We start from the raw sequence: 72089 nt of genomic DNA, 5'->3' as shown, positions 1-72089 counted from the left end.
GATTCAGCTTGCCAAACTCAATGGAAACCCCTTCTCGGGCCGAGTGAATGGCAGTCGCCTGAAGGTCTACATGGGCGGGCCGGTCAACTGACTAACCGCTTGAGGGACAGTCTCACTGCTCCAGCCAGTTGAAAGAGAGCATGGGATGATAAAGCAGTCTGGGGGAAAGAGGCATGATTGCCAGGATACATGTCAATTTAGCCTATCACCAAGATCATGGTTGCACGGTAAGAAGTGCGTTGATGCGTTGCTAAGAGGAGAGGTGACCGTTCCTGTCACTATTCATGACAAGATGTCTGCATTATGGTAATAGGGAGTGGGCAGCAGGCAATTAAGAGAAGGAGTACAAGCCGGATATGGAATGAGCTACGACAGATTTTACACAAGGATGCTAGAATAGACAGGAACCAGTGAATTTGAAATCCGAATCGATTATAAATCACCGAGGGGCATCCACTGGATGACCTACACTTCTGGAAAACATATGCTGGTTATCAATATGGAGCTTTTCATTATCTCTGCACAAGGAGTAAGTCCAAAGGTGGTGATATGGCTGAGGGAAAAGAAGGACTCTCTAAGGAACATGGTGTTGATAGCTGCGGGTGCCCCGCAAAGTGCAGCGTCAACCGTCGGGGATGTACCAGAAAAGGGGAGCCACAAAGCAGAATTGGTTCAGATGCCGTCACCCCGGCTGGGGGCAGGCCAGCAAGCTACAACAGAACAACGAAAGGATGGAAAGCCGGAGACCACTAGTAGCAATGCAGTTAATACGGCGTCTCTGAGGTACCTTGAGGATTGGGATTTTGCGGATAGTAGCAAAGGTCTTGCAAAATTGCAACACAAGCTGCAACAGACAGTACGAAGAGCTGACATGAAGATCAGAAGTAGCTACGGTGGTACAAGAAGGTCCCATACACGGCTCCCCTACTAGAGCTAAAATCCTATGAGGGGGTGTTCTTTATTAACTGAGCATAATAGAATGAGCATTATCAGTCGCAAGAATTGGTAGAAACAATGAAGCAGGATCCAGATGAAGCATTGTAGGAGACAAGGAGGAAGCAGTAAGAAGACAAGCTTCGCTCAGAGGGAGGTGAACTGTGAAGCCAAGGCAGTGCATCTCGCCACACCAACGAGTGACTCGGGATGAGTCACGATGATTGTGTTGGGGGACTGTTGGGTAGCGGAGGTCCTGCGTAACAGTTTTGGGTCTGATAGCCTAGAAAGTAGGATAAAAATATTGTAAATCTCTGAAATATGTGGAGCGTGAAATGTAAAAGGTCGAGTCAAAGGGTTGTTTGCCCAAGAAATAATATAAAATAATAGGAAGTAAGTTGGTCCATGGACCATAGGAAGGTATAAATAGAGCATGGCTCTATGAGGGAAAGGCAGTTCTTTTTGGGTATGATTTTGGGTCTGAAATGTAATGGGTTTTTTGAGGAAGAGAAGTCTGAAAGCGTCTGTAAGTCCGAGTCAAGGGTTTGGGTAGTGGATAGAGGCTCTGCAACTGTGTGCAAAGAGGCTTGGAAGAGTCTGCAATTGTGTGCATGGACCCCTGCAGCTGAGTGTGTAGGATGGATCTAGATGTATTGGTGATAAGTAGAAATAAAGATAAGTTTCTTCTGCAAATTCTCTGTTACAATCTGAGTTATCGCGAATCTGACTGTATGAATGGTTGATATAACTATTTAATATATGTGCATATGCTTATGTTAAAGATATAGTTGAATCTGAGTTTATTCTAAGTGTGCGAACTAGTTAAATCTGTTAAATGTTTGCTTAAAGACCCTTCTAAGTAGATTTGAGTTACCATACTTCATCAAATAGATTAGATCTATAAACAACGCAATTATATAAAGTTAAAATCATTTTGCCTGAAGATAGAGCAGCGTGAGGCTGTAGAATGGCACATGATACATCCAGACCACATCCAGACATCCCAAGGGTGTGGAAACCTGGTTCCAACGCCCTCCCCTGCTACCTCGGGTGAGACCTCAGTCCGCACTCCGCAAACTGTTGCCAAAACGGACAGTAGCTACAGGATTTGCTTAGCTAAATATTTCTTCCGAACCTGGGTCAGGCCCATATAAGCCAACATGATCCCTAGGAAAGGAAACTATGGGCACCGACTTGTATCAAAATTCAGACAGAACAGTCGTGAGGTGGGATCCAGCAAGTAGGAGAGGGGTATCTCTCTTCCTTGTCTTCACTCTCCCTCGTGCTTAACTCCTAGTCACAGAGCTTTCCCAATCTTTCTAACCATATTGGATTTTGCTCATTATTAAACTTATATGTTTGAAAATTTGAGTGGTCTTGGAGAGTTAAATCTCCACTCACCTATTTCAAGGCCCTGAAGAACTTAAACTTTTTGGTGTTTGTTAATGATAAAATAAAAAAGTTCTAGTTCCTTTTATTAAATCTCTTGATTTTAGACGGTTGTTCTTTAAGTCATGGGCAAAATGAGAGTGAAACTAATGATGTTTCGACACAAAAGAAACCAATAGAAACGTAGCTACATGAAAATTTGGTTATTTTCTTCAATGAAAAGTGATTTTTAAAGAGTCTACGAATAAACTTGTACAAGCAAATTTTTCTTTTTCCAAAATACACACTCCACACACTCAAAAGCTAACAAAAAGACTAAAATGTCTGCAATGCAAACTATATTAATGAAAACTATAATGATGGTGCATGGACACTCATACAAGAAGACAATTTGTTGCCTTACAAGATCAATAAGCCAACTTGAAAGTAAAGAGGGAAAAAATTAAATAGCAAATTTCCCTCAAAACCAAGCAAAACAAATTGAAAAATATCACAATTGCATAAAAAAAACAAAAGAAACGAAAAAACCAAAAGCTTGGAAAGAAAAATAAAGGCAAAAGCTATGTTTTTGTCTTTTTCTTTTAAAGAAACTGAAGAAGTTTTTGAGGTCACAAAAAGACTACTAAATTTCAAAGATCAAGAAACAAGCACAAAGAGTCCTTAAACTTGGAAAGTTATAAAACTCATTAATAAATGAAACTTGAAACAAGAAGGACTACAAACTTGCACAAAATGACCTGAATAGTAGTAAAAGACTTCAGAAAACTGACAAAATGTCAAGAAAGAAAAACTCTCAAGATTGCCAAAGAGACACTCAAAAGCATGAAAATCAATAAGGTCAACCAAGAAGGAAAGAAAAGAAAGGCAATTTGAAATCTGAGTTATAAAGGAAATCAAAACCAATTTCTTTTTCTCGAAAACCAGAACATCCAAGAACTTTAGACATAAGCCCTGAACCCGAGACACAAACCAAAAACTTTCTCAAAAAGCAATCCTAGGCCAACTAGGCTTTTCACTCAGAAGGAGATTTGAAAAAGAAAACTTGCAAGAGAACAGAGTTATTCGGATAGTGGATGACCATAAAACAACAGAAATCACCAGGTAGTAGACCTAACTGGGAAAAAAGATTTGAAAAAACAATTCAAAATTTTTTATACGTGACTGTGTGAAGACACAGAGGCATGCACACGTGTTTCTAACACAAGAAACTCACATATACGCAAGTTTTTTTGAGGAAAATTGCATGTATACGTGACTGTAACCCAACAAAAAAGTGTATACAAGTGTCAAATAAGAAAAAAAAAATCAAGGCCTGATCCAGAAGATCGTACTTGATGCCAGGGAAGCTAATAAGTCAAATAACACTGTAAAAGAAAGCAATCAATAGAACAAACCCTGATCGAGAACAAACAACCCAAACTAGGAAAAACAAGAATGTTTTCCCCAGTGGAGTCACTAATTCTGGTGTGGGTGAGAACACCCTAGTGTCTTGGGTTGAAAAATCCAACAGAGTGGAGGGAAAATAGCAGCAAGAAATGGTCAGACAAATAATCTAAATGCTTATTCTACTGAACTGGGAAGAAGTGTCCTTACCTAGAGGTCCTACGTTTGGGTAGATCCCGCAAGGTGAAAACCCTCTGCTTCTCCTGATGCCTTTGAAACCTGTAAATTATTCTAAAAAATCATATACAGTAGTAGAAACGTAAAGCATATTCATGATATATATGTTAGATCATATAAATGAATGAACAATTATGCATCGATATAAGATTCATAAAAAAGTCACAATATAGATCAATGCATCAATACATTTTAATATCATGAACATAACAACATTTCTTTATTGATGTAAGCTACAAGAAAGGTGGAAAACTACAACCTGAGTCTTCCTCCAGCTCCAAGCGGAACCATCCTCCAGATCCATCCTTTCCCAGCCTCAACAATATTCCTCCGTCATCATACACAAGGATATCTCAAGAATGATGAAGGATATCTCAAAAGAGGAAACAAGGGTTTCCTAAAGCTTTGGGGAGTGCCGAAGGCACAGGGATTTCATCAGACTCGATCAAGGATAAATCAACTATAATAACAATATCTCATTTCTTCTCCCCTAAGGCCTTCCCAAGGAGGTTTATTTATACATCTCCAAATTAGTTTTTGTTTTTTTTGTTTTTTTTATTTTTTTTTTATTTTTTTTCTTTTTCTTTTCAGTTGGGAAACAGTCGGGCCACTGGATATAGGAGGTGAGTAACAAGTAAAACTTGTGAACTCTGCCCAGAATTAAGGAAATTTATTATTTTGCTGATCCGTGTGTACACGATTTTATCACAGGGAAAAGTAGTGTATAGGAAATAAAACATTGTTTTTTAGATTTTGGACCAAGTCTAGAAGGAAGGGTTTCCCTAGGCCATAACTAGAGCATCAGATCTACCAAGAGTGGTAAATGGTGCTATAACAAGTAGGTGGTCATCTTCATATTTTATGTACATATTGCTATCTGTAGTTCCCCTCTTAAATCCTTGTTCATATTGCTATCTGCTTCATCCATCATAGCTCTTTCCATCTCTTGGTTTGTTTTTTTCTTTCTCTCAGCTCTTCCATTTTGTTGTGGAGTTTTGGCCATAATATACTACCTCCTTATGTGATGCTCTTCACAAAATCCCTCGAACTCTATTGAAGTGTATTCTCCTCCTTTTTCTGATCTTAAGCATTTTATCTTTAGATCTTTCTCATTCTCTACCTTAGCCTAAAATGTCTTGAAATCCTTAATTTCTTCTAATTTTTCTTTGAAGAGCATTATCCATGTGGCTCTGGTAAAATCATCAATAAACAACATAAAATATCTCTCTCCAGTAAGCCAGCTACTGTGATGATTCTCTACACAATATTGTAGCAACCATGGGACTCCCGATGAAGAGAATGCTCATCAATGCCAACAAGTGTTGCCTCTATCCTTAATGATAGTCTAGTTGACATCAATTCCAACATAGTGAATGCCACCAACCATCTATAAATTCCCAATTGTCCAAAAAATCTCCCCATTTGGCATTGATGGAAGCACACTAAGCTCCCCCTAAATCGAGGGATCATGTAATATTTTAGGGGCTAATGTTCACCTAGTGGTCTAATTTTCCATGATTTTTCCACAAAAAAGATTCACCAATTTCCTATCTTTATAAGAAATGATTCGCCCAAATTTTAGAATATAAAATTATTTTACCTTAAATATCACCAACATTATATAGAGACTATATATAAAATCATTATAAAATTGAATAATTTTACAAATATATCAATAAACATTTTATAGTTTGCATATTAGGGATTAGTTGGATTCGCCAATGTTTTTAAACTTCAAGAAAATTTTCCTTGCTAGGGATAGCCTTCTTTATTTTTTATCTTCTCCTTGTCACTAGTAATCTTCTCCCCCTTTATCATCAATGGCAAAGGATTCTCCTGAAATCTCCCCCTGAACCACTGCAACCTACTCTTTAATTGATCCTTCAAGCTAGGTAGCTACCAGCACTCATTGTAATTGAGTCATTTAGGAGGAGTCACAACTCCTCTCTATTGTCAGATATACACAAATTTCTCTCTTTCAAGTGGATTAGTAAAGATGCCTATTATTTTTTCTTTAGTGGCCACTCGGACAATATTAGCAGCAACCAGTTCTCTCTCAAGAAATGAAACTTGATAGGAATATGCTTGGTTATTGAGTGCATGAAGGGATTCTTATAGATATTGATCACACTTGTGTTGTCACACATGATTGGAATTGGATCATTAAACTCTACTTTAATTCATTCATGGTTTGATTCGTACAGATAATTTGTGAGGAACAAGTGGAAGTGGCAATATACCCTGCTTTAGTGGTTGTTAAAAAAATGGAGTCTTGTTTTTTGTCGACCTAGGACACTAATCAGTTTCCAAAAAAGAATGTTGCACTAGAGGTGCTCTTCCTATCATCAATATTTCCTACCCAATCAACATTAGTATAGGCCTTCAATTTAAACTCTCTTCTTCTAAAATACCACAAGCCATAGTATGATGTCCCTTGCAGGTATTTGAAAATATGTTTTACAACAATGGCATGACTTTCACAAGGGAAAGCTTGAAATTTGGCCACCGAACATACTCTTGCATCATGTCTGGTCTAGCCACTATGAGATACAACAAGCTCCCTATCATCGACCCATAGTCAATCTGATTTACCAGCAGTGTATCGTCTTGTTTGTATAAGTTATAGCCTGCAACCATGGGGATACAAACTGACTTGCAATCTTACAGTTTGAATTTATTTAAATTTTATCCCAGGTATTGTTATAGACATATTTTAGCACTGCAACCTTAATCTTATATGTCGATAAACCAAGGGCTCTTTAACCCCTGAAAGTGTTGTTTCATACCCTAAAGGATCATGGTCAACTAATTACATCATTCCCCAAGAGTTCCACCTGAAAAACCACTCAGAACTAGCCAAAACTGGACCATACTGACTGCTCCATTGTCAGGGTGCGATGCATACTGACTTCTACACTAGCCAGGTGCGATGCATACTGAAGATACCTTCTGTGGGGTGCAATGAGCAAGGACGGACAAATGTCTGAAACAGTTTGCTAAGTGGATGCTCATGGAATCTTCCAGAAACTTCTCCTATGACACGTGCGTCTCTGAATTCGCCCAAGGATGAGTAAGAGATCCAAAAAATTTCCAAGTGGAACCAAGAACAACAAGTGGAATGACACTAATAAAAAACCTAGAGATGACTCACACCCTTGCAGACATCTATAAATGGATCCCTCATCTGAGAGATCTGGAGGCTGGAATTTTGTAATTTGTAAGGAAGTGCTAATAGTTTGTCTTTGAGAAAGAACATTGTATTGTTGGGTGCTTTTGCTTTTCATGAGGTGAAGAGGGCTTTGATGCTGGGAGGATGATGCTGGATCAGATCACTGGGTTGTAATTCTCCCTTCTATTTTAATAAAGTTCTTTGAGTTTTCCTCCATACAATCATGTATTTGTGAATCTTGTTATTTGTGAATGCTATTGTATGTTCAATGTATTTCTAATTCTGCATTTTTTATGATATAATAGATCGAGATGCTTTGATGGTGTTTTGTTACTTTGTTTCTACAGGTATTCTCTAAGCGGGACAAGTAGGAGAGGAGTTGCAAGCTCTATCAAGGGGGAGAGAAATCAAGCAAGGAGTCAAGCAGAAGATCCAGGTTGGTCCCTTTGCTTCTCTCTTATCTATCATACATAGAGGAAATTGCAAATTACTTTGATTGTTTGTTTCTAGGATAGCTGCCAATCCTAGTGGGACTAGCAGATCAAAAAGACACTAGTTTTCCTGGAAACAAAATGGCGACTCCACTGGGGAGCAAATAGTTTGTTTGTTTGTTGTTGATTGTTTGTTTTATAAACTATAGACGGATCCTGAAGTTAGCCAGATAGCCTTCGAACTGCTCTTGCTCTGCAATTGCATAGTAGATGAATGTTGCTTCAGTCAATCTCCAGTTTGGTTTATGAATTGAACATCTGACTTACAACCATTCTAGATGTCATTTTGGTAGCTCAGTAACCTCTCAAGATCATACCCCTGTACTTTGTTCTTTACTGTCCATAATAGCTCAGCTTAACTCACTGAAATCAGCTGCAAATTTGAGCCAAAACCCATCTCAGTTGCACTCCCTGGCCCATCACACTGTCTGTCACTGGAAACCAGTATGCATTGCACTTCCCGAGTGTAGCAGGTGAGATGCATCCCTATTTCTGTGAAGCACAGGTGCGATGACTGAGTAATCCTATTTCTCTCCTTGAAATTTGGGGTTTTTGTCCTTGTTTTCAGCTCTGTTCAATTATTTTTCTACTTATGAACAGTATCTCATTGCTGAAGCCTCCTTGCATTACATAGACTAGCCTCCATTGATTAGGATTAGTAAATGTTTTTATGTATTTGTCCATCATTTGCAATCCTTTGTCGAAAAGTTGTTTAAATTGATCTGTCGTTTTGGTGCAAAAAGTGTCGTAATTGTCGTTTTGTGTCAAAAAGAGGAGTGTCGTAAAGTCTTCCTTCTCTAGATAAGTCGATTGAATTTTTTGTCATGTATTTGATTTGATTTGTTGATATTTGAAGTGTCGAAAGAATCTTCTATTCGAAATTGAAAAGTGTCGTTTAAGTATCCCTTTCATTTTGAAAAAGAAATTGTCGAAATGTCGCTTTGAAGAAAATATTTTAGATCTATACTTAGTTTTCCTTTTTTGCATTTCTCACATTAAGGGAATGAAAAACAAATACATGCATTTGCATTTTCATTTAGGCTGTGTGCGAAAAATTATTTAGGAAAAGTGCATTTAGTGTGTGCTCTTTGCTCTTTGTTTGAAAGAATCGTAATCTTCTTTCTAGGATTTTCATTGCTAAAAATAAACAATGATTGTTTATCATTTTAGACTGCATATTTAGGAATTTTACATCTACATCACGCGGTGAACCATTGAAAGGAAAACTTCTAAGCAAGATCAAATCTAAAATAAATTTCAATGAACTTAACAACACTTTGGAACCTAACGCAACACATCTAGAGGTCTAGGCTAGAGACATGTTCCGGCGTCGTAAAATCTAGAAACTATCGTTTTCATCGAAGGTTGGGTGATTCCTCCTCTTTGATACGACAAGCGCTAGCACGGACTTGTGCTCCCCATACCATTGAGTATATATTGGGAGACCACAATAGGCTTATATCCTTTATCCACAGGAAGCTGTGTCTGTCGCCCTATCGATCACAATGCACTGAACACAGCATTCCAGAAGATTGACTGCCATACATAATTCCTTGGTAATTTCTCTTTAATTTATCACCAAGGTGTATTTTGCAATTTTGCGATTGGTTTGGTAATCCCTCTGTCTAGATTTCTAGAGTAGTCACTTTCATTCCTTTTCAACTCCTTAAAAGAAAAGGTCCATCTGAGCACTTGTCACTTCAGGCTCATTAAATATTGAAGGGGACTAGAGTCATCTTTAGCTTTTTCTCGACTCTTAAAAATTGAAAAAGAAAAGTTGTGTCAAAGCATCATTAAAATTTATTAAATTCGGAATAACATCCCTATTCCTTCGTTGATCTTAGGTGGAGATAATGGAGTCCACCAATCATGGAATCCCTCTTGAGGGGAATCCTAGTCCATTTTCATCTTGGGGAAATATTGGTGCTCCTCATATGGCCACATTGTCTCTGCCAGGTCTGGCTATTGGCCTGCCAATGTGGCTATTCTCAACCTCTATGGTTCAAAATAATGTGATTCCTCAGCAATCGAATCAGCAACCAATTAATATTGAAGTTGACCCTTCGCCTCCTTCTTCACTTGTTTCTCCCTCCCCTTCTTCCTCTTCACTTGGTGAAAATAGTGATACTAGTAACCAAGTAGCTGAGAAGAAGAAGAAAGGGAAGGAGAAGAAGAAGAAGAAGTCAGTTAAGAAAGGGGGCAACCATGAATCATCTGGTGAAAATCCGCACACTAAATCTCCCAGATATCCTTGTGTAATTTGTAGAGGAAACCATTTTCATCGAGATTGTCCTTGCCTTCCGTGAATCTTGAGAGAATGGTCTCCCCATTCGCACCGTCTGGTGTCATCAACCTCTGGTGATCATGTTGACAACACACCATCAACTAGTGAAAATGAAGTTCCTGGACAGAAAGGAAAGGTCAAAATTCCATGTGGATTATGTGAAGGGGACCATCACCTTCCCCGTTGTCCTTTTTTGGAAGAGGCCAAAAGAGTCTTGCGTAATCATCCTACTTCACCGTAGTGACTTCCATCTGGATACAAGAAACTCACCTCAAGTCCTTTACTAGTTGAAAATTTGACTGACATAACTCAACCATTAGTCGAAACACCTATCGTTGAAAGTGAATCTTCTGAGTCCATACCAGACCAAAGTCAGTAGGTCGAGATGGTAGTCGACCTAGTTTTTCCTTCAGAAGGTCCACCTTTAGATGATACCATTCCCAAAGAGAGTGAGAACGATACTGTTCAAATTCTTTTTGTTACTTCAGAGTCTGATGAACTTGGGGCAATACGCCCATTCCTTCACAACAAGAATAGAATCCCCCAGTTCCTGCTACTCAAGGGGTTAATTCAACCATTTATTCGGTACCCCCTCCAAGTAGTCTAGTTACTTCCTTTGATTGGAATCGACTAGCGAGATCCCACCTTCCTTCTAATGTACCATTCTGTATCATAGTACAAGTTTACAAAATGATCATCTCTGGCACTATCATAGATGAAGGGGCTTTAGTGAGTATCCTTTCCTCAACTGCTTGGAAAGCACTTGGTTTGCCATCGCTTATGCCTGTTACATAGAATTTGTCAGGCTTTAACAAAGGAATCACTCGACCATTAGGGATCCTTCCTAAGTTACCGATAATTTTGAGAAGGAAAACCGTTCACTTGAACGTGATGGTAGTCCAAGGACCGTTAGATTACAATCTAATCCTCGGACATGACTATGTTTACAACATGGAAGCTATTGTTTCAACACTCTTTCGAGTGATGTGTTTCCTGCATGAAGGTAGAATTGTCATTGTTGACCAGCTTTCATTTCCTGGTTCAAACACAGCTTCAAGTCAAACATCATCCCTAAATGGTCCTTTTGCATCGAGAATGTCTCTTCAACCTTCATTCCATCCACCTAATTACCGCGAGTAGTCTAGTGAATGTAACAAAGCTTAGGGGGCATGCACCCTTGTCCATTTGGCAGACGAACCCAGCTGAAAAGATAGGTTTCCCTGTAGGTTATGTGATTGGTATGAAACACCATTCACTTTTGTCTACACTCCGGACGAAGCCTAGGAAGTGTTTTGTCTACTCTGTGGATGAAACCATCCTACCATATGAATTTCCCTGTAAGTTAAGTGATTGGTCTGACACACCACTCACCTTTGTCTAATTGGCGGACAAAGCCAAGGAAGTGTTTTTGTCTAGCCGCAGACAAAAAAAGTCCTGCTTAACCACAGTGATTTGCATATGGTTACTGGAAGCTCTCCTTTTCTTGATGCCTTTTTATGCAAGCGAAAAATGACCAATTTAATTTTTTAGCCTTTTAGTTTTTTAGCTTTTTTTTTCAACTTCTTAGGGTAGGTGATTGGTCCAGCAATGTCTGTGCCACAGACGGAACAAAGGAAGGGTTTTGTCTAAATTGCTGATGAAACCATCCTACCTAACCTCAGTAGTTCCTTAGATTTTTAGTGTTTTTTAGCTTTGTAGTTTGGTCGTTTCTAGCTTACATAAAAAGGAAATGAGCAATGTTTCCGCAAGGTTCAAGCTCGTTAAAAAATAAACCTACCAACTGAGCATATGTTCCCGCAGATTTAAAGCTTGTTAAAAAATGAACCCACCTCTGGTAAATAATCTTTGTGCTTGCCATTATATCAGCCTTTTGAACCTTGGTTGTGTTCCTTCCATCACCTCCATCCTTTTGGCTGATCATACGCTTCCACTTGATTGTTTACCATTTTGAGGAACAGCTGCAATGAGTGGTCCTGTTAGCCACCCTCTTCACATCACCATGTTTTGAGAAGTTCCAAGATTACCCAGAACCAGTTGCTACCCTAAACGCCACTCGTTCCTCAAAAACGAGTCTCCTTTAAACCCTTTTCAGACTCACTAAATATGAAAATATTGTCGAGCTATTGGCCTCTCCAGCTCGCTAAAGTGATTGGAAGTGCCATCCCTCCTGTACATTTTAAATATTTTTTGACCTGAGGGATTATCCCACAAAAAAGATCAGGTGCTTGTCTTTTCAGCTCGCTAAAGTGATCGGAAAAGTCATCCCGTTTGTATTATTTTAATCTTTTTTCGACTTAAGGGATTATGCTATGAAAAAGAACTGCTGGAGTTTCCTTTTTGTCCCTTTTCAAACTCTCTAAACATGAAAAGTACCGAGTCATCTTTGTCGTTAAACTCGTTAAAACAATAGCAACGAACTTGTCCACCCAAACAAGAACGAGTTTCACTGTCGCTAGGCTTGCTAAAACATAGCGACAGGTTTTCTCGAAGGGAAAATTATAGAACAAGCATATGCTATCCTCCTCAAGCTTGACAAAAATAAAGAGGTACTAGTCAACAATGACTGGGGAAAAAGGGAAGAAAACTTGAAGAATTTTATTGGTAGCAGGTCGTTCTTGAACATGACACTTTCACTCCATCACCTTGATTGAGTTGGGTTGGGTTATTCTGTTCACCGGTCATATCACCATTGGTCCTCCATACCATCCATCTTTTGGGGTTAACACTACGAATCCTTCTTAGTGTCGCCAATATGTTCAAGAGAAGTCATTCAGAGAATTCACCATCCAGTTAATGCCTCATCCACTGCAATACCTTCACCCTCCATTTTTCATGACCGCCATTCCTGAACCTTGTATCATCAGATCATTTTCACCTCCAGAAAATCATTTGCTTCGTTTCATGTTGTAGATGTGGGATGCATTAAGGCCCTCCTACGATGGGTCACTTCTTGTCAACATCAGCTCATTATCCAATAAGTTGACTTAGAAACAACCCTTTCAGTACTTTGAAGCTTGCATGCCTCAATGGCAAGTTTCTCACTTTCGACGACAGGTTTACATCAATGGCCTTTGACCAAAAGATTTTGCATGGTGTTCGACATCAGATCATATATTCATTCCACATGAATTGTATTGTAGTACCTTGAGGGTCATTATCATTATCGTTGATTCCTCTCGCGCCTGTTAACAACTTACATTATTGGCTAGTAATTAGGCAATGTCTTTCCATGTTCGACTTCAGGACATCTTTTCACATGGATCGACTTGTACATCGGGCGAAGATTGAACGAGTTTTGAAGACCTCGAATCTAGTTTCATCCATCTGGGCTACGATATATTCAAGAATATAAAGACATCAAATGTACACAGAAGCTGCACAGATAGTCATCTAAGCCAGGGAAGATGACTCTTCATATGAAGAATCACTAGTCTGTAACTGCAGACAATTATCTGTCCTATGTACATGAAAATGAATTTATAAAGATGAGCATGGGAATGCCCACCTCAGCTAGATCATGAAAATAATATGATGATAATGTATTGTATTGTGTCTTATATAGGTCACCTTCCAGTTCAAATACCTCAGATCCTCATGATAAAGCATTTCACGTAACATCAAAAGATTTACGACTTAATGCTTTAGGGGGCAACTGTTATAGACATATTTGGGAACTCCAACCCAAATCTTATATGTCGATAAACCAAGGGCTCTTTAACCCCTAAAAGTGTTGTTTCATACCCTAAAGGATCATGGTCAACTGATTACATCATTCCCCAAAAGTTCCACCTGAAAAACCACTCAGAACTGGCCAAAACTGGACCATACTGACTACTCCACTGTCAGGGTGCGATGCATACTGACTTCTACACTAGCCAGGTGTGATGCATACTGAAGATACCTTCTATGGGGTGTGATGAGCGAGGATGGACAAATGTCCAAGATAGTTTTCTAAGTGGATGCTCATGGAATCTTCCAGAAACTTCTCCTATGACACTTGCCTCTCTGAATTCGCCTAGGGATGAGTAAGAGATCCAAAAAATCTCCAAGTGGAACCAATAACAACAAGTGGAATGACACTAATAAAAAACCTAGAGATGACTCACACCCTTGCAGACATCTATAAATGGATCCCTCATCTGAGAGATATGGAGGCTAGAATTTTGTAATTTGTAAGGAAGTGCTGATAGTTTGTCTTTGAGAAAGAACATTGTATTGTTGGGTGATTTTGCTTTTCATGAGGTGAAGAGGGCTTTGATGCTGGGAGGATGATGCTAGATCAAACAGCTGGGTTGTAATTCTCCCTTCTATTTTAATAAAGTTCTTTGAGTTTTCCTCCATACAATCGTGTATTTGTGAATCTTGTTATTTGTGAATGCTATTGTATGTTCAATGTATTTCTGATTCTGCATTGTTTATGATATAATAGATCGAGATGCTTTGATGGTGTTTTGTTACTTTGTTTCTATAGGTATTCTCTAAGTGGGATAGGTAGGAGAGGAGTTGCAAGCTCTATCAAGAGGGAGAGAAATCAAGCAAGGAGTCAAGCGAAAGATCCAGGTTGGTCCCTTTGCTTCTCTCTTATCTATCATACATAGAGGAAATTGCAAATTACTTTGATTGTTTTTTTCTAGGATAGCTGCCAATCCTAGTGGGACTAGCAGATCGAGAAGACACTAGTTTTCCTGGAAACAGGTATTTGGATTGGGAGATCAATACCCCATATTTTGATTGAGAAATTTTTAATCCTAATAAAAATGATAGTTCTTCTATCATGGACATATCAAACTCTATTGGCATATTGTAACATCCCTAGTGAAAATTCCATGTAATAAAAGTAAAGGGAAAAATAATAACCATGAATGATGGGACACTTAATCCAAGTTGAATGTTGGGCCTAATCCTAGTGATGGGGATCACTTGTGATTGGTTATGGCTAAGGAAAATTTCAAAGTCAATGGCTAAGGATTTAGAAAGGCAAAATGGCGTTTTTGGAACATTTATTAATGAAAATAATGTAAATTAGGACAAAAAGGATGTTAAAGGTCATAGGTTGAATGTGAGGATGAAAATGAAGGAAAATAATGGAAAATGAAGAAAATAGAGGCCTCATTCATAAAAAGGCTTCTGAGGATCAGTTGGTAACCTTTTGTCAGTTCAGTTTTGGAGCTATCTCATTAATCTCTCTCTCTCTCTCTCTCTCTCTCTCTCTCTCTCTCTCTCTCTCTCTCTCATACTCTTTTTTGGCTTATTAGGGCCTGACCCAGGTTCAGAAGTGATTTAGCCAAACAAATCCCGCACTACCGACCCTTTCGGCAAGAGTCTGTAGAGCGCAGACTAAGGTCTCACCCGAGGTAGTATGGGAGGGTGGTGGAACCATGAAACCATGTTTCCACACGCTAGGGATGTTGTGATGAGGTCTAGAAGGGCCGCGATCCGATCTTGCGTGCTTGCACTGCTCCGCGCAGCTATTTGGCCTTTGCGTAGCTCTATACAGAGTGGGATAAAACACTCTCCAAATCCTTTATCCTTAATGAGTTATTATTATAGATCTGACATAATTTTGTGGGCCCAGTATTCTTATTTACTCAATTAACACTTATAATTAGTGTGCACAATCATAAACTATAAAGAGATGCAAAGATATAACTAAAACATAAGCACACAGATCAGATGCACAATATTCCAGAATCAACTTATCTCTTATTAACCTTCTATTCCAATACAATCCAATTCCACCCTGTGCACTCAGCTGCAAGGGTCCATGCACATAGCTGCAGACTCTACCAGGCCTCTGTGCACACAGCTGCAGAGCCTCTCTCTACTACTATGACCCAAGACTCGGACTTACAGACCCAGAGCGAATATCACATTCAAAAACCCCTCTCACTTTAGATCCAAACAAAATACTACCTTCTACACTTAGAGCCTCGCTCTATTTATACATTCCCATGGTTCGCAGACCATGGCTAGGCTGACACATTCTATATTAAATTACAATATTTTAGGTGGACAACCCTTTGACTTGACTCATTACAATTCACGCTCCGTGCACTTTGTAGAGCCTTTACAATAGCATTACCCAAAATTGTGGGCTTTAAGCCCCAAAACCATTATGCGGGGGATCCGCTGCCCAACACTCTTGGAGACAGATTTTTTTGGAGCACTCTTGGAGGGTGTGGCATACTTGGATTTTTGGAGAAAGAAGGAAAATGAAGAGCATGAAAACACAAGAACGAATCGAGATCAATAGCTACATCAAATTTTCTTGCTAGTACCGAGTTGCATGCATGATTTCTTCAAATGTTTTGGCATGCATTTCATATGCATGTGGATTTTTGGTTGTGATCTATCATTGGCATGGAGGATGGTCATGATTGATAGTGGATTGCCTAGCGTTGCCATTTCTTGGATATCCATGGTGATTGTGTGTTACTTTCATTGTTTTTTTTGTTGGCTCTCATGTTTCCTTAGCTTGGATTGAGTTACTAGCCCTAGAAGCCCTCGTTGGACAAACGCTCTAGAAGACTTATAATAGCTTGGGTTGAGTTACTAGTCCTAGAAGCCTTGGTTGGAAAAATGCTCTCGAAGCCCTAGTTGGGTTGAGTTACTAGTCTTAGAAGCCTTGGTTGGAAAAACTCTTTGGAAGCCCTATATAAGATGTGAGTTGTGTTAATAGTCCTGGAAGCCCTGGTTGGACAAATGCTCTAGAAGCCTTGGAAGGCTTGGATGGAGACCAATCTGAAGATGGTTTTGTGATGTCCTACCATGAGGTGGAATCATTGTTTGATGGGTTGAGGTGGATGGCCTCTGGAAACCCTGGATGATTTTTTATTTATGTGCCTATGAGCTCTCACATTCATGCTTGGAATATGGCACAGGGGTGAACAACTGAAGAGATATTTGGCTCAGCCATTCTACAGTCAGGTGGAACATGGAATCCCATCTTGGGTTTGGATTTTGCATCATTAATGGAAGGTTATTTCTCCTTGTATTTCTATGAGAATTATGATAGATTATATGTGGTTTATATGGTTGTGATATCATGGATGATTTTGTCCCTATTATTCTTGTTATGTATGTGTTTTATGACAGCAACTATGTGTGGCTCTCATCATTTTTTTACTTGTAATTGAATGATCAATGTATCTATGGCCTAATGGATGGAATGGAAGTTGATGTGATGATGCATCAATGAGTCTTAGTGATTCTCAGCTAAGTATGAGACCCTTATGCTTAGAACTATTATTTACACCTGTATATTACATATTCACGATATGTTTGACGAAATTCCTATCATGGCTAGTAGGGGTCCAGTCAGGGTCTTGAAAAAGTATCCATTTTAGTACTATCATTTCCATGTTATTTTACTAATTTGAAGAGATGGTTCAATTATGGGCAGTTACCTAGGATCTGGGCCTAAAAACATGGCTCAAATCCTGGAGTCACTGGCATAGAACTGACAGCTTTGGTCTCTGGTCATTGGCAGGCAAGCCTGTGAGAGTGACTTTGGGTTTCTAGTCGCCCTCATGCTTATAGCATGGGAGCGACTAAGGCTTAAGTTGTCCAAAAGATCAGTGGGACCCCAAGGCAAGTTGTGTAAAGTATTGGATTAGTTCCTAAGGGTCCTGTAGCTAATGATTATTGTCTATGTGGTGTGTTTTTGTTGGTTCCACTTCCTTAACATGACTTAGGAGGTTGAATCATATCATAGTGGCCTCTTGTCGCATATTTACCTCGGCAGGCTGGTTTCTTGGGTAGATGTGGGAGGAGAGTGTTATAGAGTGGTATCGGAGTATTGTTCACCCCTCGTACTGGATGGGCTATGTGTTGGTCATGCATTCATGTCAATTGCATGTGTGTCTCTCACACTTTCATTTCATGTGCTTGTTGCATTTGCATGATTTTGTTCGTGTTTGAAGTGACGTTGTCATGTGAAACTTGATGTTTTGTTGAGGAATGCATCGTCATGAGCGTACGACTCGTTACATATCAATTTATGTCACTTACAAGTATCGTTGTAATATGCTTGGTTACATTCTTGCATGATTCGTTACATTCTTGTATGCTCAGTTGCATGTATCAGTCTTGCAGGTTTGATTTCAAGTATCGCTCATCCATGCTTGATCATACATGTTTATGCATATGTGTGGATGGTTATGCATCACTTATGCATGTTCATGTTTGCATGTGGTCAAGTGTATAGTGACACAATAATGGCAGTTATCATGCATGAGGTTGTGGTGTGTGCTATTGTTGAGGTCATGTATTGATGACTGGACCCTAGATAGAATGACAGTTGCATGGTCATATTCTTATGTTTCAAATTTCTATATGTTTTCATGATTATGTTATACATGTATCACGTTTATTTATTGATCTTGTAGAGGAAAAGGCAAAAGCTAAGATTCATAGATTCGTTAGTGGATTACCAAATGAATTTAAAGATAGGTTCGAGTTCAATGAGCCTAGATCAATGGAGGAGGCCATCTGGAAGCTGAAGCATTGCTATGAAAAATTGAAGCACAAGTCTAAGATGAAGCTAGTTTGCAAAGGCAATGATAGGAACAAAGTGAATTAGGACAAGAAGCGGGTAAGACCATAGGATTCAAGTAACAAAGAGAATGTTTCACCATCTAAGAGGTTCAATGCATCATATAGGGGACAATAATTCAAATCAGGAGAAAAAAACAAGGAGTCATGATGGAAGCCTATAGAACGTTGGACTTGTGGCAAAGACCATTGCAGGAGAGATTTTCCGCAGAATGAGGGTGGTAGACCTTAGATATATAGTGCGCAGGAGGCACATACTGTTGGGGATTTTGGTTAGAGTATTCCACGTATCTATGAAGCATTGGGTAATAAACAGGTAGAGCATCAGGCATCTATCATTTAGATGGATGGTAATCTTTGTGATCAAGTTATTTCTATTTTTATATACCCTAAATCTAATTATAGCTATGTTAGTCCTCACTTGGTGGATAAGTGTGGTTTGAGTAAGGAATTTCATGCAGGGTCTTGGTTAGTGCAGTTGGCTACAGATACAAAGAAACAAGTTCATCATTGGGTAAGAGCTTGTGCATTTGATTTGAATGTTATGCCTACCACAACACATTTGAATGTATTACCATTGGGTTCATATAGTATATTGTTGGGCATGGACTAGTTATATCTTCATAGAACCAAGGTAGACTGTTATGATAAATCTATTGAGTGTGTTGATGAAAATGGAGAACCAAGAGTCTTACAACGTAAGATGAAATATACATTAGTTAGGATTGTGATACCTATGCAAGAAAAGCGTAGTCACATGAAAGGATGTAAGTTATTTGCAATGAAAATTTCTAGTGATAAGGGTAAGGAAGTTGAGGATATGGATGTGTTGAGCAAGTACCCAGTTTTACATATGTTCAAGGATGTATTTCTTCAGGACATTTCATAGTTTCCACCTCATAGGGAGGTAGACGTTTCTATTGAGTTAGTGTCAGGGGAAGCTCCAACATCGAAAGCACCTTACTGGATGAGCACACCTGAGTTGGTCGAGTTAAAGTTGCAATTGAATGAAATGTTGGACAAGGGGTACATTAGGCAATGTCTATCACCATGAGGCGCACTGGTATTGTTTGTGAAGAAGAAAGATGGTACTCTCAGATTATGTACTGACTACAGGCAGTTGAACAAGGTGACTACCAGGAATAGGTACCCTTTGTTGAGGATTGATGACTTGTTTGATCATCTGAAGGGAGCAACATTTCTCTCGAAGATTGATCTGCCCATTAGGTACACATCAAAGAGGAGGAAATTTACAATACTGTGTTCAGGAACAAGTATGGGCATTACAATTTTGTTGTTGTTCTGTTTGGCTTAATTAATGCTCCAACTACATTTATGTGTTTGATGAATAGTGTGTTGCGTCCATATTTGGGTAAGTTTGTTATTGTGTTCATTGATGATATACTATTATATTCTAAAAATGAGGAAGAGCATGTCGAGCATTTAGTAGTAGTGTTGAGGTTGTTAAGAGAGCTTCATCTGTATGCTAAGCTCAGAAATTGTAGTTTCTTCTAGATTGAGGTACATTACCTAGGGCATGTTGTCTCCAAGGAGGGAATTGCAGTAGATCCAGATAAGATAAGCGCCATCATGGAGTGGGTATCTCCTAAGAGTGGGGATGAGGTGAGATGTTTCATGAGTTTGGCAGGCTACTATAGGAGGTTCATCAGGAACTTCTCACAAATTGTTTATCTTATTACATCATTGAAGAGGAAACGAAAGAAGTTTGGATGGATAGAGGAATGTGAGGCTATTTTGGAGCAACTCAAGCAGTTGTTGACACATGCACCAACGCTACAGATTGCAGATCTAGACAATGATTTTTTGGTATGCACAAACGCTTGCAAGAGAGGGCTTGGTGGAGTCCTTATGAAGGATGGACAAGTGGTATTTTATGAGTCCCAAAAGCTAAATGACCACGAGCAGAACTACCTGACACATCATTTGGAATTAGCAGTGATCATACAAGCATTGGAGATGTGGAGACACTATCTTCTTGGCAAGAAGTTTGTACTTATGAGTGATCACATTAGGTTGAGGCATTTGTTTGACCAACTGAATCTGAACACCAAGCAGGCTAAATGGTTGGCAACAATCAGCTAGTTTGATTTTGAGATCAGATATATCAAAGGTAAATGGAATAGGGTGGCATATTCTCTCAGAAGACAGGTACAAGTAAATCACTTGGTAGCTATGAGCTCCTATCGGACAGACTTACAAGATAGGATCTTACGGGTAGGTCAGCAAGATGTTAGATATATAGATATTGTACATAGGTTGCAGCAGAGCATAGGTACAGGTACAGGTATAGGTTATAGTACATGTATAGGTATAGGTGATGGTATAGGTACATGTACAGGTGATGGTACAGGTATATGTGCAAGTGCATAGGATATGGATTATAGTCTTACAACAGACGGATCGGTCAAGTCCCGAGACAGGATATATGTACCGGATAACAGTTATCTCAAGAAGGTGATCTTGATGGAGTTTCATGTGAAACTGTATTCGGGTCACCCAGGGTATCAAAATAAACTGACAATGGAGACGTTATTTTATCATTGGATGAATCTAAAGAGGGATGTAGCAGAGTTCATAGCTAGATGTTTTGATTGTCAGCAAGTGAAAGCATAATGTAAGCATCCAGGTTAACTGCTACAGCCGATCATGATCCCAGAGTGGAAATGGGAGGTTATTGCTATGACCAAAAAATTGATCATCTAGCCTAATTTACTAGATGGATCGAAGTACACCATGTAAAGCCAATTTTACCATAGTAAAATTGCTTTCACTGTGAGAAATTACCTAATAAACCACCTTTATTAAGTAATTTAGAGTTAAAACCATGAAGAATAATTAAATAAATCATTATTTATTTGATTTTTTTTCTAGGAATAATTAATTAAACCATTGTTTAATTATTATTCCTTGTTAAATTTGACTCAGTCATGAAAAATAAACAGATAATCATTATTTATCTTGTTTTTCTGTAAGAATAACTAATTAATCATCAATTAGTTACTATTATTTGTTAAGTTTGACTAAATCCCTTAGGAATAATTAAATAAATCATTATTTGTTTATTATTCCTTGACTAATTCATTGAGATAATTTATTTATTTATTATTTCTAAATAAAAGTTTAAATACTTTTTCCCTCCCAAACAAATATAATAAAATATTCCAAGTGGTAATTCCAAGGATGGGATCAATAATATTTTATTATTGCTCATTATTTGAGGATAACTCAATATTTTGTTATAAATATGAGGGTTTTCCATTCATTATTCACTTTTGATTATTTTCATTGTTGCACTCACTATTGTAACTCTCATTATTTTCATTGTCGCACACCATATTTTTGCTAGGTTTATGCATTATAGAGAGGAGAGACTCTACAGAAGTTGAAAATGTTTGAGGATTGCCAAGAACCCATCCCATAGAGGGGCGCTGGTAACATATATTTGTTCCCTTCATAGGTGTTATAATAAAATCATTCTTTACAAATCTGGTTTCCATTGAATGTATTGGGGTTATTACTCTTTATTTCACTGTTTAACTATGATTGCAACATAGAACAGGATTTTGGCAGGTATTGTTTCTATCAATAGTTGCATATCTACAAAGTTTAGCAACCATTTCTATTGCTGAGATTATTTTTCATCCACGATGTTAAGTGGGTTCTTTTCGTACATAATTGAGAAGAAAACACTCTAACAAATTGATGACTCCACTGGGTTTTATACTTTAGATCTAGAAACATGGGTGACCTTTGGTTTTTAGCTTATGGTTTCCTCTTTTTTCTCTTCTATTAATTTTTACTAGTGTTTTAACCCTAGATCTAATAAATTTCTTACTTCCATAAGATTTCTGGTCATGTTCGTAGGTCGCAAGAACCAGCCGTGGCAAAGGCGGCATTTTTTTCTGAAATTTGCCAGCTGGGAGTCTCGAAACAAAAATTGTAGTTTTAAGCCTAAAAGGTGTGATTTGGCCTCCATAATGCATCTTTCTCCCCAAAAAATGTGATTTTTTCAAAAAACAGGCCAGAACCTGGGATTTCTGGGTTTTAGGGTTTTTCTCAAATCTATTTCTGAGTTTTGCTAAGAGTTGTCTGTTGGGTGTCTGACCTTTTTCTCATCCTTCATAGGCCTTGATCCATTATGTTTTACTCATTGAAGTCGAATTTAACCTCCCCTAGGGCTTCAAGTACACTTCCACCTTTCTAGGAGGAGTTTAGCTGAGTGAGAAGTCTGAGTTTCTGCATCAATTTCAGCCACATTTTCTAGATATGTAACCTTTTGTTTCAGATCTGATAAGATAGGTTGCTACCATCCATAGTTTCAAATTTAAACTTATTTGGTCATTCCCTCAAGGTCCCATCGGTTGCCCTAGGTGTTTCACCCATCTCCCTATCTTTTTGCAACGATCTTCCCCTCTGGTTTTTTGTTGTTGCTGCACCACTTTCTAGCAGCTTAGAGTCACTTGATCCTAGTCACACCGACATTCAGATCTCTTGATCATTTTAGTGTATTTTCCATATGTTTAGCCACCTAGCAGTACAGTGTTTTCAAACCAAATTTGGGTGGGGTTTAGTTAATTGTTTTTCTGTTTATTTTCTGTTATTTATTTCAGTTTATTTATAGTAAGATTTTTTATTTTTTACAAACATGATCTAGGCTTAATCAATTAATACACTTACACACACAAGCACACCTTAAGTGAACGACCCTTGGTTTACACCACCAAGCCAAGACTTAACATAATAAATTTACCTCACCGCATCAGAAACAAAAGATATATTGTTGATCTCCCTTCACCATTTCCATGTTCTGGGTGTCCTTCCATCATTTCACCACCAAGGTGTGAGTCGTGGAGACTATTAGGCCTTCAGCCTCAGTTTCCGTTTGGGCATATTACTCCTCCCTGTCGGATTATAGTTCATAGCCCTCCGAGTCCCCATCTTGACTCTTCTCTTGATTCCTCATCTGATTCCAAACCTCCTTCACCACATATCATCACCATGTCTGGACCCACAACTGGTGTAGGACCCCAATCTGGTGGTAGCTCCAGTAATATACCGGTGGTCACATTAGGCGGAACAGTCTCAGGAACCGTTATGGCAGCCCCCATGCTCCCTTTTATGGTTGGGTTAAGTCTACTGGATCTTAACCAATTGATAAATGATGCCATACAACATGATGTTGGTTGGCCCTCTATGCCGACCAAGCTTCCCTCAGACATCCCAAAGTTTGAGGGTATTGCTAGAGAGGATCCTACCAACCATGTCCGATCCTTCCACATGTGGTGTTCGTCCAACTCCATAACCAATGACTCCATTCATCTTTGCCTCTTCCAATGCACGTTCACTGGAGACGTTTCAAAATGGTATGTAGACCATCCCTTCACCTGTCATTCCATTTTCCCGATGCTTGCTAAAGCGTTCTTGTCCTATTTTCAGTTACCTTTCCGGTACGACACTGGTACTAAGCTTTTGAACACATTTCATCAATCCTCTGCTACTCGCCTTTCTGACCACGTTCAATAGTGGCATCAAAGAAGGAACACATGTCATGCCCCACCTTTCGAAGACCGTCTTTATCTGTATTGTTTTCTAAAGATCATTTTATCCCCCATCGGGAATGATATCGTGTCCCACTTTCCTTAGACCGAGGAAGAAGCTCTCCAGACCGCTTTGAGATATGATCTAATTTATGCTCAATCAGGTTATGTCTATACCGTTATTCTAGACCTCCCTCGTCCTAGCAGTGCTAATGTACCAAGGGTATTGGTGGGCTCTAGTATTGCAGCAATGATGCTGCAACTCCTGGGACTCCCTTCTTTACTTTTATCAACCCGGTAGTTCGTAACAAACTTGGAAGCGACAGTGCTATATGCACAAGTACTAGCTCTTACTGCAGGCTGTCACTTGATCAGCTGGAACAAGTTCGCTAGGAGCTTAAGCCAACTTCTATGAGTTCTTAGAAGAAGCTTTTAACTGTGATGGATGAAAGCTAACTCAAAAGAGGCTAATCTACTTGCATAAAGAAGCTGAAAGCTGAAAGGAAATGCAAACCCTAACAAACCCTAGTTTTACCGACTAACCCTACTGGTGCAAGAAAAGAGATGAAAGTTGTTGAAATGGATGCCATTAACTCTTGGAAAGGTAAAATGCATGTGACTAAGCTACTTCTAAAGGAAAATATGGAAAAAAGCATCTTTTGTACTTTTGAGTAAGTTGGCAGAATTATTATGCAGGTGCTTTAACTATTTTTGGTTGTGCAGAGGTTTATTGGTGAAAGGAAATGGAGTGGGCACTTGCAGGAGGTTGGGAAGGTGAGAAGAGGGCCTAAGGGGTCCCTATCACCCTTCCAGAGAGATTCACAGTGATCATATCTCGAAAAACTGCTCACATGATCTTCTACAGGAAGTCTGCAGGGGTTCTACAGGATGTTCTACAGGAAGAGCCAAGAGAGGATTTTTGAGGGTTGATGGAGGAAAACTGGTGGGAAAGTGGAAATGGAGGTTGGATGAGGTTGTGAAGAGGTCTAGGACCTGGTAAATGAGGCTAGGGAGCGATTAAGGTGATTGGATTTGTTCAAGGATGGAGGGAGCAATGATGCACAAGAATGTAGAAATTAGGGCAAAGTGGGAAAATGTGCAAATGAAGGGAAGGAATCTTGGATTAGGGGTTGGATCAGGTGGTATGATGAAGGAAGGATAGGCAGGGATGTATTACAGGTGATCTGTACACTATTTCTTAAAACTAATCAAACAAAGACTATGCAAACCAAAGATCTAGCTATCTTGACCTAATTTGACCTAGAAACCCAACAATCATGATGAACAGAACTTTATTGGTAGAAAATCATGTAAGATAACTATGAAAACAAAGTGAGAATAGATCTAGGCATGTAATCACAACTGGTATCAACTTCTGCACTAAGAATCTAACACTAGCAATTGCATGAAGAAGCAAGAACAACGTTTTTGTGGCAGCAAGGACACCTTGGTCTCAGCTCATGGTCCCGAGGAGGGAGAGGTGAGATCAAGGGTTGCTTGATGGCCTTTTTCGAAGATATTTTCTGTTACCAACCTATCAAATCAACCTGAACATGAAAAGCTAATTTAATCATCAAAAACAACCTAAGTAACAAAGCAAGATCTTAACCTAAATAACAGAAATTATTCTATGAATGCAGCAAAGACACATAAAAGTACACAAAGGAGGTACTGGGCACTTGGGTTGGGCCCAACCCCAAGAGCTATAGCCTCCTAAGAAAGATTAGAGCTGGTGCAAAGCTGGATTCATCTTTATTGATCAAGAAATAATAGTTACATCCCAAAAACTGTCTACAAGAAAAACTCGAAAATGTGCTGAAATGTAGAGCTAACCTACTGACTAAAATCTAACTAACATCTGACTAACTCCTGACTAAAATCTGACTAAAAACTGACTAACTGAGCTGAGGCCCTAAGCCTTCTTATTTATACAAATTGAGGACCCCAACAACCCTCCTAAACTTTAGGAACTTGGCTGCCAAAACTTGCAGTTAACAGCAGTCCTACTTGACTTGCTTGGCTGCCCCTTGTGCTCCGAGTTTTTGATGGAGAATTTGAGGTGAGGGCTCATAAATGAAGGGGGCACCTTCCTACAATTCCTCTCCCTTGTTCTTTCATGAATTTGGCTGCCAAGTGCTCATTAAACCTTTGATTTTGTCTCAAAATTGACCAAAAATATGCATAAAGCACAAACTAGACTTTTTGGCATAATGACTAACCCAATTCACTCTATTAGCATAAATATAATCAAAAACATGTAATAAACTAATGAGAATGGTGGGTGAAGTCGAATTAGGAGGCTAAATGAGCCCATATAGTTACCCATTTCTGGGGCTCATCATCACCCCCTACTAAAGGTGTTGCTCATCCTCTGAGAAACTAATCTATCTCTTCATTCTTGTTGGCTCTGGTGGCCTCCTTATCATCCCAAGCTTCTGATGTGGTCTACTCATGTGAGCCATAAAATTCTGCCTTCTTGTCCATGTCCTTCCACTGCTCCTCCTATTCTGCTTGTTTGAATTCTTGTGCTTTTCCTGGCCTTAAAATACATGGAGGTTTGCCTTTTTCCTTTTTCTTTTTGTTTTGTAGGTGTGCTTAATGCAGCAAGCACAGTTTCTGCCTCCCTTGCCAATATCTCAGGTGATTTCTCCGCTTGTTGTTCCTTTTCCTTGCTTCCTGTAGAAATCCCTGTGTCAACTGTTTCTGTGTGTGTTGCTGAGATCTCAGGGTGTGTCTTTTCCTTTCGTTTTTGTGTTCCTGCTTTGGTTGTGGCAGCCTTCATTTGGGCTTTTTCAGCCTTCTCTGTCCTACTTTGCATCCTTTTTTCCCTTTGCGTTTTTGTTGTTGTTTCTTCCTCTATTTTAGGCTCAGCAATCTGGCCCATTTCCCCTTTTTCTTTCTGTTCTTTCTGTGCTTGAATGTCCTGTGTTCCTTCACCATTGGTTTTCTCACCTTCTTCAGTGTGTTCTCCCCTTATGAATCCTCCTGGCATGGTGAGAGTGCTCTTTTTATGTTTTAATCAGAAAAGGAAATGCTCAGGCAACCAAACAGTCAATCTGAAACAGAGGATAGCTGAATTTGGTTTCCCCTGAACCCAAGAAGGAATTTCTCGTGTGTCCAATATCAACTAGCAACAATTCCCTTGTTTTAAGACTGTTGTCACCCAGAACTCGACTGTTTGCTTATGAAAGGAAGAATTTTGTTTTTACAGGCAGAGCACAAGGATCAGGTTCTCTTCTCAGCACACAGACAGATATGCAAATCCAAAATTTTTTTACACATGCACAGGCTGGCCTCCATGGCTGCATATATCTTCCCTACAGGAGAATTTAAAAAGAAAACATGGAGGAGATTTTTGATGCAGGAAAATTGGGGAAACTCAGTGCAATATGCAGGCAAATGTTTTACTTCCACTACACAGGCAGACTTTTCCTCTAATTTTCCAATCTGATGCCATTCAATTCACCACCTTGCACAAACATACCATGCATAGAGGAGTTTTTTAGAGCCTACCTTGTTTTGAGCTTGAAATTCACTGAAAATCCTGGGTTTTCTTTTTGCAGGGCTGTTTTTTGCCTTTCCTGTAGAAGCCTTCCTATAGAAGCCTCCTGTTTCCTGTAGAACGAAACTGTGCTTCCTATAGAGCCCGATAGGTGGGAGATTTTAAAAAAATGGCTGAGAAAGACTGGTTCGCTACTATGGAGGTGGTATGGAGTTTGTTGCAGCTGCAGGGACGATGATAAAATGGAAACAACGGTGGTGAGAGTATTTCAAAGATGAGTTCGATTGGCTGCTTATGGAGACTTCCGTTGATGGAGGGTGAGTTGGCCAAGTGCACGTTGGCCCCATGTAGACTGTTGGTCTCCACTGCAGTGTTATTATGGACTGTATGTTCTCTGCCTGTAATCACTTCCATCAATTACGTTGGAGTTTAAACAACCACCACTACCTATTTTCAGTTTTCTTCCTGAGATGGTTGAGCACACGTGTCGATTGCACCCACCGAGTGCTGTTTGAACTGGATGAGGGTGGCCAGTTAGCTGGCCACCGATCTTGTTTAATCACAACCATCTCATTGTTCACGCAGTTCTTAAATTACATTCATGCAATGGAGGAATGGGTTTAGTCACATACCTAGAAGTCGAATGCGTTTGCTATGAGGTGCTATGGCCTTTCCTCCTGCTACATGCCTTTGTTTATGTGGATGCATGATGGTTTGGTTGCTGATACGTGACTATTTTTCTTGTGCATGTATCCTCTGGCTTACGCTGCAAGAGTCTGCTTCCACCTTTAGATTTGCACCCTCATGCTGCTGATGCTAGATTTTTGCAGGATAGCAACTTGTTTTTCCCATAGCTCCCAAACGATAGACTGGATTGACCTAAAACTTTCTGAGCATGTTTCTATCATCATTATGCACCTCCCATAGAAAAATTGTGATCAATGGATGCAGAGATTTCAAGAAAAAATGAAAATGGCTGAAGGTGACAGAGGTCAATTTCTCGGAAACCATGCACTGGAATTGGATGAAACTGCTTGGGCAAGTTACTATCACCTACATGCATCTCCCCATGAAATAGGTTTTGAAATGGATGCATGGATATGAAGAAAATGAAAAAATGGCTGAAGGTGATGGAGGCTAATTTCTTGGAAACCGTGTGCTAGAATTGGCTGAAAATGCTTGGGTATGTTGCCATCATCCCTATACAACTCCCCATAAAACAGTTTTTTAAATGGATGCACAGTTGTTAAGTTAGGGAAAAAACAAATTTCTGCTCTATGTATTTTTGTATCAGAGCATTCTGCAGTTGTTTGCACAGTAAGAAAAATGAGCTTGGGCTATAATACAGACTTGGAATTGATGGGAGAGAGGTTTGAAGGTTGCAGAAGGAGTTATGAACCCTTTATGAAGCTTCCATGTTTTCTAAACTGCTTTTTAAAATCCATTTCTAGCTTTCTGTAATTTCTACAGGAACTTCTTGTAGAAAACACAATTTTTAGGAAAGAAGCACAATGAGGTGGAAAAAATAATGGAGAAGGGTGAGTGATGGAAACAGGGATGTTTGCGGGCCTCATGGACAGATTCACAACCTTCGGGTCCTCTTCAGAGATCAATTTTGGCTTGTTTGCAGGCTCTACAGGATCTTCCTGTAGAAGACACAGAACTTCCTGTAGAAGGTGAAATCTCAGTCTGAATGAGACCAAATCTTGGGAAAGGGTAGTGGTCATGGAGGAATGGATTGTGAGGGATGCTTGCAACTTGGTGCTGATCTCTGTCTTTGTTTTGTGCGATCCTCCTAACCTACAATGTCCTTCCTACAACTTGCAATTATTCAACAGAAATTAGGTTTATTTTTCTTTTTCTCTTTTCTTCTTTCTTTTTCTCTTTTTTTTTGAAAACAACTAGGGCGCCTCATGGAGGTTTTCACCCTAATTTCCTGCCCTGGGCACCTCCAAGGGAGGTTTTCACCCAGGGATCTTATTCTCTTTTTCTTTTCTCTTCTTTCCAACCCATTGACTGCCTCATGGAGGTTTTCAATCAATGAGCCAATCTGAAGCACCTTCGAGGAGGTTTTCACCTTAGATTTTTATTTTCCTCTTATTTTCATTTTTTCTTTTTTCTTTTTTGCGTTTTTCCTACCCTACCCTACTTGAAAAAAAAAATCTTTTTCAAGCATAAGAATACTTCCAATGGAGCCATGTGCACATCAAGATTAGAGACAAAATGATGTGGAGGCTTGAAATGCATGCTTTGACAGGTATCCGGATTTCAAAGACCAAACGATTTGACTTTGAAGGGATGAAACATAGCTGAGGAAGAGAGTACTGCTACAACTTAGTGACTTTCTGGAACCATATCTCAATATAGCTCTGATATCCTTAGTCTTTTTGCTGATCTGGATCATTCTTCATGTCCCCTACTACCAGACCTTCTCATCTTCCTGTTTTTGCTGATTTTTCTCTTGAATACATGGAGGATTTGATGGTAACCATGTAGGAGATCTCTCAATCTCTGATTCTGTTGTCTTCTCTTTATCAAGTGTAGCCCATGGTTCTTTGATCTCCTCTTTTGAATCTTCTTTTGCTAGATGTGGTCTTTCAATGCTATCAATATAATCTCTTTTTTGCAATACTCTTCCTGAGCTATGGTGAATATCATTGAGCTCAAGAGGAGTTATTTGGAAGTGTTGTGCCTCAGCTTTGCAATTGGGTTGAGCTATTCCAATGTGCGGGTTTGGAAATGGTGGTTCGGGTAGTTGAGTGGGGGTGTATATTTGAGATGGATGTGGATGGGGTTGTGGTTGGGCAGGTGGTTTCCCACTATATACTTGCTGAGCCTGCCTGTTATTTGGGTTCGAGTTTGGTTGAGCAGGCATTTGGGGCTGCCTTGGTGGAGCAGGAGGTGATGGTTGCGGTTGAGCAGGTGGTGGAGGCAAAGGAACGGGAGGAGAGTTGTACTGGGGCCTCCACCCTTGATGAGGTGCATTCCATTGAGGTGGTGGCTGAGCGTAGGGGTGAAATGGATGAGTAGCTGGTTGGGCATAATATGGAGATGTGAAAGACCAAGGAGGAGGTGTGGACTAGGAAGGATGAGCAGGGGGACCCTAAGAAGGCATGGAAGTGGCTTGATAGGGGTTGTAATAGGTCTAGGATGTCCCTTGTATTCCCTGCTGGTAAGGTATGGGTCCATGTGGCCTCTTTCGGTTCATATAATAGAGTGGTTCAGTGGCCTCTTTGGCCCTCTGATATGCAGCTTTGATTCCGGGCAAGGAAGGGCACTGGTTCATAGGATGGTCTTTTTCACAGACAAAACACACTTCTATAGAGTGCAATGGACATTCGTTCCTAGGTAGATTTCTAGTGCACCTAGGACAAAAGATGGCCAAAGCCCTCTCTGCTTCCTCTCGATATCTTTTGATATGCATGGCAAGCATCTGCCTCACCTCGCTTTTGCAATCTTCCCACATGTCTCCAATTTCAGCCTCAATGGATGAGTTGGAAGAAAAGGTACTACTCCCAACATTTTTGTTTTCAGCCATTTGCTCCAGAGGAATGTTTTCTTCTTCTTTTCCCCGAAAGGTTCTTCAAATATGTCTTTCTATCCACCTAGGGGTTCTTCTTAATCACAGCCATCAAAGAAGAGAGAAGGTTGGCTGTGTGAAGTAGTGGGGGTGTTGTGCAAATATTTTTCTGACTTATCTCTACTCCTACAAGGCATGAAAGGAAATCCTTTTGGTTGATTTTTTCTTCTTCTTTTTTTTTCTGCTTGTACCTGTAAAACTGAAATAGATTGAACTGCAACTAACTGAAATCTATCTTGCTGAAATGAAAGTGCGGAATTGAAATGAAAGTAGGAAAGGACTAATCTATTTTGCTGAAATGAAATTGCAGGAATGAAATGCTAGTCTACGCTTGCAGAATTGAAATTGCAGAATTGAAATGCTAATCTACGCTTGCTGAAATAAACTACTTAGCAGAAGGTTGTAGTAGAAAATAGAATAAAAGCAGTAATCACTAATACTCTAACGCTTCCGCAGCAACGACGCCAAAAATATGGTGGGCTCCAGTATTGCAGCAATGATGCTGCAACTCCTGGGACTCCCTTCTTTACTTTTATCAACCCAGTAGTTCGTAACAAACTTGGAAGCGACGGTGCTATATGCACAAGTACTAGCTCTTACTGCAGGCTGTCACTTGATCAGCTGGCACAAGTTTGCTAGGAGCTTAAGCCAACTTCTATGAGTTCTTAGAAGAATCTTTTAACTGTGATGGATGAAAGCTAACTCAAAAGAGGCTAATCTACTTGCAAAAAGAAGCTGAAAGCTGAAAGGAAATGCAAACCCTAACAAACCCTAGTTTTACCGACTAACCCTACTGGTGCAAGAAAAGAGATGAAAGCTGCTGAAATGGATGCCATTGACTCTTGGAAAGGTAAAATGCATGTGACTAAGCTACTTCTGAAGGAAAATATGGAAAAAAACATCTTTTTGTATTTTTGAGTAAGTTGGCAGAATTATTATGCATGTGCTTTAACTATTTTTGGCTGTGCAGAGGTTGATTGGTGAAAGGAAATGGAGTGGGAACTTGCAGGAGGTTGGGAAGGTGAGAAGAGGGCCTAAGGGGTCCCTAGCACCCTTCCAGAGAGTTTCACAGTGATTAGATCTTGAAAACTTCTCACGTGATCTTCTACAGGAAGTCTGCAAGGGTTCTACAAGATGTTCTACGGGAAGAGCCGAGAGAGGATTTTTGAGGGTTGTGTTGGAAATAATACTGAGAGGGGGGGTGAATCAGTATTATCTAGCAATTTAATAAATATTCCTTATTTGATCTTTGAATTATTTTTGCATGTCAGTACCATAAAATAATGAGCATGAACAAAGAAAAACAGATAGTCACACCAAAGAACACAAGATGTAAGGTGGAAACCCAATGTGGGTGAAAACCACCTGCTGCAATATGTCTCTATCTTCTTTCAAATTAGAAACTTCTTTTACAATGATTTTGTACTGGTGCAGTCCTTTACCAGTACGCAGGCTGCAACCTGCAGAGAGCTACAACTCTCTCTCTCTCTCGTTTTCCAGTCTACTCCTGGAAGGGAGCTACAACCCCCTACTTCTTTTCATAAAGCATCAGATGATCAACAAGTACATAACAGTTACAGTCCACTACAGATATCAGATCAGCAATAATAGAAATAACCCAGAACACCTTATCAATAGAGAAATTCAATCAACAGAATATCTTAAGACAGAGACGCAGTTTTTCCTTCTGTGGCCTGCGACCAGACGCAGTTAACCTTCTGCTCCCCTGCGTCCACACGCAGATATCCTTCTGCTGCGCTGCGTGCCCACGCACTATTTCTTTAACTGCTCTGCGTTCTGTTGCTTCAGGGATGCATCCAGAAACATTATCGCGCCGCGTCTTTCTGCTACAGGGACGCACCCAAAAACACTATCGCGCCGCGTCCTTCTGCTACAGGGACGCACTCAAAAACACTATCGCGCTGCGTCCTTTTGTTTCAGAGACGCACCTGAACCTTGATCGCTCTGCATCCCCACGCAGATCTCCAGTCACTGAACTGCGTCCCAGACGCACCTGAACTTCGTCTGCCCTGCGTCCCCACGCAGATCTCCAGATTTTGCACTGCGTCCCGGCGCGCTTTCCTTTCACTGTACCTGCGTCCCTTCGGGTATGAATGATTTCAAGACTTTAAGTGTAACCCAAACAGTCAGATCTACAGATCTGATCTTGCGCCAAAGGGATCTCAGTCCTTCAGTAGATTCACCTTTTAGATCTAGACCAAATCTCACCCAATAAGATATTCAACCAGAGACATACTAAATCCAAATGATCTCCTTTGCTTTATATAGGCAAGCTCCTCCTCAAAACATGGAACAATACCACGAGCCGACACCATAATAACACAATACCGTCGGCTAGATACCAAGAGTAAAACACAAGAAACCCCCACGTGGGCTTTTCTCTGCCTAGAAATGTGTGCACTGGGTGGACGCACCTCCTGAATGGCTGGCCTGCGACTCTGGACGCAGTCCCTGTATGGTGTACCTGCGGGGACGCACCTTCTGAACTTATATCCTGCATCTTTCTTAATTTTCCATAAATTGAGAGCCTTGTCATGGGAGTTGCCATCAAGTACAACATCTGTAACATATAGCCATACCAGAAAACATAATGCCAACAATCTCCCCCTTTGGACTTGATGGCAACCTTACAAACTTTAGCTTCATTCTCCCCCTTTGACATCAAGGGCAAAGGTGTATGCTCCCCCTAAGCTCATGCTCCCCCTGAAAAAAGGAATCAGATCTGCAACAAAGAACCAAAATCCACCATGAAAGAGATAGAGACATATTGCAGCTATTTCCAAGATCTCCTTCTGACCATCCTCCATAATGCCAACAATGCATTATATGCTCCCCCTGAACCTGTACCATCAATCAGAAAAGGTTCAATAATAAGATGATGCATCAACAACCCCCAGCTTTTGCTTGAGGTACTCAAAAGTGTCCCTGGGCAATGGTTTGGTGAAAATATCAGCAACTTGTTCCTTAGAAGGAACATACTCCAACTTGACCTTCTGTTCAAGCACTTGTTCCCCGAGAAAATGAGACTTGATTGGTATGTGCTTGGTTTTTGAATGCATAACCGGATTCTTTGAGATGCTGATTGCACTTGTGTTATCACATAAGATGGGGATAGGTGGTGTACAAGTGATTTGAAAATCCTGCAAAGTCTACATCATCCAAAGAAGTTGGGTGCAACAAGATGCAGCAGCAACATATTCCGCTTCAACTGTAGACAAGGCAATCGAACTCTGTTTCTTGATGAACCAAGATACCAGTCTGGAACCCATAAAGAACACACCACCACTTGTGCTTTTCCTGTCATCCACACTTCCGGCCCAATCTGCATCTGTATAAGCATGAAGAGTAAGATCTGTATCTCTAGGATACCATAAGCCATAATTTTGAGTCCCTTGAAGATATTTGAAAATTCTCTTCACTGCCTGAAGATGAGTCTCCTTCGGATTTGCCTGAAATCTTCCAACTATTCCAACTGCATGCATGATGTCCGGTCGGGTACCTGTCAAATATAGTAAACTTCCAATCATAGATCTGTAGGTTGGTTGATGTACTGCTGCAGATTCATCATTTGCACTGAGACTACATCCTGTGACCATGGGTGTACATACTGGTTTTGCATCTTCCATGCCATATTTCTTCAAAATCTGTTTGAGATACTTGGTTTGAGATAAAAAGATTCCTCCTTCTTTTTGTTGGATTTGCAAACCAAGGAAATATGTCAGTTCTCCTAGCAAGGACATTTCAAATTCTTTCTGCATAACCGAGGCAAAGCTTTGACTCATAGCTTCTTCATTGCTGCCAAAAATAATGTCATCTACATACACAACAAGTATTAGCAATTTGTCATTTTCAACTTTTATATACAGATTGCTATCTGCTGAACCTTTTGAAAAACCTTGTTGATGAAGATATTTGTCCAACCGGTAGTACCAAGCCCTTGGAGCTTGTTTGAGACCATAGAGAGCCTTTTTCAATCTACATACAAGATTTGGATCATTTCCAAGAATGAACCCATCTGGCTGTTCAATGTACACTTCTTCTTCCAAGTCTCCATTCAGAAAGGCTGATTTCACGTCCATTTGAAATACTTTGAAGTTTTGAAAACTTGAGAGAGCAAGGAACATTCGGATGGCCTCAAGTCTTGCAACAGGAGCAAAAGTTTCTTCAAAGTCTATTCCTTCTTGCTGCGCATACCCTTTACAAACAAGTCTGGCTTTGTTTCTAATTACTTCTCCATTTTCATTCAATTTATTTTTGAAGACCCATTTTGTTCCGATAACATTCTTATTCTTTGGTCTAGGAACCAGCTCCCAAGTGTTGTTCTTTTCGATTTGCTCAAGTTCTTCATCCATTGCTTTCACCCAACATTCATCTTTGCATGCTTCTTTCACATTTTGTGGTTCAGTAGAGGAGAGTAATGCCAAGTAGCATGAGGCTTCTGCAACTGTTCTTCTTGTTTGTACACCTGCTTCTTTCTGCCCCACAATCTGAGATTCTGGATGATTCTTCTGAACATATCTGGATGGAGTCTTGTCTTCTATTCTTGTTTGCTCCTCTGGCTCTTCTTGAGGTTCTTCTTGAGGTTCTTCTTCTTCATCATTCTGTCTTTGAGGGTAGCCTTCATCTTCTTCGATGTCTTCATGATGGACTTGCCTAGGAATGTATCCCTTTTCATCAACCACTACATCAATGCTGTCAACAATTCTGCCAAGTCTTTTATTGTAGCACTTGTATGCTTTGCTATATGGAGAGTAACCAAGAAGAATGCCTTCATCTGCCCTAGGTTCAAGTTTACCAAGCTGCTCATCAGTATTCTTGATATAGCATTTGCTCCCAAAGATTTTGAAGTGCTTTACCGAAGGAGTCATGCCACTCCAAAGCTCATGAGGAGTTTGAGTGCTGTTCACCCGGACATTTGTTTTGTTGAGAATAACGACCGCAGCATGTGCAGCTTCACCCTAGAAAGTTGCGGGAGTTCCTGATTCATCAAGCATAGCACGAGCCATTTGTTGGATTTTTCTGTTCATTCTTTCAACAACTCCATTTTGCTGAGGAGTTCTGGCTGTAGAGAATTCTCTCCTTATCCCATGTTCATCACAGAAATCGAAAAATTCATTTGAAGTAAATTCCCCACCTCTGTCGGATCTGAGGCACTTAATTTTGTGACCTGATTCATTTTCAACCAAGGCTTTGAAGGATTTGAATTTTTCGAATGCTTCATCTTTGTGCTTCATAAGTCCCAACCAGACAAACCTGGAGAAATCGTCAATAAATAATATCAAGTATTCCTCTCCTCTAGGTGTTCTTTTCCTGAATGGACCACATGTATCTGTATGTACTAGCTCAAGAGGCATGCTAGCTGATCCTTCTTTCTCTGGAAAGTTAGTTCTGGTTTGTTTTCCAAACCGACATGATCTGCATATGGTGTTGTCAGGAATTTTGATATGTGGAAGATCGCGAACTGCCTTATATTTGCATGCTTTCCTTATTTGTGAGAAGCTTAGATGTCCCAACCTTCGATGCCATAACCAGTGCTCTTCATCCTTGCTCAGATAGCATTGTTGTTGTCCTTCTTCAAATATGTACAGATTATTTGGAGTTCTTTTTCCTTTGAGTACTGTTTTACCTGTATCAAGATCACGAACAAGACATCCATTCGATCTGAAAATAACCTCGGTTCTTTGATCACACATCTGATTGACACTTAGAAGATTATGCTTCAATCCATCAACATACAAAACATTTCCAGCTTTGACCTTTTCTTTTAACTGAGCAATGCCTTTTCCTTTTATAGTTGCAGGAGTATCATTTCCAAAAGAGACTTTCTTTCCCTTTTCTAGAGCAGAATAAGATTCAAGTTTTTCTTTATCACCTGTCATATGCTTCGAACATCCACTGTCAATGTACCATAGATTTTCCTGTCCCTCTGCATAAAATGCTATTCCACATCTTCCTGTTTGAGGTTCCTTTATTCTCCATGTTTTGGTGCTTGAGGCTTGCTCCTTTTTCTGTTGATACCTGCTCCTGCATTCAGATTCTTCATGACCAAAGTTATTGCAAATAGAACATTCGACTTCATTTTCAAGAACCGAAAAGTTGTTATAGGTCCCTTTTGTAATCCCTGTCATACTTCTTTGTTTTTGAGCTTCCCTAGTCATGATTGTTTTATATGCAACACATTGAGCTGATTTGTGACCAAAGTTATGACAAGAAAAGCATTGTCCATTGAAGAAACTTCTGCGGTTATCGAATCTACCAGCCAACTGATTGTAATTTCTATTTTCATTTATTCTTGGACCAAATTGAGAAGATTTTACCTGTGGCTGGTTCACCCTTAAGATGGATTGCCCTTGATAGTTTCTGTTTGTAATTCGTCCCTGCTTTACCTGATGATATTCATTCTTCTTTTGCTCATTTCTTCTTGCTACATCAAGATAACTCTTTGAGGTGGATGCTTGAGAGGTTTCTCCATTGTAGCCCAGACCTGTCTTGTTTAGAGGAGACCGCTGCACATTGATAATCTTATCCAAAGTTTCAGATCCTTTGACAAACTTAAGATTAATAGCTTTTGTTTTCTCAATCTCTTTTCTAAGACCAACAATTTCTCCTTCTAGTTTTTCAAGATGTTTTTCCTTTTCATCAATTTGAAATTGTAGAGTATCAATGATCACATTCTTTTCTTCTATACATCTCTTGAGTCTAGTGATTTCATCATAAAGGTTATCCACATCTATAGCATCCATATAATCATCATCTTCAAATGCCATTAATAACTTATATTCATTACCTCGTTCATCTTCATCACTGTTTGATAGACCATCACTATCTTCATGGGTGTAGTAGCTTTTCTTATTTTCACTTTGTTTCTTGTTCCATCTAGCAGGTTCCTTTCCTTTATCCTTATAAGGACATTTTGCAGCATAATGACCTACTCTTCCACAAGCAAAGCATTTGAAAGGTAGCTTACCTCTGAACCTTCCAGAACCCCTTTGAAGATTTCTGACAAAATTTGATTCTTCTTCCTCTTCTTCTGGAACATGGCTTGCTTCATAGTAATCTTCTTTGCCTGATGCCTTGAAAGCAGCTTCCCTTCTGTCTGATGGACCTCCCTTTCTCATTTCATAAGCAGTTAGAATTCCATGTAGTTGAGACATAGTGAGAATCCGGAGATTTTCCTTTTCTTCTATTGCAGATACTTTAGATTCAAACTTGGGGGATAATGATCTTAGAATCTTTTCAACTACTATAGCCTCTTTTATTTCTTCACCCAAATTTTTCATACAATTAACAATCTCATCTACCCGAAGAAAATAATTAGCCACACTTTCATCATTATACATCTTGAGAGTCTCATACTGAATCTTGAGAGTTTGAAGTTTAGCTCGCTTTACCTGTTCATCTCCTTCATAGCTCGTGACCATTTTGTCCCATATCTCTTTTGCTGATTTGAAGTGCATTACCTTCATGAATTCCGTTTGGGATATACTTCCTAATAGAGTACTGACTGCTTTTGCATTTGTTTCATACTTCTTTTTCTCAGCTGGATCTGTAGGAGTAGCTGAAGGAAAAGCATAGCCTGTTTCTACAATGTCCCAAACTTCTGTACCAAGAGATTGAAGATATGCAGTAACTCTTACCTTCCAATAATTGAAGTTTGTCGCATCAAAAACTGGTGGCCTGATTGATGCTTCTCTCTCGTAGTTGCTCATGATGAACGATCTACCTTCAAGCGATCAAGCTTCTCTGAAGGACCTGCTCTGATACCAATTGTTGGAAATAATACTGAGAGGGGGGGTGAATCAGTATTATCTAGCAATTTAATAAATCTTCCTTATTTGATCTTTGAATTATTTTTGCATGTCAGTACCATAAAATAATGAGCATGAACAAAGAAAAACAGATAGTCACACCAAAGAACACAAGATGTAAGGTGGAAACCCAATGTGGGTGAAAACCACCTACTGCAATATGTCTCTATCTTCTTTCAAATTAGAAACTTCTTTTACAATGATTTTGTACTGGTGCAGTCCTTTACCAGTACGCAGGCTGCAACCTGCAGAGAGCTACAACTCTCTCTCTCTCTCTCATTTTCCAGTCTACTCCTGGAAGGGAGCTACAACCCCCTACTTCTTTTCATAAAGCATCAGATGATCAACAAGTACATAACAGTTACAGTCTGTTGGATACCTATACTAATAGGTTTCATATTTCATGATTGGCCAAAGAAAGTCCAAATATGCTCTGCTTTGAGTTCACAAAGATCCCATATTTCCTAGAAAGCAAGAGGTGGGTAAAGTGTTTCAAGTATTGAGGACCTTATTTCAATTTTGTGGATGATTCAACAGTCTAATCTGGATCATGCCATGTTTCAATTTTGAGTTATAGAATAGAGAAAGAAGTCTGTCCAAACTGCTTAATCTTGGCAGACAAGTAGTTTAGGTAGAGGAGTAAAGGTTCCCAACAGCTTAATCTGGGACCTTGGAAGAAATAAGATTAGAAGTAGATAGAAAAGAAAAAAGAAAAAGCCAAAGAAAAGAAAAGGCAAGTAAGGGTTTGCAAGTCCAAATGCACCCTCTATGGAGAAACAAAAAATGCTAGGAAAATAGCTGGGTAGGCAGTTGTGGTTGCAGAAAGGATATTTTCACCATTACTCATATATCAAGAGGTGTTTTGCCAAGGCAAAAATCTGTCAATGGACAAAGTGGTTAATTCCATCAAATTACAGCAAGGAGCATAACTAACCTCCCCCTTCCCCTCTATTCCATTGCTAACACTCCCTTTATTTAGCTGAGATTTATGAAGAGAGATCATGGTTTTATGGTGGTTCTAGTTCATTCAGAATCCACATTTCATGTCTAAGATCTTTTCATTTTGATCTACTCTCAAAACCAAGTCAATTTCAGATAAACTCAGTAAAATCCCCTTCATTTGCTCCCTTCATTCATATTAACCTCTAATTTTACTATATAGCTCCCCTATTTTACCCTTTCCCCTAATAATATTAACACTATGGTGTATAAAGCCCCAAATCTTATACATACTCCCTCCCCTTGGCATTATAGCCATATGTTCTTCAAAAGGGACCAAAATGACCTCTGGTCACTTTGGTGAACCTGTCCCATCCCATTCCCCCTTGCTGCAAGTCAAACTGCTCCTCAAACCACCATTTGCATTGAAAAAACCTTATAAAACCTCTTTTGCCTATAAAAATCCTTTGCAAAAATTACCAAAGTCAAAAAACCCGCCTCTGGCGCATTTCCAAAGGGTTAGCGCGCAGTTTGATTTTATGAAAAAACATTGAAAAAACCAATAAAAAACCCTCTACCCAAAGTTTTCCGCCTGCATATAACCCGAGCATCTTCGCACTCCGCCCACCGTCGGATCAAGTCTCTGAGATCCGACGACCCACAGCAATATCGGAGCGGCCCCCACTGCCGTCCTTTACCGCCCGAGAAGGTGACATTGCGTCACGTCAGTACTTCTCCACGCGTCAAGCGCTAAGGTATCTCGGAGCCGGGCCTGACAACTTCGGCGCCGTACCCAAACCGCCCCGAGAAACCGTAGCGGTTAACCTTAACCGTAACCGCTACGGTCCTAACCGCCAACTGTTTTCCGCCAATGAACCGCCATGTCACCCGATGACGTCAGCTGACGTCACCTCACCTTGACCCACCAATGACGTCATGATGACGTCATCACTAAAAAGCGCCAAAATGGTAAAAAAGTCTATATTTACCCAAAAAACCGTGTTTTTCCCACTTTTCTCTCCTATCGCTATTGTTCTTTCTGCATGACCGTTTATGTTCGAAATTTCCGCCAACCTGCTGAGTCAACCCGGGCGACCTCCTCAGCATCAACTGTGCACACCTGCGCAACCTCTGTTCGTCAATTAACAGGTATTTACCATTGTTCTGCCCTCCATACGACTGTTGTTGAAATTTAAGTTGCTCAGAAGGCTTAAGACACCTTGAAACTACATTTACACCGCCCATTTCCCTCTGCACGTCCACCATTGTAACTGTGAAGTCCAAAAAGCACCGGCCGAGCCTTAATACTTGTAATTTCGCTCAAAACCACTGTCCCTCTGCATTTCCCGGCAGATTTCTTGATAAATACAATTCACCCGCTGGAAGGGGACAGTTAGACCTTAGAGAAGCTCTGCTCCTAAAAACAAACAGTATTTCAATTGCTGTTGAGTAAATTCCCCTCTGGTATCCAAAATACAAACTGTTTTCACAGAGAATCACCTCTATTCTGTGTTGCTTCCATTTTGACTATTCACCTACAATTGTTGCACTTTGAAGAACTATGGAGACTCCTATTGCTCTAAATATCAAGCCCCTCAATGCTCCTCACCAGGAATTAGCATGGAAAGCCCTGGGAGACATGGATTACCAAATGCTGGACTGGTTCCCTATGGGAACCAAATACAATATCCAGATGATGAATGAGTTAAAAGCCCAGCACCTGAGTGGGGCAGACATCTTGGGAATTTGGGACTCAAATTTGCCCATCTACAACCTTCCCCAAGTAAATCCTATGCCAGAACTGATCTACAGTTGCCAGGAATGTTATGACCCAAACCAAAGAGCTGTCATCAGCCCCACAGGCTCAATCCTGTTCCAGATTACCCCAGAGAGTATAAATGGAATGCTGCACTTCCAAACTGCCAAGCAATTGACCCCCCTCTTTATGCAGAATTTGATAAACAAAGGGACCAAGCTGTCAAATGACCAAATCATTAAAATCAATCAGTTGTTTGTAAGACCAGGCTCTGAATCAGTCAGAACCCCTCCTATTGGGTATCACTATTTGAATGAATTGGGCAGGATGTTAGTGGATTTAATCAGTTATGTCCTAGGATTCAGGGGAATGGAGGATGTGGATGATAGCCTAATCTCAATGCTGTCTATATTCTCTCCTGGTAAGCCCCCAGCTGTACATTATGACTATGCAACCTACATTGCAGATAAAATCCATGAGCAGTTTATGAACTTGAAGAGGGAAAGACTATTCAGGTATACTTCATATATATACCATCTATTCTTGTTCTATCAGCCAGCCACCTTCTCTGTTCCTTTGAAGCCACTCAATGCCCAGGGAATTCCAAGGTCAGTTGTGTTCTGGACTTCTGTTTTTCATCATACCTCTGTATCACCTTACACATACACTGAGTTCATTGACTTATTCATCTATCCAGTCATGACAGTATTGCATGGTACTCCTCCTCCTAGACTAACTGATGACATGAGGAGAATTCTCCATTTGAATAAGTCCTACAGCATTGGTAATTGGTACTTCTACCAAAACCACACAGTCATCAGGATATATGGCTGTGAGTTGAACCCATTTAGGTTGCCAAGGTATGTCCCCATGAGGCTTTTTGCCTTGGAATATTTCAGACAGTTTGGGAACTCAGACTATCTTCATTTTCAGAGCAACAACAAGAAGTCACAGTTGAAGGTAAGGAACCAGCTGGGTCCTTTCCTATATAACAGAAAAGAAGAGGGATGGAAAGAGGCAAACACTATCCTGGAAGGCCTCAGACTGCAAACCAGCTTTGAATGGATACCCTATGACCCCAATCATGCTATCTCCCTCAGGAGGATTAGATACAAATTGGGTAGCTATGCACACAAGAGACAACCCGAGATTGAACAGTATGCCAATGCATCAAATTGGGAAGAGGGTACCCTAGAGGAGGAAATTACTAATGAAGAGTTACTTGAGAGAGAGGCTAGAAATATGCAAAAGGAAGCTGACTTGGAAACTTGTGGACAGGTGCCCCTCTCCTACAAAAAGCAACTTGGAGCAGCTGCTACATCATCAACAGTACAACAGCAAACTGCCGAGAAAGCATCACAGACAGCAAGCAAGGATAAAGGGAAGCAGGTGGAACAGCCACCTCCATTGACAGAAGAACAAGTGGACACATTGCTACAGCAGCAAGAAGAGATGGAGCAGCAGGAACTTGGGCAGCAACAAGAAGAAGAACAGTTTAGTGAACAGCAGCCCTTGCAGCAAGAAAAAGTGATGAATGCTCCAAGCTCCACTGAGCAACAGGCTCAGACAGTGGTGCCTCCTAGGGCAGAAACTACTGTTGATACCTCAGTCCTCCAAACCCCACAAAAGGAGGACTTAACCAGGAAAAGGGATAGAGAGACTCCCCTGACTTCATCCATCAATTGGGGAGAGAAAAGACAAAGACTAAATGACTCTCAAGAGGATGACATAGCAGTGAGGCAAGCAATGGGCATGGGCCCACCCAGCGGAGAAGTTTCAGCCAGTTCATTTCAGCATGAACATGATAGAACTATAGGAGGAGAGGTCAGCTCCTCCAGCCAGCACAGAGAAGGACAGTCCAGCATCAAACAGCAATTTATTGACATTAAGAGGAGGAGTGATCCTATTAAAGTACAGCTGTACAATCATTTGCTGAACCTGGCTCCCACCAATCAGCAAAGACTCATGTCTGCCTTTGTTGTAAGTGAAGGCAAGATGATCATGAGTCACTTCATGCCCACAACGCTGCATCCTCAAACTACCTCGGATTACCTAAGAACCAACATGGAGGTGCTGGCCAAAGACATACACCCTATGGATAAGATTGAATTACATAAACAAACTGGTGAAATGGTGTATGCCTCCTTGGCAGATGAAACGTTGGAGAACTACAAATTGAAGAGCAGCCTTGATAACACAGCATCTCAGCTGGAATTGGAGAGAGCATCATCACAAGCCAAGGACAACAGGATCAAGTCCTTGGAAGAAGTAATTATAGAAATAGGACATGATCCTAAAGATGTTAAGGGTATCCAAGAACTCTTGAAGCTAAGGGATGCAGACATGGCGGCCTTAAGAAAGAAAATCAAGCTCCCAGCTACCATCCATCCGCAAACAGACGAGGTTGCCTAGCAAAGGCAGGAAAAGGATGCTACAGACCTACTGATATCCCTGTACAAGGAGCTGGTTCGAACTCAAGACCAGCTAGGACAATCAGAAGCTGCAAAGGCAGCACTACAAACAGCAATGAAGCAAAGAGAAGAGGGCCAACCCTTCCAGCCTCCTCCTGTGATAATTAATCTTGAGGAAGTCCCTCCAACAACTACTCCTCCTCCTCAGCAAACGGGAACTACAGCAACAACTACACCAACACCAGGACAGACTCCCAGTCTGGATATGCAGAAGCTGCAAGCTGAGATCCAAGTTCTTGAATCTCAAATGAAAGAGCTTGATGAAGTCAAGAAATCTTTGGCCAAGGTGAATGAAAAATTTGACAAAAGCAAGCAGAATGAAGCAGCAAAGGAGAGAGAAATAAAAGCTCTAAAAAAGAGAATAGCTGAACTAGAAAAAGAGCTTGCACTAGAAAAAGTAACAGCAGAATTGAAAGCAGTCCTCTGGGGCAACATTGGTCGATCCATCACCAATCAGTGGCAGTATATTGAGACTATGGATGAGCAAATAGCACTCATCACCAAGGCAAACAAGGAATTACACAGAGCCAGAGCAAGCCTTGGCCACATGCCAGATGCTGCCAGCAGAATGATCAATGTTTTAAATAACAAAACTAGCTCTCAACTAGCTACCATGGGAATTACTAACAGGACTGAAACAATCTCAGTAGTTAAAAGAGTCCTGACACTAAGAAGTCTAGTTGGTACGCTGGAGAGGAGGACACAGGATATGCAGACCGAGATCAACAAGTTCCTGGACAGATTTGTGGCATTGCAGAACAGAGGCCTCCCCAGCATTTTAAGCAGTGTAGGAAGACTGCTCACCCTAGAAAATTACAACAAAAGGATTGATGCCCATGCAGTAGCACAGATTGCAAAACAGCCCAGTACCTCAACAGACACAAGGCCAGCATCAGGGCAGAATCTGTATGATAGGGTGGATAACTTGTTTTTTATCATGAATGAAATTGATCATCTGTTTGATACACCACCAAATTTCTTTAAGTATACTGAAGCAGATGAGACTATGGGGGCAATCATAAGACACCAATTGCCCACACAGGAAGAGTGGAGGAATTTGACACAGATAATTTTATCAGGCCAGAACCTGTAGCGTTAGTTTTCTCCAGTACATGAGCAGTCATGCGCAGGCACAATTTTGATGAATAAAATCTACAAGGAAGAGGCAGATGCTGAGCCAACTCAGCAGAGCTATTTACTCACCACAGCAGCAGTCACAATCACAGGTGACAACCCAAAATACAGCGTACAAGCCATAAAGTCGGGTTCCCCAGCATTTAATCAAAGTATCTCAACCGACTCAGCAGATCCCAAAGGCCAAAATATCTTCTGACAGAACATTAAGGCGCCTTTATTTTGTATTCAATGTTGTAATAAATTTCTGATAATAATATCTCAAAGTTGGTGAGAATATTAAGTCTGAGACAACTCAGGACTCAGATATTTTTGTAAAAATCGCAAGTATATATTCACCCCTGGCAGAAGCTCAGGGGGTTGTTGTTATTTTCCTTTTGGAAGTCTCACTTGCTGTAAAAATTCTCAGAGAAGCAATGCAAAGGGAGAATGGAATTTCCAAAGCCTGGTGTATTTGATGCGTTGTGATGAATGGTGAATGTTGCAGGATTCCAGAATGTTTCATAAAACAATAAGTTTTCTTAAATCTCTGTGTTACATGTTTTCGAGTCTTTTGTTCTCTTTTATTGTCTAAATGTTTTAAACTTAATAGCAAAGTAGAAGAATAGTTCAGGATTTAATCACTGATTACCCTGAACTCAATCTGAGCTATTATCCATGTTTTCTTCAGATACAGTGAATGAAGTGTAATTCTTAATTGCTGCACTTTAAAAACTATATCTTTTACAGTGATAGACATCCCCAGGGATTCAAGCTTTGCTCCTGAGGCATCTATCTGTTTCTCATACCTAGTTTGGTGGAAATACTCGAATACTTTAGTGAAAATTCTTAATTGCTTTCACTGGTTTTTTCACCTGTTTGTGTTATAAATCAAAATTTGTTCTATGAAGTATCCAAATGGCCCTGCAAAATTCACCAGTTCACCTCAAGGTTTCTAGACACCTACAGCCATAGACTCCATTGCCCAATGATATTTGACTCTTTGAAAATTACATCATAAGACCTAAGAGAAACTCTTCAACCAAAACATAAACAAAACCTGTGCATAATAGCTAGCCTAAAACCCTATCATAAACAGTTACAAATCATAAAGAGAGAGCCCTCTCTGATCACAGTTTGGCTAGAAACAGTGATCCAAAGATTGGTTAGTGGTTACCCCGGCCGTATTCCCTTGGGAGTCATAGGGAACAACCTGGGTGTTAACATAATTGGCGACTCCACTGGGGAATTCTTAAAGATTTTTCAATTACTATCTATATTCCAAAGCTTCCATCAAGCCTGAACTAGCCAAGAGGCCTTAGGACTGTTTCTGTGCCACGGGAACAGCTTTAGGGAAGAGCTGATTAGGGAATCTTCATCCTAGCTTTGAAACATATATAGCCATTCCAAAATTTTCATCCAGTCCTTGCATATATAAACTTCTTGTACAAATTCAAAAGAATATTTAGAAGCTGGCTCCCAAAAGAAATCCAAGGCACACTAGGGCAAACCCTGACCCTAATCAACCTATCATTGTTGATAATCCAAATATCATTCCAAAGAACACTAGGAGACAGCAAAAGCAGGAGAAGCCTGCCGATTCAGATATAATTTCAGAACAGCCTATCTGCATTCCCACACCCTGCAAAGTTCTGTTCCGGTCCACCCCTAGTTCCCCTAGTTCATCGTCAACACCTCAAAGCCCTCCTCTCCCATCTTCACCATCTGCGCATACTCTTTTAACCAGCCCCCCGCTTGTTACCCATCCTATTAACCCTGTTACACCCGTAATCCTAGCTGTCCCATTTGTTCCTATTAACCCCATAAACCCCATAAACATGGCTAACAGATATGCACCTCTACAGATACCAGCCAATGCTCCAGCTCTACCCCAAGACTACCAAACCAAAATCTCATTTTTTGACTCCCATGGCCCTTTGACAGCTGTCCAGCATGCTAAGAAGATGCAAGACCACTTTGAGACCTATGAAATAGATGATGACAGTGTCAGGATGAGAATTTTTGTTCAAAGCTTAACCGGGGATGCCAGAACTTGGTTTAGATCCCTGAATGCAAATTCCATTGCAACCCCTGAGGTCCTGTACCAAGAGTTTACCAACAGATGGGAGAAAAAGAAAGATCCACTCCACATACTCGGTGAGTATAACACTATCAAAAGAGGTCCCCAAGAAACAGTTTTGGAATATTGTGCTAGGTTTAACAATGTATATAATGCTATCCCCCAGAACTTAAGACCCCCTCCTGATTTGGCCCTGTATAACTTCCCTGACGGTTTTGACTCTGATATGGCCTATCAGCTGAAAGAAAGAGATCCCCCAACCCTTGCAGAAGCTCAAAGAGTTGCAGTCACTGTAGAGGCCAACCTAATTGCCAAAAGAAACAGGGCAAAGCTGGAAAAGAAGGCTGGCTTCAGAGAAGAGCCCTCAGGTTTTGATCAAAAGTTGGATGCAATACTAAACAGCATGAAGAGACTGGGTGAAAGGGTGGAATCAGTTGAAAGAAAATCATCATGGGAGACATCACAAAGCAACCCTCCTAGAAACCCAAATTTTAGGAGAACTCAGAACCCAAACATAGGAAAAACAAGTGCTGACCAAGATATCAGACCCCCTTTTCAAGAAAACTATGCAGAAACCTCCACAGCCAATCAGCTCAATGAAGATCCCGAAATTAACTTAATGGGTCTGGATGGTAAAAGCCATGTATTCTTAACACAAGAAGACCATGAGGAGGATGAAAGCAAAACATTCCAAACTAAATCAGGGGAATCCTTTGACTTTAAACAAGGATATGATACTGCTGTCTATGAAGTCCATAAACAATACAAATTAAGAAGTAGGACTGTAAATGTAAATCAGCCTGAAAAGGTAAAGGAGAAACAACAGTCCAAAGAAACCATGGTCACTGAACCTAATGACAACACAAACGTGCCTACAAAAGAAGTAGTGGTTGAGGAGGTTACTGAACTACTATCCCCACTACAACAGCCCATGGCAACCTCGTCCTCCCACCCAAATCCGAACATTACCCCTCAAGACATGAGTATGAGGGGCAGGTTTCAAAATCAAGATGAAATCCAACAAGAAGATTTAGTGAACAAAGAAAAGACTGCTATCCGTGACTCTAAAATCCAAGTTGACAAACCTTTTGACCTAGGTACAGAGATTGGCAAGTTAAAGATAGCAATCCCCCTCTCAGAGCTAGCCAAGCATGACATATATAAGCAACAGATAAAGAAATCCCTACAGCTCACCAATAGCAAAGATGATGTAAATGTGCTAGATGACACTCCAGAATTACTGTTTGGCCCAGAGGTAGATGGAAAATCAGAAGTCACAGGGGTTTTACCGTTTTATGTCAGCCTGCATGTTCATGATAAAATACCGCATAATGCTATGTTTGACTCAGGCGCCTCTCACAACCTTATGCCAAAAGCAGTCATGGAAAGATTGAACTTGGATATAACAAGACCATACAAAGACCTGTTTTCTTTTGATTCCAGCCAAGTCAAATGTTTAGGCCTAATAAAAGATTTATGTGTGTCTCTGGTTCAATATCCCAACAAGACTATTCTAATGGATGTTGTAGTTGCTGATATCCCACCCAAATATGGGATGCTGTTATCAAGATCATGGGGAGCCAAGCTCCAAGGCTCCCTGCAATTAGACATGTCATATGCAACTATCTCTGTCTTTGGGCAACCAAAAAGACTTTATAGGGAAACACTCATGAAGTATATGGTCAGCAGTGAAGAAAAGCCTCAAAATTTTCCAATATATGCTGTCCATTCGGACATAGACTCCTTCATCCTTTTCAATGACAGCACAAGCCTCTCAAACAATGACATTAGGACCGAAGCACTCATACAAGAACAAAACATTGATCAGACAAGTAGCACCTGCCAAACATCAATCAGCCCAACAATACACATTAACCCTCCTCTAGTCGTTAAAGATTGTCAAACAAATGATAAAGCTGTCCTAGAAAACAAATGGGGGAAGAAACCCCAACTCCTGCTCACATTGCCATCCCATGAACAGAACTTTAAATCTTATGTCCAGCAAGATACCCTGTGGGTCCTAGAATTTGATGGCTCAGTTAACAAGTTAGGGGCAGGAGCTGGAGTGTGGATATATAACAAAGAGAAAAGCTATGCAGAAGGCAGGGCTTACAGATTAAATTTTAGGTGCACTAACAACATGGCAGAATATGAAGCTCTCTTGCTGGGCCTAAAGCTAGCAAAATCACTACAAGCTCCTAAACTCTCCATTATGGGAGATTCTGATCTAGTAATTCAACAAGTGAAAGGACATTTTGTCACCAATGACAAAAGATTGAGGTCCTACAGATCTGCTGTAATTGAAATATTAGAAACCTTCTCTGAGTTTGTTATCACAAAAATTTCAAGGGGCCACAATCTCCATGCACACAGCTTGGCAACGTTTGCCAGCACCTTCAAATTCCCATTAGAACCCAATAATTGTTTCACAGCCGAGGTCAAATACCGACCCTCTATTCCAAACAATGTCAAAGAATGGCAAGTTTTTGAGGATGACATGCAAATAAACAATTTCTTGACCTTGCAACAAGAGTTCATAGGATTAAGTATTGACCTTGATGGAGCAAGTCAATCACAAATACTTGATGGAGCATGTCCATCACAAATACAGTTTCAACAGTCTGCTCACCCAATGTCACCTAGGACAGCAAAACAACTACTCAGTCCAACCATTTTCAACAATGAAAACATTCAGCAAATCAACCAAATTGACTGCGAAGAGATGAGCAGCGCTGAAGCTGAAATCATACAACTCAAAGACAATTTCCTTCCAGCAGGCCTTACCCCACTAGAGGACATTTTCGACTCAAATGATGTCCCCAGGAAACCAAAGATGCAGCCATTAGATGCAGCAATTGAAGAATGCAACATTGGTACCACTGACAAGCCTAAAATAATAAAGCTATCTGCTGCTTTGCCCCCTGATCAAAAACCCAAATATATTGACCTCTTTAAAGAGTTTCAAGATGTTTTTGCTTGGGGTTATGAGGATCTAAAGTCCTATGATACCTCTGTTATCCAGCACACCATTCCCCTCAAGCCTAATCAAAAACCATTCAAACAGAAATTGAGAAGAATCAATCCTGTGCTCCTTCCTTCCATTGAAAAAGAATTACAGAAAATGTTCAAAGCTGGTATCATAGCGCCAATCAGATTCTCTGAATGGATTTCAAATTTGGTCCCTACAAGAAAGAAAACTGGTGAGATTAGACTTTGTGTAGACTTAAGGAATTTGAATCAAGTATCACTCAAAGATAACTACCCTCTACCCAAAATGGATCATATTCTTCAAAGAGTAGTAGGGGCTTCGAGAATATCATTGCTTGATGGTTTCTCAGGTTTCAATCAAATCCTGGTACACCCTGATGATCAGGACAAAACTGCATTTACAACCCCATGGGGAACTTTCAAGTATGTGAAAATTCCCTTTGGATTGAAAAACGCAGGGGCAACATTTCAGAGAGCAATGGACATTGCTTTTGCAAAAGAGATTCATGACTTCTTGGTCATTTACTTAGATGATCTTACACCCTTTTCAAAATCTGACCAAGAACACTTGAAACATTTGAGACAGATTTTCATAACATGCAGAAAATATGGCATTTCCTTAAACCCCAAGAAGTCATTATTTGGCTTAGAAGAAGGGAAACTTCTAGGACATATTATTTCAAAAGATGGCATAAGAATTGATCCAGATAGGATACAAGCTATCCTACAAATGCCTCATCCAAGGAATGTCAAGGAGTTGCAAGGATTCTTAGGGAAAATCAACTTTTTAAGAAGGTTTATCCCTAATTTAGCAGAATTAATCAGATTACTAAATAATATGCTAAAGAAAGATTCAAAGGTCAAATGGACTGTCGAAGCAAAACAAGCCTTTGAAAGTATAAAATTAGCCTTGACTCAAACCCCAGTGTTAACCAATCCTCAGTTTGACAGAGACTTTATCATTTTCTCCTTTGCCTCCCAACATACTATTGCTGCTGTATTATTACAGAAAGATGACCAAGGGAATGAGAAGCCTATTGCCTTCTTCAGCAGAGCTCTTAGAGATGCCCCCCTAAAGTATCAAATAATGGAAAAACAAGCCTATGCTTTGATCAAAGCTATTAAAGACTTTAGGATTTACATCCTTTACTCCCATGTTGTGGCTTATGTACCAAGTCCTATTGTCAAAGACATTCTCACCCAAGAAAACTTAGAGGGCAGAAGAGGAAAATGGATTGCCAATATACTAGAATTTGACATTGAAATAAAACCCACAAAGCTAATAAAAGGGCAAGGTTTGGCCAAATTAATGACAGAAGCAAATTTCCAAGCCTTAGATATCAACCAACTGGACAGTGGAACAGAGCTGGCGACTCCAAAGATCAATGTAGCCTTTGAACAATCTCCTTGGTACTCTGATATCTGTTATGTGTTACAAAACCTGTGTGCTCCCCCAGGGCTGTCCAGAACTAAGTGTAGGTTCCTAAAAATGAAAACATCTAGATTCTGTGTGATGGATGGAAATTTACTTTGGAAAAACCATGAAGGTATCTTGCTGCACTGTCTAATAGAGAATGAAACTAACAAGATCATGCAAGATTTCCATGCTGGAGATTGCGGTGGACATTTGTACTGGAAGTCCACTGTGGACAAGATATTGAGGGCTGGGTACTACTGGCCCATTATGTTCTCTGATGTTAAGAAATTTACGGCCTCATGCCACAAATGCCAACTGTTTGAAGGCAAAAGACAGTTGCTGCCACTTCCTTTGAAGCCCATTGCAACAGAGAGACCTTTCCAACAATGGGGCTTGGATTTCATTGGGGAAATTCATCCCTCATCTTCAGGGCAACACAGATGGATTTTAACAGCAACAGACTACTTCACCAAGTGGATTGAAGCTGCCCCATGCAGACAAGCAAATGATTCAGTAATCATTCAGTTTTTGGAAAACAATATACTGGCTAGATTTGGCTGCCCGGACAAAATAATAACAGACAATGCTGCTGCCTTCAGATCCAAGAAAATGGTGAACTTCTGCCATAAATTTCACATTACTTTGGGCCATTCTACAGCTTACTACCCTCAAGGAAATGGCCTTGCTGAATCATCAAACAAAAGTTTAATAAATATCATAAAGAAAGTACTGGAAGAGAACAAAAAGAACTGGCATAAGAAACTAGTAAATGCTTTATGGGCAGACAGGCTAACAACTAAAAGATCAATTGGGACCAGCCCATATGAGTTAGTCTATGGATTAGAGGCCAGATTTCCTTCATCACTAGGAGTGCCGGTTATGAAACTTCTGCAAGAAAGCCATGCAGAGCCAAATGACATGCAAAGAAGGATTAATCAGATAATCTGTTTACAGCAAACTAGAGAACAAGTTTTCAGCAGAGTGCAGATACTACAAGAGAAACTGAAAAAGGCCTTTGATAGGAGAACCAAAGCAGAAGATTTCAATATGGGGGACAAAGTCTTAAAGTGGGATGCAAGAAGAGAAGAGAAAGGGAAACATGGAAAGTTTGACTCTTTATGGAAAGGACCATTTGCTGTCCAAGCAGTGCAAGGTAATAACACCTACTTCCTCAAAAGTTTGACTGAAACTGACTTGGATGAAGGTCCTGTCAATGGCAGGATGCTGAAGCACTACTTTGACTGTTCATTATGAATGGAAACTAAGGATTCATTGTATATATGCAGATGTACATATTGTTTTCTGTTTTAGATTGTAAAATACAGTTTTCCAAGTGATTCACCAACCAGCAAGAGGCAAATAGAATCAGAGGTCTTCCAAGAAAGAGGCACACTATTTTGACACATTTTTGCAGCAAATTTCAAAGATTGGGATGGGCAGTCAAGGAACAAGGCAATCTGACCTGCTGTTCTTGGTCTTTCAGAAGAAAAACCATCCCCATGTGGAGCCACTGTTGGATACCTATACTAATAGGTTTCATATTTCATGATTGGCCAAAGAAAGTCCAAATATGCTCTGCTTTGAGTTCACAAAGATCCCATATTTCCTAGAAAGCAAGAGGTGGGTAAAGTGTTTCAAGTATTGAGGACCTTATTTCAATTTTGTGGATGATTCAACAGTCTAATCTGGATCATGCCATGTTTCAATTTTGAGTTATAGAATAGAGAAAGAAGTCTGTCCAAACTGCTTAATCTTGGCAGACAAGTAGTTTAGGTAGAGGAGTAAAGGTTCCCAACAGCTTAATCTGGGACCTTGGAAGAAATAAGATTAGAAGTAGATAGAAAAGAAAAAAGAAAAAGCCAAAGAAAAGAAAAGGCAAGTAAGGGTTTGCAAGTCCAAATGCACCCTCTATGGAGAAACAAAAAATGCTAGGAAAATAGCTGGGTAGGCAGTTGTGGTTGCAGAAAGGATATTTTCACCATTACTCATATATCAAGAGGTGTTTTGCCAAGGCAAAAATCTGTCAATGGACAAAGTGGTTAATTCCATCAAATTACAGCAAGGAGCATAACTAACCTCCCCCTTCCCCTCTATTCCATTGCTAACACTCCCTTTATTTAGCTGAGATTTATGAAGAGAGATCATGGTTTTATGGTGGTTCTAGTTCATTCAGAATCCACATTTCTTGTCTAAGATCTTTTCATTTTGATCTACTCTCAAAACCAAGTCAATTTCAGATAAACTCAGTAAAATCCCCTTCATTTGCTCCCTTCATTCATATTAACCTCTAATTTTACTATATAGCTCCCCTATTTTACCCTTTCCCCTAATAATATTAACACTATGGTGTATAAAGCCCCAAATCTTATAAATACTCCCTCCCCTTGGCATTATAGCCATATGTTCTTCAAAAGGGACCAAAATGACCTCTGGTCACTTTGGTGAACCTGTCCCATCCCATTCCCCCTTGCTGCAAGTCAAACTGCTCCTCAAACCACCATTTGCATTGAAAAAACCTTATAAAACCTCTTTTGCCTATAAAAATCCTTTGCAAAAATTACCAAAGTCAAAAAACCCGCCTCTGGCGCATTTCCAAAGGGTTAGCGCGCAGTTTGATTTTATGAAAAAACATTGAAAAAACCAATAAAAAACCCTCTACCCAAAGTTTTCCGCCTGCATATAACCCGAGCATCTTCGCACTCCGCCCACCGTCGGATCAAGTCTCTGAGATCCGACGACCCACAGCAATATCGGAGCGGCCCCCACTGCCGTCCTTTACCGCCCGAGAAGGTGACGTTGCGTCACGTCAGTACTTCTCCACGCGTCAAGCGCTAAGGTATCTCGGAGCCGGGCCTGACAACTTCGGCGCCGTACCCAAACCGCCCCGAGAAACCGTAGCGGTTAACCTTAACCGTAACCACTACGGTCCTAACCGCCAACTGTTTTCCGCCAACGAACCGCCACGTCACCCGATGACGTCAGCTGACGTCACCTCACCTTGACCCACCAATGACGTCATGCTGACGTCATCACTAAAAAGCGCCAAAATGGTAAAAAAGTCTATATTTACCCAAAAAACCGTGTTTTTCCCACTTTTCTCTCCTGTCGCTATTGTTCTTTCTGCATGACCGTTTACGTTCGAAATTTCCGCCAACCTGCTGAGTCAACCCGGGCGACCTCCTCAGCATCAACCGTGCACACCTGCGCAACCTCTGTTCGTCAATTAACAGGTATTTACCATTGTTCTGCCCTCCATACGACTGTTGTTGAAATTTAAGTTGCTCAGAAGGCTTAAGACACCTTGAAACTACATTTACACCGCCCATTTCCCTCTGCACGTCCACCATTGTAACTGTGAAGTCCAAAAAGCACCGGCCGAGCCTTAATACTTGTAATTTCGCTCAAAACCACTGTCCCTCTGCATTTCCCGGCAGATTTCTTGATAAATACAATTCACCCGCTGGAAGGGGACAGTTAGACCTTAGAGAAGCTCTGCTCCTAAAAACAAACAGTATTTCAATTGCTGTTGAGTAAATTCCCCTCTGGTATCCAAAATACAAACTGTTTTCACAGAGAATCACCTCTATTCTGTGTTGCTTCCATTTTGACTATTCACCTACAATTGTTGCACTTTGAAGAACTATGGAGACTCCTATTGCTCTAAATATCAAGCCCCTCAATGCTCCTCACCAGGAATTAGCATGGAAAGCCCTGGGAGACATGGATTACCAAATGCTGGACTGGTTCCCTATGGGAACCAAATACAATATCCAGATGATGAATGAGTTAAAAGCCCAGCACCTGAGTGGGGCAGACATCTTGGGAATTTGGGACTCAAATTTGCCCATCTACAACCTTCCCCAAGTAAATCCTATGCCAGAACTGATCTACAGCTGCCAGGAATGTTATGACCCAAACCAAAGAGCTGTCATCAGCCCCACAGGCTCAATCCTGTTCCAGATTACCCCAGAGAGTATAAATGGAATGCTGCACTTCCAAACTGCCAAGCAATTGACCCCCCTCTTTATGCAGAATTTGATAAACAAAGGGACCAAGCTGTCAAATGACCAAATCATTAAAATCAATCAGTTGTTTGTAAGACCAGGCTCTGAATCAGTCAGAACCCCTCCTATTGGGTATCACTATTTGAATGAATTGGGCAGGATGTTAGTGGATTTAATCAGTTATGTCCTAGGATTCAGGGGAATGGAGGATGTGGATGATAGCCTAATGGCAATGCTGTCTATATTCTCTCCTGGTAAGCCCCCAGCTGTACATTATGACTATGCAACCTACATTGCAGATAAAATCCATGAGCAGTTTATGAACTTGAAGAGGGAAAGACTATTCAGGTATACTTCATATATATACCATCTATTCTTGTTCTATCAGCCAGCCACCTTCTCTGTTCCTTTGAAGCCACTCAATGCCCAGGGAATTCCAAGGTCAGTTGTGTTCTGGACTTCTGTTTTTCATCATACCTCTGTATCACCTTACACATACACTGAGTTCATTGACTTATTCATCTATCCAGTCATGACAGTATTGCATGGTACTCCTCCTCCTAGACTAACTGATGACATGAGGAGAATTCTCCATTTGAATAAGTCCTACAGCATTGGTAATTGGTACTTCTACCAAAACCACACAGTCATCAGGATATATGGCTGTGAGTTGAACCCATTTAGGTTGCCAAGGTATGTCCCCATGAGGCTTTTTGCCTTGGAATATTTCAGACAGTTTGGGAACTCAGACTATCTTCATTTTCAGAGCAACAACAAGAAGTCACAGTTGAAGGTAAGGAACCAGCTGGGTCCTTTCCTATATAACAGAAAAGAAGAGGGATGGAAAGAGGCAAACACTATCCTGGAAGGCCTCAGACTGCAAACCAGCTTTGAATGGATACCCTATGACCCCAATCATGCTATCTCCCTCAGGAGGATTAGATACAAATTGGGTAGCTATGCACACAAGAGACAACCCGAGATTGAACAGTATGCCAATGCATCAAATTGGGAAGAGGGTACCCTAGAGGAGGAAATTACTAATGAAGAGTTACTTGAGAGAGAGGCTAGAAATATGCAAAAGGAAGCTGACTTGGAAACTTGTGGACAGGTGCCCCTCTCCTACAAAAAGCAACTTGGAGCAGCTGCTACATCATCAACAGTACAACAGCAAACTGCCGAGAAAGCATCACAGACAGCAAGCAAGGATAAAGGGAAGCAGGTGGAACAGCCACCTCCATTGACAGAAGAACAAGTGGACACATTGCTACAGCAGCAAGAAGAGATGGAGCAGCAGGAACTTGGGCAGCAACAAGAAGAAGAACAGTTTAGTGAACAGCAGCCCTTGCAGCAAGAAAAAGTGATGAATGCTCCAAGCTCCACTGAGCAACAGGCTCAGACAGTGGTGCCTCCTAGGGCAGAAACTACTGTTGATACCTCAGTCCTCCAAACCCCACAAAAGGAGGACTTAACCAGGAAAAGGGATAGAGAGACTCCCCTGACTTCATCCATCAATTGGGGAGAGAAAAGACAAAGACTAAATGACTCTCAAGAGGATGACATAGCAGTGAGGCAAGCAATGGGCATGGGCCCACCCAGCGGAGAAGTTTCAGCCAGTTCATTTCAGCATGAACATGATAGAACTATAGGAGGAGAGGTCAGCTCCTCCAGCCAGCACAGAGAAGGACAGTCCAGCATCAAACAGCAATTTATTGACATTAAGAGGGGGAGTGATCCTATTAAAGTACAGCTGTACAATCATTTGCTGAACCTGGCTCCCACCAATCAGCAAAGACTCATGTCTGCCTTTGATGTAAGTGAAGGCAAGATGATCATGAGTCACTTCATGCCCACAACGCTGCATCCTCAAACTACCTCGGATTACCTAAGAACCAACATGGAGGTGCTGGCCAAAGACATACACCCTATGGATAAGATTGAATTACATAAACAAACTGGTGAAATGGTGTATGCCTCCTTGGCAGATGAAACGTTGGAGAACTACAAATTGAAGAGCAGCCTTGATAACACAGCATCTCAGCTGGAATTGGAGAGAGCATCATCACAAGCCAAGGACAACAGGATCAAGTCCTTGGAAGAAGTAATTATAGAAATAGGACATGATCCTAAAGATGTTAAGGGTATCCAAGAACTCTTGAAGCTAAGGGATGCAGACATGGCGGCCTTAAGAAAGAAAATCAAGCTCCCAGCTACCATCCATCCGCAAACAGACGAGGTTGCCTAGCAAAGGCAGGAAAAGGATGCTACAGACCTACTGATATCCCTATACAAGGAGCTGGTTCGAACTCAAGACCAGCTAGGACAATCAGAAGCTGCAAAGGCAGCACTACAAACAGCAATGAAGCAAAGAGAAGAGGGCCAACCCTTCCAGCCTCCTCCTGTGATAATTAATCTTGAGGAAGTCCCTCCAACAACTACTCCTCCTCCTCAGCAAACGGGAACTACAGCAACAACTACACCAACACCAGGACAGACTCCCAGTCTGGATATGCAGAAGCTGCAAGCTGAGATCCAAGTTCTTGAATCTCAAATGAAAGAGCTTGATGAAGTCAAGAAATCTTTGGCCAAGGTGAATGAAAAATTTGACAAAAGCAAGCAGAATGAAGCAGCAAAGGAGAGAGAAATAAAAGCTCTAAAAAAGAGAATAGCTGAACTAGAAAAAGAGCTTGCACTAGAAAAAGTAACAGCAGAATTGAAAGCAGTCCTCTGGGGCAACATTGGTCGATCCATCACCAATCAGTGGCAGTATATTGAGACTATGGATGAGCAAATAGCACTCATCACCAAGGCAAACAAGGAATTACACAGAGCCAGAGCAAGCCTTGGCCACATGCCAGATGCTGCCAGCAGAATGATCAATGTTTTAAATAACAAAACTAGCTCTCAACTAGCTACCATGGGAATTACTAACAGGACTGAAACAATCTCAGTAGTTAAAAGAGTCCTGACACTAAGAAGTCTAGTTGGTACGCTGGAGAGGAGGACACAGGATATGCAGACCGAGATCAACAAGTTCCTGGACAGATTTGTGGAATTGCAGAACAGAGGCCTCCCCAGCATTTTAAGCAGTGTAGGAAGACTGCTCACCCTAGAAAATTACAACAAAAGGATTGATGCCCATGCAGTAGCACAGATTGCAAAACAGCCCAGTACCTCAACAGACACAGGGCCAGCATCAGGGCAGAATCTGTATGATAGGGTGGATAACTTGTTTTTTATCATGAATGAAATTGATCATCTGTTTGATACACCACCAAATTTCTTTAAGTATACTGAAGCAGATGAGACTATGGGGGCAATCATAAGACACCAATTGCCCACACAGGAAGAGTGGAGGAATTTGACACAGATAATTTTATCAGGCCAGAACCTGTAGCGTTAGTTTTCTCCAGTACATGAGCAGTCATGCGCAGGCACAATTTTGATGAATAAAATCTACAAGGAAGAGGCAGATGCTGAGCCAACTCAGCAGAGCTATTTACTCACCACAGCAGCAGTCATAATCACAGGTGACAACCCAAAATACAGCGTACAAGCCATAAAGTCGGGTTCCCCAGCATTTAATCAAAGTATCTCAACCGACTCAGCAGATCCCAAAGGCCAAAATATCTTCTGACAGAACATTAAGGCGCCTTTATTTTGTATTCAATGCTGTAATAAATTTCTGATAATAATATCTCAAAGTTGGTGAGAATATTAAGTCTGAGACAACTCAGGACTCAGATATTTTTGTAAAAATCGCAAGTATATATTCACCCCTGGCAGAAGCTCAGGGGGTTGTTGTTATTTTCCTTTTGGAAGTCTCACTTGCTGTAAAAATTCTCAGAGAAGCAATGCAAAAGGAGAATGGAATTTCCAAAGCCTGGTGTATTTGATGCGTTGTGATGAATGGTGAATGTTGCAGGATTCCAGAATGTTTCATAAAACAATAAGTTTTCTTAAATCTCTGTGTTACATGTTTTCGAGTCTTTTGTTCTCTTTTATTGTCTAAATGTTTTAAACTTAATAGCAAAGTAGAAGAATAGTTCAGGATTTAATCACTGATTACCCTGAACTCAATCTGAGCTATTATCCATGTTTTCTTCAGATACAGTGAATGAAGTGTAATTCTTAATTGCTGCACTTTAAAAACTATATCTTTTACAGTGATAGACATCCCCAGGGATTCAAGCTTTGCTCCTGAGGCATCTATCTGTTTCTCATACCTAGTTTGGTGGAAATACTCGAATACTTTAGTGAAAATTCTTAATTGCTTTCACTGGTTTTTTCACCTGTTTGTGTTATAAATCAAAATTTGTTCTATGAAGTATCCAAATGGCCCTGCAAAATTCACCAGTTCACCTCAAGGTTTCTAGACACCTACAGCCATAGACTCCATTGCCCAATGATATTTGACTCTTTGAAAATTACATCATAAGACCTAAGAGAAACTCTTCAACCAAAACATAAACAAAACCTGTGCATAATAGCTAGCCTAAAACCCTATCATAAACAGTTACAAATCATAAAGAGAGAGCCCTCTCTGATCACAGTTTGGCTAGAAACAGTGATCCAAAGATTGGTTAGTGGTTACCCCGGCCGTATTCCCTTGGGAGTCATAGGGAACAACCTGGGTGTTAACACAGTCCACTACAGATATCAGATCAACAATAACAGAAATAACCCATAACACCTTATCAACAGAGAAATTCAATCAACAGAATATCTTAAGACAGAGACGCAGTTTTTCCTTCTATGGCCTGCGACCAGACGCAGTTAACCTTATGCTCCCCTGCGTCCACACGCAGATATCCTTCTGCTGCGCTGCGTGCCCACGCATTGTTTCTTTAACTGCTCTACGTTCTGTTGCTTCAGGGATGCATCCAGAAACACTATCGCGCCGCGTCTTTCTGCTACAGGGACGCACCCAAAAACACTATCGCGCCGCATCCTTCTGCTACAGGGATGCACTCAAAAACACTATCGCGCCGCGTCCTTTTGTTTCAGAGACGCACCTGAACCTTGATCGCTCTGCGTCCCCACGCAGATCTCCAGTCACTGAACTGCGTCCCAGACGCACCTGAACTTTGTCTGCCCTGCGTCCCCACGCAGATCTCCAGATTCTGCACTGCATCCCGGCACGCTTTCCTTTCACTGTACCTGCGTCCCTTCGGGTATGAATGATTTCAAGACTTTAAGTGTAACCCAAACAGTCAGATCTACAGATCTGATCTTGCGCCAAAGGGATCTCAGTCCTTTAGTAGATTCGCCTTTTAGATCTAGACCAAATCTCACCCAATAAGATATTCAACCAGAGACATACTAAATCCAAATGATCTCCTTTGCTTTATATAGGCAAGCTCCTCCTCAAAACATGGAACAATACCACGAGTCGACACCATAATAACACAATACCGTCGGCTAGATACCAAGAGTAAAACACAAGAAACCCCCACGTGGGCTTTTCTCTGCCTAGAAATGTGTGCACTGGGTGGACGCACCTCCTGAATGGCTGGCCTGCGACTCTGGACGCAGTCCCTGTATGGTGTAACTGCGGGGACGCACCTTCTGAACTGATATCCTGCGTCTTTCTTAATTTTCCATAAATTGAGAGCCTTGTCATGGGAGTTGCCATCAAGTACAACATCTGTAACATATAGCCATACCAGAAAACATAATGCCAACAATCTCCCCCTTTGGACTTGATGGCAACCTTACAAACTTTAGCTTCATTCTCCCCCTTTGACATCAAGGGCAAAGGTGTATGCTCCCCCTAAGCTCATGCTCCCCCTGAAAAAAGGAATCAGATCTGCAACAAAGAACCAAAATCCACCATGAAAGAGATAGAGACATATTGCAGCTATTTCCAAGATCTCCTTCTGACCATCCTCCATAATGCCAACAATGCATTATATGCTCCCCCTGAACCTGTACCATCAATCAGAAAAGGTTCAACAATAAGATGATGCATCAACAACCCCCAGCTTTTGCTTGAGGTACTCAAAAGTGTCCCTGGGCAATGGTTTGGTGAAAATATCAGCAACTTGTTCCTTAGAAGGAACATACTCCAACTTGACCTTCTGTTCAAGCACTTGTTCCCGGAGAAAATGATACTTGATTGGTATGTGCTTGGTTTTTGAATGCATAACCGGATTCTTTGAGATGCTGATTGCACTTGTATTATCACATAAGATGGGGATAGGTGGTGTACAAGTGATTTGAAAATCCTGCAAAGTCTGCATCATCCAAAGAAGTTGGGTGCAACAAGATGCAGCAGCAACATATTCCGCTTCAACTGTAGACAAGGCAATCGAACTCTGTTTCTTACTGAACAAAGAATGTAGAAATAACAGAAATTATTCTATGAATGCAACAAAGACACATAAAAGTACACAAAGGAGGTACTAGGCACTTGGGTTGGGCCCAAACCCAAGAGCTATAGCCTCATAAGAAAGATTAGAGCTGGTGCAAAGCTGGATTCATCTTTATTGATCAAGAAATAATAGTTACATCCAAAAAACTGTCTACAAGAAAAACTCGAAAATGTGCTAAAATGCAGAGCTAACCTACTGACTAAAATCCGACTAATTCCTGACTAAAATCTGACTAAAAACTGATTAACCGAGCTGAGGCCTTAAGCCTTCTTATTTATACAAATTGAGGACCCCAGCAGCCCTCCTAAACTTTAGGAACTTGGTTGTCAAAACTTGCAGTTAACAGCAGTCCTACTTGACTTGCTTGGCTGCCCCTTATGCTCCGAGTTTTTGATAGAGAATTTGAGGTGAGGGCTCATAAATGAAGGGGACACCTTCCTACAAATGCTCTCCCTTGTTCTTCAACGAATTTGGCTGCCAAGTGCTCATTAAACCTTTGATTTTGTCTCAAAATTGACCAAGAATCTGCATAAAGCGCACATTAGACTTTTTGGCATAATGTTCAACCCAATTCACTCTATTACCATAAATAAAATAAAAAACATGCAATAAGCTAATGAGAATGGTGGATTAAGTTTAATTAGGAGGCTAAATGATCCCATATAGTTACCCATTTCTAGGGCTCATCAGGTATCTCACACCACCGACGATATCGTTGGATCCATTACACACTCTTCAACATATTCTTAACAGAGTTATGGCTACCCGTAGGGGGGCACCAATTCCTCCAACATTTATGCCCCTCCTGCTAGCAACATGTTTCCAAGGCCCCAACCTGTCCACCAAAATGTTGCTCCTTCTTATGCACAGACTAGCGCTCCATCCCCTCAAGCATTAGCGCCACAGCCTCCCATGCATCCTTAACCCCAGCAGCCACCAGACCCTTTGGGCTAGGTGTTTGTGCAGCAGAGATACCAATCCCCAAAATTCAAAGAAAAAGAATAAGGGGAAGGGTAACAAGGGTAACCAGGGTAACCAAGGTAACCAGCCTAGTGAAGCCCAAGGAATCAGCTTAACACCAATAACCAGCAACATGGTGGCCAGCCCAAGCAAAACAAGGCTATTCGTATGAATAAGCCTTATGCATGTTGTGGTGTACATGGCCACTACACACATGAATGTCCCCTTTTACCCCAAATGCACCAAGTATGGAAAGCTCAAGCAGCTTCTCAAGGTCAACAATCGCCTTAGAATCCTACGCCACCTCAACCGGCCGTGCTCACAAATCCTTTCCCTCAGCAAGGATTTGTTGCTGCCCAACCCCAAGCATGTCAAGCAGCCCACCTCCCCCAACCTTCTGGTTCCAGTGACTACCAGATCCTGATGATGAACCCTAATGAGGTTAACCCCTCCAATATTAACCTACAAACTCAGTTGCGCCAATATGACAAGCCCTCCACTTCGTCAATGACTGAGCCCAAAACCAAAGTGTCCGCTGAGCCTCTTATCACACCAAATGGTCCTTTATAGATCCCTCAACCCAAATTTGAGGCCATTCACAAGATCCCAAAGGGAAAATTACGTTGTAATGTGGCTTCTAACAGAGCTTCCCATACATACAGTATAGTAGACGACTTGGTGCAATCACCTGCGACCATGTTGACACTGGAAGTCCTCGAGTCATGCCCTTCCCAAAAGAAGGCTCTACTAACTGCCTTGGGTGTAGTGGATCCTTCTGACGATCATTTGATTTTCTTCTGAGTCGATACATAAGAGCATCCCCCATTACCTTCATCTGTTGCTTTCCAAATACCAGTTAGAGTCTGTAATGCCATCATCTCCAGATGCATTATTGACAAAGGTGCATCCACGTGCGTGATGTCCACTATTGTTGGGAAACAAATCAAGTCACCCGAGTTGTCCCCCTCTACCATCACCTTGCATGCATGGGATGGACACTCCTCCCAGCCCCTTGGCATGTACTGCAACTATCCAGTGACCCTTGCGGGTAAGATTGTCCATGTTGATATCGAAGTCATCGATGCCCCTTTGGATTACAACATCCTCTTAGGTCATAGTTACACATATACCATGTCATCTATTGCGTTTGCAGTCTTCTGCAAGATGTGTTCCCCCCATGAAGGGAAGATCATTACCATTGATCAATTGACTTACTACGAGCCAGCATCCGTGACCTCCCCCGAGTCCATCATCTCATCGGTATCCGATAAAAAGTTGTCCACTCCTTGCACCAGTGTCTCACCCGAATTCTATAAAGATTACTCATTGTTTGGTGCCTTCCCTAGTCCTCTCCCTCCCATTTCTGAACCTACTTCCATGAGTGTTTGCATGTTACAAGTGTCACGGGTTGCCCTCAAGCAGTCTGGTATACCTGATCAATAGCCAGATCCCCAGCATCCTATTGTTGCTCTTCCAGTTGAACCCTCTGGACCGCACTCCCCAGGACCTCCTCCATGTGTGGGTTCCTCTCCTATGTTCCCTTCAAGAACTGTTCCTCCAGGTCTCAACCATCCAGGACCAATTTTGCTAGGGTATTATCTTGTCGACTAGATACATTTCTTATTTCCCCCTACTAAAATTTTTTATGTACCTATCATGGCTTCGTTGTTCCTTCCTAACATGACTCTTGGGATCCCACTATTGTACATTGATCCCCCTGCAAAAATTCCACCTAGTCAGCCACGACCATATCACCATTTGACCCCGGTTCAACTAGTCCCCATGACCCCTACCACTGCTTCAGTACCATCATAACCTCAACAGGAACCAACTCCTATTGCAAAAGAAACTAGCTATGGGGGCAAAGCCAAAAAGAAAGATTCAAAGGACAAGGCTCCCCAAGCTCCTCCAGGCCCTAAGGCCCCAAAGCCATGCACTTTGTGTGAAGTTGTTGGGCATGCCACCAACAATTGTCCTGAACTTCCTCAACTTAAACCATTGGTTCATGAAGTGTTCCCTAAGTTGAATATTCCAGAAGTCCATGTTGACATACTGGTCCCACCTAAGAAACTCAAAATGCTTTGCACAAACCACCCTTGTGCCCTTTGTGATCTTCATGGTCACTATTCCCATTGTTTCCCTCGTCTCGACGAGTTTCATGATTGCCTTGGGGCGATTCGTGAATACGAGCCCACTAGCAGTAGAGCCTCTACTCCTCTACTTGTGGATTCTGGTACCACCAGTCAACCAGAATGGGGAAAATCTAGCCCCTCTATTATAATCCCCTATCTCGATGTCAAGATGACGAACACCACAGGCCCCATTCTTTACCTATCGTCATCCTTGAGTTCCTCACCGGCAAACCTTCTTGAGGTTGCTGCGTGCATTTCTATCGAACTTGTTTCGACAAAATTCGAGGTCTCAACATTAGTAGACCCTCCGTCTACTAGCCCATCATCTGCCATTCAAGATGATGCATATGGGAACCTTATTCCTCAGGTTGATGCATGAGGTCATGTCACCGCATCATGTAGCCAACCTTCCTCCCGTCTACCCATCTCCCAGCCTAATGAGGACACCATGGAAGCTATGTCTACCCCTGAGTAACCCTACATTTGAGTAAGTGGGCATTCCTTCATGAGGATTTCGAAGGCCATTTCCTTTCTAATTCTCCCAATGCGTGTAGGTTTTAACCCTGTACAGAAATTACCTGCATATGAATTCTAAAACACAAAAAATAAACAATGCGAGATCATAACACATAAAACACATATACACAGAGATTTTCCCCTGGATTCCAAAATTGGGACTACCAGCTTGATTTTTCATTATGTTCCTTTCAATGTTACAATACATATTTATACATTCCTAAGCATCCAATACCATGGACCGAAAACCATCGTATCCAATACCATGGAGCAAAAAACCATCGCGTCCAAAAAACATGTGCGAAAATCATGCACAAAACCATAGGTGGGTCCACCCAACCTAACATAGGGTCCAAAATCAAAATTTTCCAGGGCACTGCCCTGACCCCATAAAGTGGGATTACGGGTGCCCTTTAAACCCCCTATTAACTACATGGAAAGAATATAACACAACCCAACATTCTCCCACTTGTTGTTTTCTTTCCACAGGGGGCCACAAGAGAGCTTAGTCATTTTCCCAGCCCTGTGAAATGCCCATTGTCTCTTTACACCAAGAGAAATTCTCAGTGCTCACAGATTTTGTCAATGCATCTACAGTATTCTTCAAAGTATCCACCTTTACCAGCAACACCTTTTTGTCTTCTATCATATCCCTCACAAAGTGATACTAAACGTCAATGTGCTTTGTCTTTGAATGATATGCAGGGTTCTTTGCCAAGAAAATTGCACTTTGGCTGTCACAGTCTATCCTTATAGCTTCCTGTACTAACCCCATACTTGAACACAATCTCTGCAACCAAACTGCTTCCTTGCTTGCATGAGTGGCTGCCATGTATTCTGCCTCTGTAGTTGATAGTGTCACTATAGATTATTTCTTACTCATCCAACTGATTGCACCTACAAATAGGTTAAACACATACCCACTTATAGATCTTCTATGATCCAGATCTCCAGCCCAGTGTGCATCAACAAAGCCATGAATATCCAACACTCTATCCAATCCTGGTCTTCCTTGGTAGCACAAACCATAATCACTAGTGCCACACAAATACCTGAAAACCCGCTTCATTGCTATCCAATGCTCCTTTCCTGGTTTTGACATAAACCTGCTCAATACTCCCACTGCATGTGCAATGTCTAGTCTAGTACAGACCATTGCATACATCAAGCTACCGACTGCACTTGCCTATGGAACATGGGACATGTCCTCTTCCTCTTCTTGTGTGTTGGGACACTATTCAGCAGATAACCTCACACCTACAGGAATAGGAACCTTCACTAGTTTACTATCCTGCATATTAAACCTCTGCAGTATTCTCTCGACATACTTCCTCTGGTTTAACCAGAGCTTCTTCTTTGCCTGATCTCTTTTAATTTCCATGCCCAAAATATATTTTGCAGCACCAAGATCTTTCATGTCGAATTTGGAGGACAATTGGGTCTTCAAATCCTGGATAATTTCTTTGTCATTTCCAACCAGCAACATATCATCCACATACAAGACCAGATAAATAACACAGTCACCAATTAATTTAAAATACACACAGTGATTTGCTTTGCTTCTGGTGAAGCCAAGTCCCCGTATAAATGTATCAAATTTTTGATACCACATCCTTGGTGACTATTTTAACCCATACAGAGACTTCTTTAACTTGCATATCAGTTCTTTCTTACCCTTTGCTGCAAAGCCTTCAGGTTGCTTCATGTAGATTTTCTCTTCTAGATCCTTGTGAAGAAATGTTTTCTTCACACCCATCTATTCTACCTCAAAATCAAAAGAAGTAGCAACAGATAAAAGTAATCTAATAGAAGTTACCTTGGAAACAGGAGAAAAAATATCACCAAAATCAATTCCCAGCACCTGGGAATGACCTTTTTCTACCAACCGGGTTTTGTATTTCCCCACTTTTCCTTCTGCATTTGTCTTCTTTTTGAACAACCATTTGCTTCCAATGGGTTTCCTTCTAGCCGGCAACTCCACCAGATCCCAAGCCTCATTTTTGTGCAAAGATGCCATTTCATCAACCATGGCCTCTTTCCAAAGTTTTCCATCCTCTGAATCTATTGCTTCCGTCACAGTTCTGGGATCATCATCAGTAATCTATAAAGCAAAATTTGAACAGAAAGCAGATAGACTATACCTTTCAGGCTACCTTCTTTATCGAACTAATATTCTCACAGTCGGAGTTTGTGGCTCTTCATCTTCTGATTCCTCCTCTGCTGTAGAGTCTGATTCTTCTTCCTTTAGCTCAAACTTTATCTTCTCAGGTTCCTTTCGTTGGCTTCATGTTTAATAACATCTTTCACCTCTCTGAACACCACATCTCGGCTGTACACAACTTTCCGTGTGACTAGGTTCCAAAGATTATAACCCTTTAAACCATCCTTGTACCCAATAAAGATGCACTTTTCAGATTTACTATCCAACTTGGTTCGTTTCTCCTTTGGAACATGTACATATGCATCACATCCAAATATCCTCAGATGTGAAAGAGAGGGTTTCTTACTAGTCCATACCTCTTGTGGAGTCTTATCCTCCAACGCTGATGAAGGTGACCTGTTGACCAGGTAACGTGCAGTATCAACTGCCTCTGACCAGAATTCATGTCCTAACCCAGCACCACTGAGCATGCTTCTTTCCCTTTCCATCAATGTCTTATTCATTCTTTTTGCAACTCCATTTTTCTGAGGTGTATATGGAGTAGTCTTCTACTATTCTATACCACACTTCTTACAGAATTCTTCAAATTCCTTACTACAAAACTCTCCACAGTTATCTATCCTCAACACCTTTATCTTCTTCTCTGTCTAGTTTTCCACCAGAGCCTTAAATTCTTTAAACCTGTCAAAGACTTCATATTTCTTCTTAAGGAAATATATCTGTGTATTCCTTGAGAAGTCATCTATAAATGATACATAGTACACAGACTTACTCAGTGATGGAACCTTCACAGGTCCAAACATATCATTGTGCACAAGTTCTAATATCTCTTTCGTCCTCTTACTACCAGAGGGTAAACTCACCTAATTCTGCTTCCCATATACACAATTTTCACAGAAATCAAAATCCAGAGAGCTATTACTCATACCTTCTACCATACCTTTACCATGAAGTATCCGAAGGCCCTTTTCTCCAATATGTCCAAGCCTTTGATGCCACAGCATGGTCTTCTCTCTAGAGACCACTAGATCTTCTGCTCCACTTTCAGGAACCACAGAACTATTGCACCCATCAATAACAGTGCTACCTTGCAGCTTGTACAAAGTTCCAATCCGAACTCCCCACATCAATACCAGTTCTCCCCGAACCATCTTGTAGGTATCCTTCTCGAACACTGTTTTTACACCTGCATCATCCAGCTTGCTTACAAAAATCAAATTTCTAGCCAATGCAGGAATATGCAGAACACCTGGAAGTGTTCTAATTCTTTCACCTTGTAATTTCAACTTTAATTTTCCGCGACCAACGATTCTAGCCTTCCTATCATCCCCTAAGAAGACATCACCACCATCGTATTTCTCATACTCACAGAACCACTCTCTGTGGGGAGTGAAGTGAAAGGATGCACCTGAGTCAATCAACCATGCCTCATGATCTACATGTCTACTTGATGAAGCTAAGTACACATCCCCACCTTCATCTGAGGTGGTTTTCGCCTCTGTATAAGGAGCATCATCAGATCACTTTCCTTTGTCAGGAGCTTCAGATTTACAATCCCTTTTGAAGTGCCCTTCCTTTCTGCATTTCCAGCACACCACCTTTACAGGTTTTCCTAGATATTTAGATCTCCCTCTAGATTTAGATCTCCCACTCGATGACTTATTTTTGTTTCTGTTCTGGGACCGTCCTCGTACAGATAAGGCATCACCATTCTGGCTCTCCATATTTTTCCATCTCATCTCCTCCATCAGCAAGGTTGAGACTATTTCATCAAACTGCAAGGCAGTTGCATTGCTACCTATTGCAATAACCAGACTATCCCATGGATCTGGTAGAGAACACAACAACATGATGCACTTATCTACATCTGAAATTTTAATATCAACAGATGCTAACTGACTTACCACATTATTAAATGCGTTCAAATGCTCTGTCACCGAGTCTCCATCTTTCATCCTCAGGTTATATAGCTTTTTTCGCGGGAACAGTTTATTCACCAGAGACTTAGATTAGTAAAAAGTCCCTAACTTGTCCCACAAAGCCTTCATCGTAGCTTCCCCTGATACATTCAGCAATACTGAATTTGAGACACACAATCGTATTGTGCTCTTTGCCTTCCGATCCAACTTCTTCTATTCTTCATCAGACACTCCCGTTGGTTTAGTACCCGGATCTACCATGATCCATTGGTCTTTATCCACCAACAGATCCTCCATCTTGAGTTTCCACAACTCAAAACTCTGACCATTAAATTTCTTGATCTCTATCTTTCCACTACTCACCATCTTCTTTCACCACTAGAATCGATCTCACAGATCTCCCACTGAACAGGGCCTACCACAGGCCCGAGCGAAACCCCTTAGCAACAAAGGCGTCCCCTTGAATCCAAGACAACTCTGATACCAAACGTAGGTTTTAACCCCATATAGAAATTACTTGCCTACGAATTCTAAAACACAGAAAATAAACAATGCGAGATCATAACACATATACACAGAGATTTTCCCCTGGATCCCAAAACCGGGAATACCTGCTTGATTATTCATTGTGTTCCTTTCAATGATACAATACATATTTATACTGCCAAAGCATCCAATACCATGGACCAAAAACCGTCGCATCCAATACCATGGACCAAAAAACCATTGTGTCCAAAAAGCATGTGCGAAAATCATGCACAAAACCATAGGTGGGTCCACCCAACCTAACATAGGGTCCAAAATCAAAATTTTCTAGGGTGCTGCTCCGGACCCCATAAAGTGGGGTTACAGGTGCCCTTTAAACTTCCTATTAACTATGTGGAAAGAATATAACACAACCCAACAATGCGCTCTACCTCTAGAAATGTTGTTCACAACACATCTCTTTGATTTACGTGTCTTTATTTCTGCCATGTAGTTAGGTAGATCGCACCATCTCATTTGTTGTCTTTTGCACCTTTTAGATGGATCCATCATCCACACCATATATCGTCCTTGTCGATCGTGCGAGTCGCTTCTTCCGGAATCTAGAGGTATGTTGTTATGATATCATGTTATTATGTTGTTATGTTGGTTTACTTTTTAGTAGGGTGATCATTGAAAATACAACATCAAGCTTATTCATAAAGCTCCATTGGTAGTATATTTTTCTTACAACAGTTTTGTGGTTATAGGTGTTTTTGAACACTGAGGATGGTGTTCCCTAAAGGGGGAGGGTTCTGTAATAGCCCTGGTGAAAATTCCATGTAATAAAAGTAAATAAAAGAAAAATAATAACCATGAACAATGGGACACTTATTCCAAATTGAATGTTAGGTAGGATCCTAGTGATGGGTATCACTTGTGATTAGTTATGGCTAAGTAAACTAGCAAAGGAAATGGCTAAGGCTTTAGAAAGGAAAACTGGCATTTTTGGCACATTTATTTATGAAAATAATTGAAATTAGGAGAAAAAGTAGGTTAAAGGTCGCATGTTGCATGTGAGGAGGAAAATGATGGAAAATGAAGAAAATAGAGGCCTCATTCATAAAAAGGCTTCTAAGGATCAGTTGGTAACCTTTTGTCAATTTATTTTTGGAGCTCTCTAATTATTCTCTCTCTCTCTCATACTCTTGGAGACTTAGAGTTTTCTGGAGCACTCTTAAAGGGTGTGGCATACTTGAATTTTTGGAGAAATAAGGAAAATTAAGAGTATTAAAGTGCAAGAAGGCATCGGGATCAACATCTACATCAGATTTTCTTAGAGGTACCGAGTTTCATGTATGATTTCTTCACTAGTTTTGGCATGCATGGCATATGTTTGTGGATTTTTTTGTGATCTGTCATAGCCATGGAGGATGGCCAGGATTGACAATCGATTTCCTAGCCTTACCATTTCCTGGATATCCATGGTGATTGTGGGTTAGTTTCATTGTTTGTTTTGGTTGGTTCTCATGTTTCCTTAGCTTGGGTTGAGTTACTAGTCCTGCGAGCCTTTGTTGGACAAATTCTCTAGAAGCCCTGTAACATCTTCGGTTGAGTTACAAGTCTTGGCTACCTTATTTGGAAAAACACTATGGAAGCCCTAGGGGGGTTGATTTACCAGTCCTAGAAGCCCTGGTTGGACAAACACTCTGGCAGCCCTGAATAATATGTGATTTGAGTTACTAGTCCTAGAAGCCTTGGTTGGACAAACGCTTTTGAAGCCCTGGAAGGCTTGGATGAAAAAAAATATGTGATGTATGACCGTGAGGTGGAATCACTATTTGATGGGTTGAGGTGGATGGCCTCTAGAAACCCAGGATGAGTTT

This window comes from Pinus tabuliformis, chromosome 5_1 (assembly GCF_031772625.1).
Source record: "Pinus tabuliformis cultivar Carrire ecotype Pingquan chromosome 5_1, CPIR1, whole genome shotgun sequence".
Lineage (NCBI taxonomy): Eukaryota > Viridiplantae > Streptophyta > Pinopsida > Pinales > Pinaceae > Pinus > Pinus tabuliformis.
Note: the sequence above shows the minus strand (reverse complement) of the source record.